The sequence below is a fragment of the Marmota marmota genome, unplaced genomic scaffold (assembly GCF_001458135.2).
Source record: "Marmota marmota marmota unplaced genomic scaffold, marMar, whole genome shotgun sequence".
NCBI lineage: Eukaryota > Metazoa > Chordata > Mammalia > Rodentia > Sciuridae > Marmota > Marmota marmota.
This window is the reverse complement of record NW_026000005.1, coordinates 20,729,997-20,790,944: the sequence shown is the minus strand read 5'-3', so window position 1 is coordinate 20,790,944 and position 60,948 is coordinate 20,729,997. Positions and strand designations below refer to the sequence as shown.

General features: G+C 39.3%; 2 protein-coding genes and 1 non-coding gene across 17 annotated transcripts in view; 1 reads left to right on the top strand and 2 right to left on the bottom strand.

Annotated features, from left to right (window-relative positions):
- Nucleotides 1-4,423: 4,423 nt before the first annotated feature.
- On the bottom strand, nt 4,424-38,974 carry Casp10 (caspase 10). 3 transcript variants are annotated; one of them, XM_015481253.2, is made up of 10 exons: nt 35,178-38,974; nt 33,195-33,545; nt 31,870-31,963; nt 24,445-24,580; nt 21,944-22,053; nt 15,998-16,034; nt 13,752-13,843; nt 12,271-12,379; nt 11,170-11,656; nt 4,424-8,504 (listed from the first exon to the last, which is right to left on the bottom strand). In XM_015481253.2, coding segments are annotated over exons 1-10 (1,575 nt in total). In that variant the 5' UTR covers nt 35,180-38,974; the 3' UTR covers nt 4,424-8,347. The 3 variants fall into 3 exon arrangements, with proteins under 3 accessions (XP_015336739.2, XP_048664237.1, XP_048664239.1); XM_048808280.1 differs by having other exon boundaries at nt 13,797-13,843; nt 35,178-38,968; XM_048808282.1 differs by lacking the exons at nt 13,752-13,843; nt 15,998-16,034 and having other exon boundaries at nt 35,178-38,960.
- Nucleotides 18,114-18,186, top strand: Trnaa-agc. Its single transcript has one exon. It is a non-coding gene; the product is annotated as a tRNA-Ala (tRNA).
- Nucleotides 38,975-56,231: 17,257 nt separating the features above from the next.
- Nucleotides 56,232-60,948, bottom strand: part of Cflar (CASP8 and FADD like apoptosis regulator) — a 55,801-nt gene continuing 51,084 nt past the window's right edge. For all 13 annotated transcript variants that reach the window (XM_048808288.1, XM_048808291.1, XM_048808285.1 and 10 more), the window contains one exon: nt 56,232-58,537. The gene's annotated coding sequence lies outside the window, so the exon portion shown is untranslated. The remainder of the gene's footprint in view (nt 58,538-60,948) is intronic.

Genomic DNA, 60,948 nt, shown 5'->3' with positions numbered 1-60,948 from the left:
CAGCTCCCTCAGGCCTGGCAAGCTGAGGGGCGACGAAGGTCCCCGGGGATGGCGGGACATTGCAGAGGGCCCGGTAGTGTACCAGAGGCCCGACCGCTCATGACATCCTGGGCCTGGCACAAAGAGGCACCGAACTCCCTGAGCGATCTTGTGGCCTCTCTGCCGCAGCTGGAGGTAGGATAGTTCCTGGACTGGGGCTCAGGTGTGACTCATCTCTCTTCTTTAAACTGTTAGCTGCAAAATGGGAACAGTGGCTTCCACTTCAGAAGGAGATCTGAGAAGGAATGAACTGGGAGGAGTCGGGAAGGGATCCCCGGGGGGCGTCCAGTCCCGACCTCAGATACAACCTGCAGGGACGCTGACCTCACATAGTCAGAGCCACCAGGACAACTTTGCTGGACTCCCCTATGACCCTTCTGCAGCCTAAGAAGCAATTCTCTTGGTCGTCTCCCACCCACAGAATTTTTTGCGGATGACACCGAGGGTAAAGGACCACCTTAGGGAGCCTTTTGTTGTTGTTACCGGGGATTGATCTCAAGCTCACGACCACTGAGTCACACCCCCAGCACTATTTTGTATTTTATTTAGAGAGAGGGTCTCACTGAATTGCTTAGTGCCTTGCTGTTGCTGAGGCTGGCTTTGAACTCGTGATCCTCCTGTCTCAGCCTCCCAAGCCGCTGGGATTACAGGTGTGTGCCACTGCGCTGGGCTTGGGGAGCCTTTTAAGAACAGCCCTGAGTCTTGGTCCCGCCCTGGCCCCAGCGCTTAACACAGGATGGGGCACGTAGTGAGTGAGTGCCCAGTAAATTTCGACTGAATGAATGAGTGCAAGGTAGTAAATGACCTTTCACATCCATCATCTCATGGCAGCTTTCTGTGACCTCACCCTGAGGTGGTGACAGTGGCTGCCTAACTATGTTTCTGAAACTCACTATATATGCATGGGAATGTAACCCAGTGGTAGAGTACTATCTTACTAAGCGCAAAGTCCTGATTTTGACACTACCACCACAGGAAAGAAAGGAGGAGGGAAGCCTGGTGCAGTATTGCACTCCTATAATCCCAGTGACTCAGGAGGCTGAGACAGGAGGATCGCCAAGTTTGAAACCAGTCTAAGCACCTTAGTGAGACCTTGTCTCAAAATTAAAAAAAAAAATAGAGCACTTGCTTAGCATGTATGAGCTTTAATCCCCAGCATCCCCTCAAAAAAAAAAAAATCAATTTAAAGCACACTATTTGATAGGTAACCTAATGGGTGTTATAAACCTATGACACATTTTGGGGAAAGGTGAATGTGAATGCCTGAAATTTGAGAAACACAGTGCTCACGAAAGATCCAAAATGGGGGAAATATTTTCTACAGCTGTTGACTATAGCAACTTCTATAAAAGGATTCTTCTTTCACCTTTAAAAAAAATGAGATCAAATGAGAGATATGAATTTCACAGTATATGTTTTCTCTCTCAATAATACCTATTTTAAACAAATATATTTTTGTATTTGTTGAATTTGCACAACAAATACATACATACTTGTCTGGAGTGATCTATGGGTTGAGGACATGGAAAGGACTGGGCACATGGTAGACAGAAAAATTCAAGACTTTTTTGAACACCTATTCTCATTTTCTTATCATGATACAACGTAAAGATATTATCTACCCAAAATTAAATGTAAGAAGTAAAAATCAATATACTTTAAATTTTTTAATAGAAAACCTTTTAAAACTAATCTGCAAAAGTTATGGTAGGAAATGATTGTTTGCATTGCCAAATGAGTCATTGTTTAAACAAAGATTTCTTCTAGCATTTTTTAAATGAGTACAAATTTTTTTTTGTTTATTTTTTAGTTATAGGTAGGCACAATATCTTTATTTGTATGTGGTGCTGAGGATCGAACCCAGTGCCTCACACATGGAAGGCGAGCACTCTACCTCTGAGCCACAGCCCAAACCCTAACTTGGGATGCATGGATAAATTATATATATATGAATATATAATAATATATATGAATATACCATTAATAATTGAATATATGTCAAAATATATTACATATGCTTTTACATAAAGTTAGGTTTAGGTATAAGGGTGTTTTAGTCATCGTTTTTGCTGCTGTCACTAAAGGACCTGACCAAAACATGTGTCAGGAGGAAAAGCGTATTTGAGGGTTCACAGTTTCAGAGGTCATAGTCTATGGAAGGCTTGCTCCATTCCTCATGGCTCAAGGTGAGGCAGAACATCATGGAGGAATGATGTGGCAGAGAGAAGCAACTCACATGATAATCAGGAATCAGAGATCTCCACTTGAGAGATATAAATATATATCCCAAAGCCACGCCCTCAATACTCCACCTGCCTCAGTTACCACTGGATTAACCCCATCAGGTGATTAATTCACTGACTGGGTTAAGGCTCTCACAACCCAATCATTTCCATTCTGAACCCTCTTGCATTGTCTCACATGTGAGCTATTGGGAGACACTTCACATCCAAACCATGATATTCTGTCTGGCCCCCAAAAGTTCACACTCATCTGACAATGCAAAATACATTTAGTCCATTCCCAAGAGTCCCCATATTCTCGATAGTTCTGAGACTTCTCAAAGCTCAAGTCCAAAGTTTTCTCTAAGGCTCAAAACAATCTTGCATTGTGAGATCATGTAAAATTAAAAGCAATTTACAAGTATCCAAAGCAATTTACAAGTATACACTATATACAGGTACAGAGCAAACATTTCCACTCACAAAAATAGGGGCTTAGAAAGAAGGGATGGGACCAAAGCAAGACCAAAATCCAGGTGCACAAACAAGTCCTGTAGTTCTTTGTCCAACATCTGGATCATATGGTATAATGTCTTCTCCAAAGGGCTTATGTAGCTCCGTCCCTGTGGCCTTGTTGGATGCAGACCAAGTGGCCTTTCTGTTGGCTTGTCTCTGCTTAATTCCTGCAGCTTTCCTAGGACAATGTCCCACATTACTGTCATTTCTTCATCTTGGGGGTCTTCATTGCAGCTTCAGCTTCCTCCACACATCTCCCCTCTTTGTCCTTTCAGGTGCAGCCCACAGGGACTCCAACCCTGCAGCACCTTGCCTGGCCTCCCAGAACTTCCTTTGAAATCTTGGTTGAAGCCTCCATACCCCCTCACTCCAGCCTCCTGCATTCCTGCAGAACCAGCACTATGTGATTAACACCAAGGTCTACTGCCATCTCAAGCAGTAGCTTAGTCTCTGGGGACACTTGCTGCAGCAGCCTCTGAGTGTCTGAGTGGTTGAGCATGTTGAAAAAACTTTCTAGGCCCCTTTGTACAAGAAGGATTCCCCACTGATTTCATCTCAAGAGAATTTTTACTTTTCTTTCCTTGAGTCTGAGGAGGGTCTGGTCTTGCAAATTCCTGAGATGTCCTCAAGCCATCTTTCTCATTGTCTCTGGGCAAAGTCTTTGGCATTTCTTTAGTGGAAGTAATATCTTTAATAACTGCAACTTCCTTAGCCCTAGTTTACTTCCACCTTTAAGTCTGCATTTTCTAAATCTTTCTGCTCTGCTTTCTGCTCCTGGCTATAACAATAAGTTTGGCTAAAGGCTGCCAGCATATCCATGCTACCTTCTGAATGCTATGCTGTCTAGAAATTTCTTCTACCAGATTAAGAAGTCCATCACTTTTAAAATCAGCCTAACAGAAAGTCTCAGGGTATGGGCAAAATGCAGATAACTTCTCAGTCAGAATATAATAGGAATGGCCTCTAGTCCAATTACCATAGTGTCCTCTTTTTCCTCTAAACAATCTTAAGCTCTGTCTTAACTGTCCACAGTCCTATTAGCATTCTGCTCTTCTGAGCTCCCACCAAAATCAGCCATTAAGCTCCACTTACAACAACCTAAAGCATTTCCAGCTTGCATTGCTAAACATCTCAAAATCCTCCCACCAATTCCAAAAAGCTCAGAAAGATTCTGAACCACATGGTCAGGTTCGTCACAACAATGATCCCACTTCTCAGCAACAATTTCTGTTTTAGTCAGCTTTTTCACTGCTGTGACTAAAGGATCCAACCAGAACATGTGTAGAGGGGGAAAAATTTATTTGAGGGCTCACAGTTTCAGAGGTTTTAGTCCATAGAAGGCCAGTTTCATTCCTTGGGATCAAGATGAGGCAGAACATCATGGCAGAAGAGTGTGGCAGAGGGAAGCAGTTCACATGATTATCAGGAAGCAGAGACCTCTTCTAGCGTTTTTTAAAAATATTTATTTTTTAGTTGTAGTTGGACACAATATCTTTATTTTATTTTTATATGGTGCTGAGAATTGAACCCAGGGTCTTACACCTGATAGGCGAGCACTCTACCGCTGAGCCAGAATCCCAGCCTTCCTCTAGCATTTTTAAGAGGGTTCCATTTTTAAATTTTTTTGTAGAGTTCCATTTTTTTAAAAAAAAAACCTAAATTTAAAATTTTAGTTCCTATTCAAAGCTATTACTGTATAGTATATTCGTACCACATCCTTAAGGGCAATCTCTAGACTTTCTATAAGACACACACCCTAACAGAAAAAGATTAATGATTTTTCACATACATATACTTCACCAGAGGACAGTTACACTTATTTTGTACAGTTCGAGTTTAGAATGAGAACAAGTGTTTTTTAAATTGGTTCCTGTTCAACAGAAGAAAGGGAACAATTAAAGCTACCAAAAGTGAAACCAATAAGGCATAAGGTTGCAAATCCAGAGATATACAACAGAGCAAATCCTCCACTAATGGTTATGATACTTTGGCAAACTGTTTAACACTCTGAGACCTGAATCATGAGGTCACTGGGGTCCTTCCAAACTCCCAGCTCCATGACCCCACTTGTGGTATGAGTTCCCTTGCTGGAAGACTTAAGCAGAGATGAAGAACTATAAAGTAGAAGTTGATCATGGAAAGAGAGGATGGATTGGAGCAGGTGCCAAATGGATTAACCACTGGCTTCTGACAATAATTTGATGCCCATCTATCTACATTAACAGTTCAAGGTAAATTTTATTATTTTCTGTGGATACCAGAATGTCCACACAAAAATTATATGTCAGTACTCAAATCTGAAACAGTCAGAAAAGCCAAGATACCTATCTATTAATTTTTAAAGATTATTGGAAAAATAATTAAAGCATCTGAAAGAGAAAAAGGAGAAGCATCTGAAAGAGAAAAAGGAGAGCTCAGAGACCCTAAGAATAAATTTACAAACATTCCAAGGGCCTAAGAATTCTAGGTTAAGAACAATTTGCCTAGATGGCTTAGAACGTTAACTGAGTGAATGTATGGCACAAAAATTGCCCATGAAATGAGGTAAACTTTGAAGATGGTTTACCTCCATTGAGACTTAATCATGAAAAAAGGGCTGCAAATCAGCAACATGAACCATTGTGTTACACCTGTTATTGCCTGTATTAATTGGTCAGTACTCATAATGCACCATTTGTTCAATTGTGTAACATTGCCTAAGCACTAGTGAAATACAGTGTTTGTTAAGTGTAATCTGCAGGATATCAAACCCACCCACCCCCGTTGGCCCCCTGAAGTGAGGCCAGTAGGATGTGCTACCAGTAACTCTAATAATAATAATAATAATAATCAGTTATTAGTAGAATTAGTATTAAATAGTATAATTTAATTAGAATTAAATTAGAATTTAATTAGTATTAAATCAGTAGAATTAGTATTAAATAACTATAACATTGCATAATATCTTGTTGACAGTTTTCATGTCTTTTCATTTTGTGTGACAGTACCCAAACTTTTGTGAAAGAATGAGAGAGAGAACAGAAAGGGAAAAAATAATAATAATAATAATAATTAAAACTCTTGTAGGTTGAGCACAACTGTACAAAATATGTAAGACCTTCACTCAGTTTTCCCATTTCTTTCATAAATATCTGAGGCAACACTGACTGTAGCCACTCTCAAATAGCTGTCACTAAAAAAACCTGTTATTCCTGGACTTTAAATTCACACAGATGTGTACACACTCTTAAACACAGACAAATATGTTTTGCACCATCTTTGAGGTTGCTCTCTAACATGTGTGCACAGGCCCTGATCAGGAGAAATGAGTCAAGGATGATTGCATCCCTGTGGTCTGTATATATTCATGACTCAATCCAGGAACTCCTAAAGTGCTTGGTGGAAGCCTCTACAAAATTCATGGAAACTTTGCTGATTAGAATTTAAACATGTATATGCACTAGGTTCCAACATATCAAAATGTGAAATAAACCTCAGGCCCTAGACTTAAACATCAGCCCTCAATTGCTGCTGAAGATTTTATTAACATTAAAAAAACTGGACTCCACCAAGTTGGCCTTCTGCTGCTGGGGACATCATGATCCAATGCAGGGAGACCTGGCTCCTCAGAGGATGTCAGGGCCTATTGCTAGTGTTACTGCTAATGAAGTCAACTGGAATAAGGATCAAAAGAACTCAAGTCCTATATCTCCACTTAGAACACTACCAGAGGACTCCACCACCTAAAGGTCTTGCATGTACATGTCACAATTAGATTTAAGTGTGTATATAGATATACATTCTCCTTTATCTTCCCAATAGCTAGTATTTTTCTACTCCAGAGAAGGTTCAAAAAAAAAAAAGCTTGAATCAGTGACTATTTCAGAGCATGGGAGTTTTGCAGGGTGAAATGGAAATCTGAGGCCTCAATCTACAGATCCTCTGGTCTTTTCTTTCTACTACACCAACCTTCATTGCAGAAAACTGTTAAATAGCCAAAGGCTATGCGTATCCAACTGGATAAATACTATGATGACCAGCTTTTAGCTTTGCTCTGTTTGAATGAAGGTTTTGAAAGAACATTCTGACATATATTGGACTTATTTCCTTAATCAAGCCACATTCAAGTCCCTGCAATGGTCAGTTACATTAAAACAGGGTGTGTGGGAATACTTCTTACAGCAAATTCACTATGAATCTGATTTTCATATAAATTCTAAAGTCAAGCACCTATGAGAGTGATTTTTCTTCATTCCTTGGTATCTTTTATGAGCATCTACATATTCAAAGAAACCTAATGCCTTGTCATGCCCCATGATATTCCAGTCCACTAGAATGGGAAATGGAATCCTGTAAGCAATAACCTGCTGAAGGACAGTGAGCTAGTTGCCTCAGCATCTTCATCTATAAATGAGGCTTTGATCACAAGATTTTCCATCTTCTTCTTAGGTCAAAACTTCAAGGATTCAAAATATGTTTCTAGACATTAAAAAGAAAAAAAAAATCCTCTTGGAATTGAGAAAAAATGTTCAAGGACATGTTCAAAACCTTCATGTAAAAATTATCATGGCTTCTATACAAACACTGCCAGACATCTCTCTGGTCAGGGAAAGTCCAACGATCCCTATGAACAGCACCCATCTTTGAGGTGGCCTCTTTCCTCCACATTTGGACCAGAGGCGTCACTGTGTACTAGTGACAAGGTAGGGCTGTTGACTGCAGTCCACACAGTGCAGTTGGCAACCTGAGAAGATCCAGTGAAGAGACAGGTGCTGCCTTGTAGTTTGAGTCCTGATTCAAGTGTTGCCTAAAGTAAGTGCTACTGACTCATCAATTTCCAAGGAAAAAAGGGTGGCAATAAATTCCCTGCTTTGTTTTAGTCAGTTTGAGCTGGGTGTTCTGCCACCAGCACCTGAAAAGTTTTGAACAAGAGAGAGTGTGACATCAGGCTATGAAGTTTCTGTTTCTGGAGCAGCTGAATATGTCTGTCTTCTCAGTGAGCTGTCTTCTTCCTAGAACCACACCTCTGCCCAGCCCAAGAAAAACATGAGTACCTTCCCTATCCTAAAGCAGAAGATTGGCTGTGGCACAGACCAGATTCCCCTCACTACATGTGCAGGAAGAGAAGTTTAGGAAGGGGGACAGCAGATGGAGTGTGCATCATGATGCCATCATCCCATGTCCAGGGCCATGCAGAGGGGACACAGAATTATAACCAAGGGGTATACATCTAGAGAGGAAAGCCAAGCTCAGTCTAAGCCAGTGGTTCTTAGAACTGAAGAAACCTGAAAAATACATCTGTTCCCACCTTGCATTTCACAGACGCACAAACCAAGGTCAGTTGTTTGTTCTTCAGGGTACCTACCCAAAACCAAGGCTATAACCCAAGTCTTTAATCAATGAAGTTTTCTAATATGTAGACTTGTCAAAAGAAAAAAAAGTAGAATTGACTATCATAAAACAAGGTATTTCCATTGCTAGAATGACAGGTGGAGACCAACTCACCACCTATCACCAATTCCCATGCTGGGAGGGAGGCCGGAGGACATAATCAAAGTTTCCTTTCAAATCTAGGAGCCAGTGAAAACTCTCTACAATAATAAAAGTGCATTCTGTGGCACAGGGAACACGAGTTTTCTCCTTAGTGTGAAAGCAGGCTGGGGCATCTGTCTCAGTGTTCCGTCGCTGTTCACCTGTTGACTCACATCATTGTTGACTGCAGTGAGAATGGATAAGATGTCTTCCTGTCTGCAAGAAGAAACCACACACCAGGTCTTAGAAAGATGCCTCTTAGGTCAAGTAGGTGACTGTGTCACGGATACATATTATATTAATAATGCCCTCTCTAGTCTATCTTTAGAGAGGGTTAAAAGGATAAACATGGCACAGCTCCTGAACTTCAACAGGATTCAGACATGAAAATTTTTTGAAGGACAATTTATATATGTGGTAAGCCATTCTTATAGACCGTGGCCGCCATTAGAAGATGGCGCCGGCTTCCACTGTGGCCTGTGATAAACAACTCCTTTTATGGAGAGTTGGCGCGCAATCCCTTACCACCCTATGAGAGAGATCCACGTGGCGGCTTAGGATTGGGATGCGGGGGGCTTTATTAAGCTGTGCTTGGGCGTGTCGAGCAGCGGGCGCTAGAAGATGATACATGACTCAAGGCCTGAATAAACTGCTGAAAGAAGAATCCTGTGTCGTGTTTTCCCTTGCCGGCAAGGGGTCGCGACATATATATGCTATTCAAAATACAAGACAGAATGTGATCAACACCATATGACAAGGAGGTCAAAGTTCCACTGCATGTTGAGAGGAGAAAATACTTCTGGCTAAGAGGAAGAGCAAAGGCTCCATGGAGGAGGCAGCAGTTGAGCCTGGGTTTGCAGGACCTATAGTATTTACCAGAATCTTCTGGTGGTGGGCATCTACATATCACTGGAAGCAAATATAGGAGACAGCACTCAATTTTGAATTGTGGATTCATCACTCACTCACTGTATGGTCTTAGGCAGGTTATTTACTTCTCTGTACTTCAGTTCTCCCAGCCCTAAAATGGGAGACATGATAGTCCCCATCTTAGAGATTGCCATGAGAATGAAATGATGTAATTCAAACTAAGCACTAAGAAAGCCAATTACACTATTCTACTATCATCTTTAGTGTCATCATACTACTATCCTCTTCCTATCTTCATACTACTATCCCCTTCCTCCTCTTACTCATCTTCATCACTATTTTTCAGGTGGAGGATGTGGGCCCCGATTGGTTTTCAGTCCCTATATCCTTCTTGGTACCAACTATTCTCTGTCCTCAAATCTTTTTCTGAGTTAATCTTTCTCATCATTAGCTCACCTGAACTATTACCTTCAGCCAAGAAGCCTTTCAAGTAGCTCCGGCCCCATTCTCAATGTTTTTTTTTTTTTTTTTAGGGATCATGCATGCCAGACAAGTCCCCTGCCACTAAGCCACATTCCCCCAACCTACCATTCTTCATTTCATTATCCTGTTTTCCTTAGTTCATAGAAGTTATCCCTTCCTGAAATTTAAATTATTAATTTAAATATTCACTTGCTTATATTTTTATTTCCTGTCTTTCCCTCACCAGACTGTATGTTCCATGGAGCAGAGATTTTTGTCTCTTTTGTTCACAGCTGCACCCTCACCCCCTAACTCAGTATGCAGTACAGGAGGCACATAGTAGGCCATCAATAAATATTGTTTTGTTCCTAAAGCTATAGCCATTGGCATTTGATGACTATGGTAGGGATGGAAGAGTTGGTTTAAAAAAAAAAAAAAAAAGAAGAGCAGAGTTGACTCAAGGCACCAATTTGGAATTCCCAGTAGAGTATGGGCCATTCCTAGAAATGGGGATTCAAGAGCAGGAGCTCCTGGAGAAGGGCTAGGAAGATGAATTCAGAAAGATGCAAGCTGAATGTGAGATCCAAGGGCAATACAGGGGTGGGATGTGTGGCAGGTTGTGAATGAAGGTGACTCAAGCAATAAGTCATTCATCAGCCCAGCAAATACTTATCAACCTCATCAATATGATACTATATCAAGTTCTGAAGATACAAAATTGAATTAAACAGGGTCTCTGCACTGCAAGAATTCAGAAATGAGTGGGCCGCAGATACAGTTTGGGAGACATTTTCAGGAGGCACCAGTGGTCTCTGGGTACTGCTAAAGCTGCCAGTGGAGAAGAGAGAAGAAGAAGAAGAAGGGAGGGAGGGAAGGGGAGAGAGAGAGAAAAGAGGTCCATAAAAGAACCTGGTGAAGGCCCATTTCCAGGGTGCAGATAAGAAGCATTATGGCAGAGACAGAAGGGAAGTTGTCAGAGCAGTGGCAAATAGAAGGCCAAAGACAGCACAAAGGCACTCAGTAAATATGAGCGACTAGTAAACTAATAAATGAAGGGACAAATAAAAAGTCCCCATATCTTTGTTGGTGCTGTTGCCTTTGTCCAGCACATCCTTCACCCAGATTCTTTGCATAGCATCTATTTGTCATCTCCAGAAGCCTCCTCTAATCCTCCAAATCTGAGTGAAGTACTTGTCTTACATGATTTTATAACACCTATGCTTCACAAAGTGTACTGATCACTGGGATGCTCTTCCCTACCTGTTTGTCTATCCCATTAGCTTGGAAGCAAATTGAGTATAGGGATTATGTCTTTTTTTTTTTTTTAATTCTGTATCTTCCTCTCCTTTCCAGGTCTGTGCTGATGCTCAATACAAGTTTGTTAGATGGGTGGATGGATGCATGGATACATGGATGGATGCATGAATAGACGGGTGAGTAGATGGTGGTCGGATAGGTACATAAACAGGTAGAAAGATGAATGATGAGTGAGTGAATGGGTGGGTAAATGGATAATAGATAAACAGGGAGGTAGATACAGAACACTCACCTTGGTACCAACTTCTTCAGATGATTACACAGAGACTGAATATACCAGCTGCCATCTCTTATATGCCGAAAGGACATATAGCCTGGGACAGTGGCCAGACCAAGCAAGAAGTCAGCCTCAGTGGGAACACTATCCATAAGGGAAAGATGCTTAGAATTCTGAGCATCTGCTTCAGTTAACACAGAAGTTTGTACCTCTGGCCCTTGACAGGCCTGAATGAAAAAGAGTTTTGGTTTGTGAGCCAGCCCAGGGCACTGCTGGGCTGTGAAGTGACGCATGATACTCCGAATAGGAATTAGGACTCCATCTGAAGAGTAGACTGCTCCAAATTCCCCATGGGTCAGAATGCAGAACACAAAGCAGTCCCCATCAGCATGGCCTGGATGACTCTTATACTCCTGCAGAATCTTGTCCATGACTCCTTTAGTCACATCATCATATTTGTGTGCTGTGAACCCAAGCCACTCAAACACAAGCTTTAGACACTCTGGGACCAAAAAGAAAAAGAAAAAAAAAAGGAGAGAAAGAGGAAATACTGAAATGAAGTAAAGCAAAATGAAATAGAGTGAAACAATAATAATAGTTTTTAAAAATCACATAGCTCTGCCTAGCATACACAAGGCCCTGAGTTGAAACCCCAGCCTTGAAAATTAAAAAATAAAATAAAATAAAAGCACATACATCAAAAAGTCTAAAGCCCTGATTGTTTTTTTAACTTCTGTAACAATAACATCTTAAAATTACCTTGCCTTCTCAAAGGACCCACAGTGTCACAATAGTCCTGAGGGTCAGCAGTGACCAGTGTTTTATTCAATTTCACAGTCTAGAAGCTGAGGCTAAGGCCCTATGACTCTTCCAGGGTCACAAACCTAATGAGAGGTGAGCCAGAGCTCAAACCCCAGATTTTTGGGTGCACCTGGCCCTCCCCCAAACTACAAATAGTCAGGTACTCCTGCTACTTGGGATGCACAAGAGCTTCAGAAACATTTAGATATCATCTTTAAATTTCTGTGGAAGACAAAGTTTAATGAAAGAAAATATGAAAATGAAAAAGAATTTTAAGATTCCCAACTAGCATTTGATACACTATTCCATGCTTACCAGCATCTCTATGGGTTCCTGGTCTATCTTTCAGGGAGGTAAAGCTGTGATTGTTGATAATGATACAGTGGCCTCTGTGTTTCCGATCCATCCTGTACATAATTGTCTCCTTAAGGAAGAAGAGATAGAACCCCTTAGTTGGGACCATCATGTTAGGAGGCTTAATATTTCTAATGAGCTACTTCAGCAGATCCATATGAGGAAAAGCAGGATGTATCTCTTAATGCCAGTTTTTTTAAAACCATTTTTTTACACTTTAGTCTAAACTCCTTAGGCTGGTGGTGTATCTCAGTGGTAAAGGACTTGTTTAGCATACACAAGGCCCTAGGTTCAGTCCCCAGCACACACAAAAAAAAAATTTCAAAAAAAAAAAAGTATGTAAAATGGGGCTGGGGATGTAGCTCAGTCAAGTCAGCACTAATCCCCAACACTGCAAAAAACAAACAAACAACAACAGCAGCAACAACAACAAAAAACTTGTAGTATGGAATATGCCAGATAATTACTAAAGTTACACACAGAAAGACCAGAGATTCTGACCACTCTGCACTTAATTTTGCTGCTGAGTTATGATTTGAATACAATTTCAAATGTTCTTTTAAAGTCCCAGAGCCCAGGATAAAGGATACTGTCATTTGCATTAAAGATCAGCCACCTCCTTTCTTTCAGGATCCCACTTCTAGTACCAGAAGCTGAGCTTTCTCAAGGTCCTGACCCTAGTTTGAAATTAACCAATTAATTCTACAGTTAAATGCCAGGTCTTAACTAAAACTCAAGATTCCCACTAGAATCTCAATTTCCAGGGTTAAAAAACAAAACATGTATTTTAACACTGGCAAACCCAGGAGATGGATATATATATATATATATATATATATATATAATAAAAAATCTTCCTTTTCAGATTAGAAATGTGAAGAAGGAATAAGCAAGGATTTAACAAGGCAACAAAAATATCAAGTGATGTATATATATTTTTTGAAAGGTCAGTTTCTGGAGTGATTGATACCTCTGAAAGCTGAGGAATCTCTTTTTTAACTTTGTTTCTCAATATAAGTCACAGTAGGAATTTTAAAATTCGTGCAATTATTTTTGAAGGCTAATGTAAACATTTTGCAATTACAGATTAAACTTTGGCTTTGGCTGGGTCTCTGTGGAACTAAAATGATTTGAAAACCTGGTATATTTTTGATCCAACCAGAAAAAAAAGTGGCTTCACTTGATTTCAAAAAAAAAAAAAAGAAAGAAAGAAAGAAAAAGAAAAGAAAAAAAAAGAAAGAAAAGAAAAGAAAAAAGAAATGTCCTCCCTCTGGAAATAACCCAAAGAGTATACATTCCTCAAAGTGCAAAGCAATGTCAAGGCCTTCACAGGCAAAGGTCACAGGAATAGATGGGAAGATCAAAGAGGAAGGAAGAACCAAGGCAAAAACTCCTCTGAGCCCTCTCAGCTCAGGTGAGAGCCCTGAATAAACTCTCCAGACCTTTGTCCAGATTTCAGAACCCAGGGTGTTAGCAGATGCTCCTACCGTCTCCATGGACACAGGAATTAGTGCACCATTTGTGGCTTCATTGCCTAGAAAGAAAAGTACCCAGACTCCTCAAATATCTTTCTCTAAGCATTTAGATTTCCTTGCTAATAAATTTCTGACATAGCATTCAATTCTGGAGAATTGTTTTAGTTTCAAGAAACTCCCAAGATATAAATTTGGCCTGCATGCCCTTGCTGATAGGAAAGACAAATGTCCTCATATTGCTATTTGCTCTGTTTGGGTTGAAAACTGCGCTGCTGGCAGAGGATGAATTGGGGAATTAAGAACATGTGGATCGGCTCAAGGGTTCCTGGTAGAAAGCACAGCTGGGTTGTCAGCATATCTCTGTCTCTGGGTATAGAGAAGCCTGGTGGACATCAAAAAGAAAAAAGGGAACGAGGGGAAGGTCCACAGCAATGGAATCAACTGGTGCCTTTGTCACTGGCTGAAGCTCACAATGCCTTGAAGTGTTTCTGCAAGCTCCAGTTCCTCTGGGTAATAATCTATCATGGGGTGGAAGTTCATGATAGGTAATTCATAGGAAAATGTAACATGCACCTGTTTTCTTCTCCCTCTCTCAGCAAGTTTGTGGTAGAACCACCAAGCTCTATCCTCATCTCTGGGGAACAGCTGGTAAATCAGCTAAAGGTCAGTCTTTGGAGCTCAGCTCAAGCTGTATGAGTCCAGTATTCCACAGACCAGAGAACACACCAAAAGGACCCAAGGTGCAGTGCCCCTGTACACCTGTACATCTTCCTCACTCTGGGAGAAGATAACACTCCAGGAGAAGGCACATCTAAACCTTGGAACTGCAGAGTTATAGAACTAAAAAAAATCTGCCTTGTTCTTCAGAAAAATGACTTGGCTGTCTAAGCTCATACAGTGTCCGGATGCAGAGCCAGCTCTTGGAGGGAGAACTCTGCTCTCACACTGCTGGGGTCGAATCCCCGAGTCACTCCTTTTTAGCAGTGGGACAGTTAGCAAAGGGATAGGCTTCATGGGTCTCAGTTTTAAATGGGTATTAAGTGGGAAAACATTAGTATCTATCTCCAAGCTATGGAAAGATTAAATGAGATGCTCCCTGGAAAGACTCTTAGGACAATGCTTGGCCTATGCCAAGTGCAAGAGTAACTCCCACCAGCAATGTCAACATCATATCAGGTTAGCCAAAAGGTGGCATGTCATGAATTCTAAAGGCTAAATTTCCTGGGGAAAAAAATGAGGAATAGACTCTGATAAACTTTACATATCATAGATGCTATGTTTGAATATAGTTCAAGTCCCCCAAGGCTCCACTATGAGTGAAGGCTTCCCATTCCAACTAAAGAGTTGGAATGGGAAGCACTCTCTAGTTGGAATGGGAAGCACTCTCTAGTTGGAATGGGAAGCGCTGTGGAACTTTCAGAAGGTGGGGCCTGATGGGAGGTCCTTGGGTCCTAATGGGAGCATGGCCCTTAGAAGGCAGTTCAATTGTTATGAAAACCCAAGTTTAGTCCTACCCTGTCCTCCCTCTGTTCCTGGCTCAAGATGTAATCACTTGCTGTCTGCCATAATGTGACTTAGGCAAGAACTGAGTCAGTGCCATGCCCTGGAACATCCAAAACTAAGAAATAAATAAATATCTTCATTTTTATAGATAGCATGTGTCAGATATTTCATTATAGTAAGAAAAAACAACTAATACAACAGATTTCAGGCCACTTGCAGATTCTGGAATATTTTCCTAAGGTCATGGTTTCTGGGCAGGAATTCAGGGCACTCAAACACACCATTACTATTGTCCTTCCCTCTTGTTCCTGTGCCTCTGAAAAATAGAAGAAGCATCTAGAGCCTCTCTGTAAACCACATTTCCTCAGACTGCATATGCTCTGTTGCTGCTGGGCTGCAGGCCTCAGCCCCACCAGGGGTTCCTTCCCTCCCTACAGAAAGTGACCTAATTCTGAAGGCTGGGAGGAAAGGACAGTAGCTGCCAGAATTCTGTAGCATCTGCTATGCTAGGCTTTCAGCAGGAACCACCCTGTCATCTCCATCCCCCACAGAAAAACTTGGTACAAACCATACACTGTGGCATGCCTCAAATTGCAATAGGAAATGAATTCACCACTAAGTTATCTTCAACTACTTGGTATACATCAAATATATCTACTCCTGCCATACTGATCCAAGTTGTAGAAAATACATAAGTACATTACATCTACCATGATTCATGGAGTGCTCATTTTGCCACAATCCCTCCTATTGAGGAAACAAGAGATGTATGAAATGTAGGAAGTTCACACAGGATGATGCTGAAGACATCGTCACATGAAGGAAGTGAAGAATCATATTTTAGTATACTATCTCTTCTTTAATTTAGAGAAGACACAGGGTATTTCCCCCAAAAAGTAATAATAGGATGAATAAACAAATAAATATTAATAAAAATGGTAATTGAATGGAAAGGGAAGAGAGGCAGGGAAGCAGTGTAGACTTCTGAGTGTGCTCTACAGGTTTTACTTTGGATCTACATTGATACTGTTTTGTTTTGTTCGGGCCAGCACTAGGCATTGAACCCAGAGTGCTCTGCCACTGAGCTACATCCACAGTCCTTTTACAATTTTTTAAAATTTTGAAACAGGGTCTCACTAAATTGCCTAGGCTGGCCTAGAACTCGCAATCCTCCAGCCTCAACCTCTCGAGTAGCTGGGATTACAGGTAAGTGTCACCATGCCTGGCTTAATGTTTCATATGTAAAATACAAACTTAAAACAAACTGGAGGGCCCATCTTTTCTGCATCCTCCTCCTCACCCACTACCTCCCCCAATCCTCAGTCTCCAGGAGAAAGCTCCAAAGAGGACTTCACCAAGGTGTTGGGAAAGGAGTGACCCTGTAATGGGCAGCAACAGGACTTACTGGTGCTGCCCATCACAGGGGTGACAACCAGCAAGTCACCCTAGGTCAAAGATATGCATCCCTGCTGAAAGCCACAGGGAAGTGACTTTTGTTTAAGCCAGACCCATGCTGCTGGACCTCAGTCCCAGGGCTGCACAATACTGGAATTTCCCGTCTTTGGGGGATCAAATACAAAGGAGTTCCAGTTTCACTTTTCAAAAGACTTCCTGCCTTTCTCTTCACACCCCACATTTTCCTGCCTGAAGTATCCTGGATTTCTTCTTGGTGGCATCCAAAGCCAGGCCAGGCTGCTTTCTGGTTTTGTCCAGAATCTGAGCAAATCTTCTGGGATTAAGGGAATGGCAGAAGCAGTGGCTGGCTCTGTCCAGCAGCTCCAGACTGGGCTTTCCTTGATTTGTCTCTTCAGGCAGAAGAGGGACTAGGTCAAATCTTTATGTCTATCTACTTCTTTGCCTGAGAATATCACATCCTCTGTTAACACCACCCACATCTTTGTGTCAAAGAGTGAGTCAATGACCAACATCTGGCCACATTCAGCCTTCTTTCGACTGTTTTCAAGAGGAGTCTAGTAACCTCTCAGAAAGAAGCAGTTGTCACATCTCAATAGAAAGGCATGCCTCTCTTTCAGAAAATCTCACAATCAAAAAGACTTAGGTTTTTTTTTAATTGTTGATGGGCCTTTACTTTATTTATTAATTTATTTTTATGTGGTGCTGAGGATCAAACCCAGTGCCTCACACATACTAGGCAAGTGCTTTGACACTGAGCCGCAGCCCCAGCCCGAAGACTTAGTTTTAAAACAAATTAGGGGACGTAGCTTGAAATGCAAAGGCCTTTTTCCTCTTAAATTTAATTTTTAGCAGTGTTCTTTTAACAAGATAACCTTCAGGTGCATATGAAACATGAAATGATTTTTCCATGGAAAAAGGCAGGATTTCCTACATAACTTTTAAGACACCTTCCTGCTCTGAGAGTCTGACAATATATGTAATGTGAGGTGCTGCCCCACCCACTCAGCCTATGCACTCCCAATACCACCACAACGACCCCACCCTCATGTGGCCATGACCAGAATCATCCCACATCTGCTTCAGAGACCAATGCCAAGCCATACCCCTTTAGAGAACAATGAATTCTAAAAGGTAAAGAGTAAAATCCTGTGTGTGTGCACATCTGTGTATCACCTACATGCATGTGAAGCCTTCGTGTACAACACTGGTTGAAAAAGTAGGTGAGGGGAATTAAGTTTAGCAGGCAATTTATCTTAGAATTAGGGAATCCTAAAATGTCAGTGCTGGGAAATTACATTTTAAAAAAACTTCTATATATATGTAGGGTGGTGAGGGTGATCTGCAATTCCCTGCTCAAAGCTATGGTAGGCACTTGATAAGTGTTGGTCTAATTTGATTAGAGGTGGGTGCTGTGGTTGTGGCTCAGTGGTAGAGCACTTGCCTAGCATGCATGAGGCACTGGGTTCAATTCCCGGAACCACATAAAAATAGAAACAAACAAAATAAAGGTATAAAAAAAAATAAAAGGGAGCCACTCTTCCTCAATTCCTCTTCCAATTAGATGTCTAACTGCTTTTCTAGGATAAGAATTCACTGAATCAAGGGTTGTTTTCCTAGAAAAAAGAAGTCAGTTTAGGGTTTTAGAATAATTGCAATTTTGTCCCATTTGGGAGAGGAGAGAGGGAACCTAGATTAACAAATAAAAAATGAATCACTTTCAAAGTGCCCTCCCAACACAGAAGATTCCTTCAAATGCTTAACTACCCCCACCTGCAACGTGGTGGTTCAGAGCAGGACCTCAGACCTCCAGCCAGGCTCTGGGTCAAGCTCTGTCTGCCTGTGAAGATTATAGGTTGTCTTTGCCCAGCCTTTGCAGCCATAGGCCACTGAATGTTTGAGACCCTCAGTAGTAGAGTGCCCCTGGCTTCAATCCCCAGTGTTGGCAAAAACAAAAACCTATTTATACAGCATTTATATTATATAAGTTATTGCAAGTAATCTAGATGATATAAAGTACAGGGGAGGATATGCATAGGTTATATGCAAATACTAAGCCATTTTATATAAGGGAATTGAGCATCCACAGATTTGGGTATCTTTGGGGAGTTTGGGAACAAATTCCCCATGGATAATGAGGGACAACTATACAAAAAGTAAACTACATACTATGGAAATCAGACATCTTGACCAAGTAATCAAAATCAGCATCACCGATGGAGGGCAGGATGAATATCATGTACCTCTAGATAGGATGCCCTGAGAAAGACACCATATCACTTATATGATGTTGTGACCAGAATATATAACTTGAATCTAATCAAGAGGAAAAACCACATGCACCAAAAATAGAAAAACTCCATTAATTTTTATAAAAGGTGGGAGGGATGACTACATAGTTCAAAAGTCTCCATGTCATAAAAGAGAAAGGAAAGTTGTGGAGATGTTCAAGATTAAAGGAAAGTACAGGGACATGACAACTAAATACAATACTGTATTATATTTATATGATCTTAGATTGAAATTTTTATATCATGCATATATATATTGATACTAGAAACAATTCAATAACAAGTCACATTTAAATTTTATAAGAAACACACAAACATTAAAACACTGGTTACAGAAAACAGAATAGGATGAAAAACTATAAGGTATGATTCTTTTTTAAAGAGAGAGAGAATTTTATATTTATTTTTTAGTTTTCGGCAGACACAACATCTTTTTTTTGTATGTGGTGCTAAGGATCAAACCCAGCGCCGCACGCATGCCAGGCGAGCGCGCTACCGCTTGAGCCACATCCCCAGCCCAACGCTATGATTTTCCTTTTCATTAAAGACCAGCACCCTGTGAGAATAATCAAGTCAATCAGCAATACTCATCTGTACTGCAACATAATATATCCAAAGGAAAGGTAGTGATTGTACTGATTTTATTATTTTTTTCTAAGCCATTTTTGTCTTTCTCCCACTCAATGCAAAGAAACAAAACATTATTTAAAAAAAAAAGTCACTATTATGTACCCAAAACATCTTTTGATACTGGGCAAGTTCCTCTACATGAATCACTTTAGGTCATCCACCATGATGAACCCCTTTCTCTCACAGGATCAGTGTTCATGCCTAGATTTCTGGGCTGCCCAATTTCCTTCACTGCACTCCAGTGACAGTTTCAAAAAACAGGTTCCTCTGCAAGTCCCCTAGATTTAATTTTGCACTGGCAGAGTAAAAAACTATCAAGGACACTATTGGGTCAACAGCCAAAATTGAAATATGAACCATCAATGTGACAACAATATTGTATTAATTTAACATTTTGGCACTGATAACTGTACTATAGTTCTACAAAAGAATATTCTTATTCTTAGGCAATACATACTGAAGCAATTAGGGATCAAGGGTCTTGATATATACAGCTTGCTTTCAAAAAGCTCAGAAAAAATTATGTAAGCATGGAGAGAGAACACAAAAATGATAAAGCAAGCAGCATACAAGTATTCTCTGGGTTATTTACATTCTTGCTACATTTCTGTAAGATTGAATATATTTCTAAATTTTAATGTTGTACCTATCAAAATACAAGATCATGAAAGTAGTAAAGAAGCCATAAAATTTTTTTTTTCAGGACTAGGGATTGAACCCAGGGCAAGCACTCTACCACTGAGCTATACATACAGCCCCCCATGAAAGGAAATTTTAAGAATAAAAAATAAAACTCCCACAAATGACCCAATTAGGAAATGGGCAGAAAATCCAAATAGACAAAAAAGGTATACATATGGCCAATAAGCATATGCAAATTAGCTCAACATCATTACTTGTTAAGGAAATACAAATCAAAGCCACATTGAGACTCACATTTATGAGGAGGACTATTGTGAAAGAAAGAAAGAGAAAATAACAAGTGTTGATGAAGATGTGGAGAAATTAGAACACTTATGCATGGCTGGTGGAAATATAAAATGGTACTTCCACTGTGGAAAACTGTATGGCAGGTCCTTAAAAAGTGGATGATAGAATTACTATATGATCCAGCATTTTCACCTATGTGAATTACCAAAATAATTAAAAGAGATATTTTTATACCAATGATCATAGCAGCATTATTCATAGTTGCCAAAAGGTAGAAGTTATCCAAGATCCCACTGGTGGATGAACAAAGCATAACACATTCATTAATTCCTAGATATACTACAATGTGGATGAAACTTGAAGCCAATCAAAAAAGAGTATATGTTGGGGCTGGGGTATAGCTCAGTGATAGACAACATGCTTACCATGCATAAGGCCTCTGGACTTAATCCCCAGTATGCAAAGGGGAAAAAATCTTTTTATATGAGGTATCTAGAATAATCAAATTCATAGACACAAAGTAGAACAGTGGTTTCATGGGACAGGAGAAGAATGAAATGTGAAATTACTATTTAATGGATCCAAAGTTTCAGTTAGGATTGAAAAAGTTCTGGAAATGAATGGTAGTGACACAAAGCACTTAACACAGCTGTATATTTAAAAGCAGTTAAGGTGGTAAGTTTTATGTAATGTGTATCTTATGATAATTAATGTTTAATGGTAAAATTTATGGTTATATTTTACCACAATTGAAAAAAATGAAAAAAAAATTTACAAGGCCAAGATCATTTCACTAATTTTGACAGATATTGATAAAGTAGAACTACTGGAGCATGTTGGAAAGAAAGGAACTTAGGAAAGACTCAGCATTCCCAAGGTTCACTGTCACATTGTGAGCAACATTGAAGATTCTCCCAAGGTTGCTCTACACAGTCTTCGACTGTTGAGTACTACAGAAACCAGGAACCCAGTTCTTAACCTTCTGGGGTGGACAGCTTCATAATTTGTAGAGTCCTTTGTTCATACATTATTAATAATGTCACAACAGTGACAGAAGACTATTTAAACCAAGGAAGAGGGTCCTGTGAAACCCTATGGCTTGTATACCCATGAAGCCAGACTGATCTTATCCTACAGATAAGAACAGAGGCACCATTTTAAAGCAACCCAAGGGAGTGCTGTGGTAGCTCAGGCCAACTACTGAGAGCTAATTGTCAAATTTTCAGGAAATCTGCAACCTGGTCGATGTCATGTTGATCATTTGAAATCAGCCATGGTGGGAATATTTACAAATGCTACCTATCAGGATCCATCCCTCCCTTCTCTCTCTCCCTGGAGACTGGAGGTGGAAGTAGACAGCTGGTAAACAGGCCTGAACAGCACTCAACTTACTGTTAAGGCTCCACGGAACCGCTTAATGTCTGATGGAGTAAATATTTCTTCCTGTCCTTGAGGCAATGATTCAGTTTCTTTGTCCACAGGAGGTGTCACTTCCTGGGCAGCTGTAAATAAAACCACAGGCAGAAAACAAAAAACAAAAAACAATTCACCGTCTAACTAATACCAATCCAAGACAATCAATCATCAAAAGTTACTATTTTAAAGAAATTTTTAAATTTGCAATGGCATTTCTTATGGAAGTCTACATAAATACTCAGGAAAAAAATGTGAATTTATAATTATTTTTATTGTTGTTATATTTTTATTCTTTGTATTTCATATATTCTTTCTTATTGTTTCTATTAACTCCTTAAAACTACCATATATTTTACCAAATAACATTTCATAATTTATGGTACTTAATGTTTCAGATAGTTGAAAAGATTTCAAAAGGATTTCCTCAAAAAATAGTACCAGAAGTCAGGCTACAAGAATAAAAAGAAAGAAAGAAAGAAGACAAAAGAAAAAACATTCAGAAGTGGTAGTTAAATGTATCATATTCATAAAAAGGATTTATTTGAAATTATTAATAAGAATAAGCTAACTATATCTGTATTGTATTCATGGAAAATGTCAGGCATATTGGGTGGGGAAAAAGCAAGTTACAAAATATAATTAGCATGGTCCTGTTTACACATACATCACACACACACTCACAGTTGTTTCTATACAGAAGAAAATCTACAAGAATATATTCTTTTTTTTAAGTTATTTTTTTAGTTGTAGTTGAACACAACACCTTTATTTCACTTGTTTATTTTTGTATGTGGTTCTGAGGATCGAACCCAGAGTCTTGCACGTGCGAGGCGAGCGCTCTACTGCTGAGTCACAACCCCAGCCCACAAGAATATATTCTAAACAGTGGTTATCTCTGCAGAATGGGTTGGCAATGAAAGGAAGAAGAGAAAGATTTTTATCTTCCACACTCTGTATTATTTTCATTATTTGAATTTTTATTTAATTTCATTATAATTACATATATTATTTTTAATAATACATTTAAAATATTAAAGCAAACAACAAAGTTCAAGTAAACTCAGAAAGTGAGCCAGATGACCTTAAATAAAGTCAGGTCTTAATCAAACAAAAGGGACTTGGACTTTAGATCACATAGAAGAGTCTGAGCTCTTCACACCCTTTCTGTTCAGTCTTTAACAGTTTTTCATCCTAAAAGCAGAATTAGGCCCAAACTCAGGATTGTAGAAAGCCAACATTAAAAGAGTAATAATACTTGCCATCCGAGCAGACCACACAGATAGGTTTAAAAAAGAAACAGGAGGGCTGGAGTTGTGGCTCAGTGGTAGAGCGCTTGCCTCAAATGTGTGAGGCACTGGGTTCGATTCTCAGCAACACATATAAATAAAAAATAAAGGTCCATCAACAACTAAAATGAATAAAATAAATATATTTTAAAAAAAAAGAAAGAGGAAAATCAGAACTCTTCTGATATACTCAAGACTCTGTGAGGCAGATGTAAATGCTGACCACACAGAAACCAGTGAGTCTCCTCCAGAGTTCAAATATCTACAATAACCTGCTCCCCTATATCTACAATAACCTGCTCCCCTGCCCTGTGTTTCTTTGTGTGGGAAAAAATGGGTGAGTAGAAAAAAGACACATATCATTTGGAGTTCACATGAGGATTCCAAATACTCTTTCAGTATCAACTTCCTGCTTTTCATTTCCTATTTGATAATGTGACTGAAAGAACTGTTTTTATTTGTCATAATAATTTTTAATTAAATTTACATTTATTTATTGTTTTAGTTATTGTTTGAGATTTTATCAATTTCACAAGAATATATTTTGTTTCTCAACTTATTTTGTCTTCACTGAATTCTTAGAAGGAAGCTTCCTCTTGGCTAATTTCATTTTTAAAGAAAAAATTTTGCATGCTAGATTAACTCACTGAACAAAATATGGGTGTAGCAGAGAAACTTCCCAAACATAGTCATGAATTATTATATATTGTTCTTAACAGTGGAAATAGACCCAGAGAAATTTATGTTTATGATAAATATTTACTATTTAGCATATTGACATTTGTCAGGTATGATTCCTGCCCTGTGTTTCCACCTTTACATAATATCAAAGAAAAACTATCTTTGTAAGACATACCAAAGCTCTTGTCTAGTGTGTACAATGCCCTGAGTTCAAGCCTAAGCACAGTCAAAGGAAAAAAAAAAAAAAAGAATGAGCTAGCTATCTCTGCATTATATTCATTTGCCTAAAACTACTTTCCCCCAATAGAACATAAGCTCCAAAAGGGCAGGAGCTTTGCAATATACCTCCAATTTATAAAATAATGCCTGGGCTAAAGTCTGCATTCAATAAATATGTACTGAATGAACAAATGAGGAGATTTCTGGCTTTCCCAAGAAAATATTACCAAAATGATAAGAAAACCTCCTACATATAAACATGGGGCAAGTAAGCAAAAATAAGCTGCTTACCTTTCTCTCTTTTATAGTTCTCTATCTTCCTTAGAAGGAAAGGTGCAACCTTTTTAAAAACCTTCTCCAGTAATATCACATTATCTTCATCTATTTCAGTGTTTTTTTCTAGGTAGGCCAATAAACTTAGAGGACTCTGCAAGAGAATCAGTAGAGTCACATTTACTTACCTTCTGATTATCATTCACTTAAACACTACCTGCATGGACACTAAGCACCAGGTTTTGCAGTGATGAATATGGTATAGCATCTGCCTCCAAGGGGCTCAATTTACCAAGCAAATCTCTACACAAGCCATGTTAATAACAGACACCAAAGACACATAACTCACTGTACGATAGGAATAGTGCTTGGTGCTTGTTATAGATTAGCCTAAAAACAGCCCAATGAAGTAGATACTGTTATAATCTCTATTTTAAAGATGAAATAACTGAAGTACAGAGAGGTTTAGTAATTGGCTCAAGGTCACAAAGCCAACAAGTGGCAGATCTGGTGCAATCTGATATCAAAGTCTGTTTTATTGGCCAATGAGCTATACTGCCTCTAACTCACAGCCATAAATGATATCATTGATTGGGGAACCAGAAAAACAAGGACACCAAAGAAATGAGGGGGGAAATGGGAAGAACATCATATTTGGTATTTTAGAAGAAAATATCTATGATGTTATCCTGTGTGTGTGTGGGGGGGTGTGGAATCTCAAATTGGCTAATATGATTTTAATATATATTTACATATGTGGTAGAAGGTACCATAGACCTTTCAGAGATTAGAACTTAATGTATTGATTGGGTTATTACAAATATGAACAAAATTATATCAGAGCCCACAGAAAAGAGCAATCAGAAAGAGAACATCTGAACACCATCTAAGTGCACACATATCCATTGGCCAGGTGGGAACAGGTAAGGGAGAGTCCAGTCTCTGTTAAACAGTTTAAAGTTTGAAAAATGGCTATGTCCTCGGGAACCTTGGAAAGAGGCTAAAGTACAAACCCCAATGAGCCTTAGGCCATGGCTGACACCGCAAGCTGGGTCAGGCCATGAGGAACACACACACCACAGGAGGAACTGGGGCAGGAGTCCCTTGGGTCAAGGGCTGCCAACAGTGATCATTAAAGAGAACAGGGACATGATCAGATTTGTCTTCAAATGGAAATCTTGGAAGTAGATTGAAGACAGAAATGGATTGAGAAAATATTGGCTGGAAGATTAAATAACCTGGTGAAGATGATCAAGACCTGGTCTAGGACTAGTGATGGAAAAGCAGAGGAGACACTGGACATCTCTGAAGCATAATTTGGTGAGTTTTAGGGATCACTTGGAACTGGGTGAAGAAATGAGGAAAGAGTCCAAGATGTCTTCCAGTGGTGACAATATTAATTTATTCCTCATTCATCCATCCCGCATACCAGCCTCCATATAAGTTGCACATGGGCATCGAGGCTTGAACTGCATGAAGGATGACAAGGCCCTACTGACAAGATGGAAAAGGATATGCCATGCAAATACAACCAAGTGGGGACGTGAGGAGAAACTGGAAATTGGTTATTAGGAGGTACTTGGTGGTTTCAGCAAGAAAAGTTTCATACATACACGATACAGGTGGAAGCCATTCTGGAATACATTGGAAAGTGCCTAAGAGTTGAGTTAGTGGAGAGAAGAGTATGTGTAGACTACTTTTTCAAGAAGGTTAGCAGTAAAGGTAAAGAGGAAGCTATAGCAGCAACATGTAAAGAGACAGGGTTAATAAGTCATGTGTGTGTGTGTGTGTGTGTGTGTGTGTGTTTTCCAACATGGCACTCAAATCACAAACAATCCAGGCAAAAGGCCAGAGTTTCAAAGTCTTAACTGGTTTCTGTCTGCATCTGGTTAAAAAAAAAAATGAATTTTCGAGAAATTCCAGAAGCAGGATGACCTGTTGTGGAAAGGCAAAGATGTGTCACTCCACAGCAGCCCCAACATACCAGCTGGTCAAGGGGCAAAGTAGAAGAGAGGTGTGGAGGAAGAATCTTCCTGAGTTAATCAGCCGGGCACAAAGGTCAGAAGGAACTCCCCCACCACCCTTGCACCATGTCCCGCAGCAAATAATACACAGGTGAGCTTTCTGGGAACCTTGAAACCAAACTCCATGTCTTGACAACAGCCTACCAGGAGGAAAAAAAAAGGAATTAAGACATGATCCCCCAAAATAACGATGGAAATCTTATATTGTATAAGAAGACACACACAAAAACACACAATTGAAATGGAGCCCATACATGGGTTTAAAAACACCACCCTGGCAAATACTAGCAGGACATTCCAAAAGTTCTTTATTTTGTTTCTTCACTAAAGAGCCAGTAGGTTTGGGTATAGTTTCCTCTGCATCAGCCATCTATGCTGAGAGCTGTGCTGAGGTTGGAGTTCTAGACAGTTGTTCAGGTCTCACAGGAAGTGTGCAGGCAACTATACTGCCTAATTGTGTAAGAGAGCTATCAAAGAGGAATCCCAGAATACCCTATAGAGGTCATATACTTTTTTTTTTGAGAGAGAGAGAGAGAGAAATTTTTAATATTTATTTTTTAGTTTTCTGCGGACACAACATCTTTGTTTGTACCTGGGCCGCACGCATGCCAGGTGAGCGCGCTACCACTTGAGCCACATCCCCAGCCCAAGGTCATTTACCCTTTTGACTGAGCCCAGTGGTACTCATCTGTAATCCCAGCTCCTTGAGAGGCTGAGGCAGGAAGACTGAGTTTGAACCCAACCTGGGCAACAGAAAGACATTGTCTCAAAGAAACAACAATAATAAAAAGTCACTTTTGTCCCCATGGAAAGGCCATAAGAATTTAGAACCTTTTCCTTTTGGTTGAGGGGTATCTAGGTCCTCCTCCAATGGCTATAAGTAAGTTATTTCTTCTGTGATAATTCTTTTGCAGTTGCAATAGTAGATAATGCAGCCTCTTTAATCCCTGGTAAGAAACTCCTCTGAGATACTTAGAAATTGTCCTCCACATACTTCAGAGCCTGGCCTGATTGCAAAGTCCAAGAGAGACAAACCCAATTATCGAATCATGACTCAGCCATGATTATATCATGAAGAATTTGACTTCCTTTTACTGTTGGACTGAGAAAAACATATCAAAAGCAAAAACAAATCATCTGGCTGCTTGAGCATGGGCTTTTGTTGATTGACAAGCTAATTTAGCAGGAGGAGGAATGTTTGGAAGGCTTGCTCACAAAAATGATCCTGTGTACACTCAAAACACAAACAGAGATCTAGGACCTGTGCAACCAAAAGAGAAAGAAACTCTCCCCAGTTCTGGGTGGAAAAGCTCTGCAGTATGGAGCATTGCAGAGACTCCTTCAACAAGTGCTTTTCCCCCCACCTCTCACTCCCCACCTCAGGTTGCAAGGACTTCCGTCCAGGATGGAGGGAGGGCTGGAACAATGAAAAGAGGTCTCATTTTATTTATAAATCCAGACACTGGAAAAATTGTAGGAAGATGCCCCAGGTTGGGAGAGAATGTTATTAGAAGCACAGCGAGAGCTTTTTAAACTGCAGGTATCTCTCCAATGTTGAGAATTTCAGCATTTAAAGAAAAATGCTATCAGTTCAGCAGGCAGTCAGGTTGCATCACTGCAAACATGAGCACTGAAACACTAGGCAGAAGCAGAGAACACCTTGGTGCTTTATAAAAATTATCTGAAATTAAATGCTTGATTTTTTTTATTTGTCTAAGAGCTCACCCCCCCTTCTCTATGTGCACACACACACACACACACACACAATGTTTATAGAACAAAGTCTAAATTAGGACTAAAGGGGGAAGGGGAGTATAGCATAGAATGGCTGTATGCTCTGACATAGGGAGAGGATGGATATAACATGAGCAAATAATTTTCCAACTATGTGAACAATCATATTGGTAAAAGAGGTAGGAATATATATTCTGAGATTGTGGTATGTGTCATTTGAAATAAAACAAAAACAAAGATTATCTAACATTCTAATTCTATCATCCCCTTGAAATAAGAACCAGGATTCTCAGTGTGAAGAACAGGAGAGGCAGGTATAATATAGAAATGATTAAATAAAAATCTAGTGGATATTAGTTTGAACTGAAAATATAAGTGGAAGTTATGAGATATTTTGTATTAAAAAAATTTCTCTCTCTCTCTCTCTCTCTCTCTCTCACACACACACACACACACACACACACAATTTCCTAGCTCTATCCTTTGGGAAAAACAATTAGGAATAATTATCATCCCAGAATCAATGAACATCCCCAATACCTAATTTGTAGTCTTGAAATAACACTTCTCATTATAAGAAAACACTGCTTTATAATATAAAGAAGGGATGGATTCTAGGACTGAGCAGAATGTTTACAAAGTGAACCTGGGACATCTTTGCCAGGTAACAAAGAAGTCTTTAAATACTATGACAGAAGAACCAATTCGAAGAGTCTCCCAGTGATCAAAAGAGAAACAATTTGAACCTCAATAAGGATAATTATCGCAATGGATTGAAATACCTCAAATATACATAAATCTACGAGTTCACCTTTATATATATTTTTATAATGGGCTATCTTCAAAAACTTCAGGAAACCTATTAATTATCTAGAAAACTACAGAAGTAAAAAAATAATCAAAGATTTATATGTAAACTGTGTCACTGGGTAACCAAGTAATAAATGAGGAGAAAACAAAATAATAGAATTTTAATGTTTCTATTTTGCAGCCTCCAAAGAATCAATCTATAAAACTGTTGAAACCCAACAGTTGCTATATATTTAAAAGAGAAAAAAAAAAACAGAAATGGTTTTCTATGAAAGATCATAAAACCACCTACAGTCTTTCCAAAAGTCTGATGGAGCCTCAGAATGCAGCTGCCAGGTTGTGAGAAATGCAGAGGACAGAGGAACAAGCTGACCTACACCAGGTTGAGCAGCATCAGAAAAGCTCAGATACTGCCCTATGGCTCTTCAACAGGAAAGGGCTGAGAAAAATAAAGAGAGGAGGGGAGGGCCATACAGCTCCGTGGCGGGGCACTTGTCTGGCATGGGCAAGGTCCTGGGTTCAATCCCAGGTACTGGAAAGAAAAGAAAGCAACTGGGGGAATGGAACTTAACCTACAGATTCAAAAACTCTTGAAAGAAGAAAAACCGAACAAGACTAAACAAGAGATCTAGGGACTCCCAGTTAAGTGAAAAAGTCATCAAAAAACATAACGATGCAGTTCTAAAAAGTCAGGACAATGGTTACCTCTAAGGGCCAAGAAGGAACCTGACTGGGACAGGGCAAATGGAGCAATTTTCAGAGTAGATGGGAATTTTTAATATTTTTTCCCTGCATTTCTTTTTTTAAATTCTTGTCTATTCATTTATTTTGAAAGCACTCAGATCAGGAGCACATACAGCAAGTTCAGATGACACATTGTACAATATGATTTTGCTAAAATGCAAAATGCGGTTTCTTGACCTAGGTGGTGGTTTCAAGGGTATTAGCCTTATAATAGTGCATTACTCCGCATGTTTTGTGTCATTTTCTATACCTGTGTTCTGTTGGTTGTTTGGTTATTTTTTTTTACAATAAAATGGCAAAAGAAAAAAAAAGTGTAAAAAACAAAACCAGAAATGTATAAGATGAAAAACACAGAACTTCCAAGGACCATCTAAGGGAGAAAACTAGTAGATTCTGACAAGGAGCAACAACTATGAAAATGTTACATCTTTGCACATCACCCTCCCAGTTCTTTAGTTTCTCCTGTTACCTCTCCTAGTTATTACTGCAAAAATCACATAAAAGGAAAAGGTTCAAGGATTGGGCATGTAGCTCAGTAGGACAGCACTTGCCTAGCACATGCAAGGTCCTGGGTTTGATCCCCAGCACTACAAAAATTTTAAAAAAGGGTTCAGGCAGCTTTCTCAAACAGAAAGAGAAGATAGAGGATGGCCTCATTATTACTCCATTTTGTAACAGATTCCACAAGTCAGAGCTAAAATATGAATTAGACTCAGTCCCCACCCTTAAGGAACGCACAGCCAATCCTTGGAAGCAAGAAACACAAAAGGGAGAGTAGAGAATGACCAACAGAAGAACTCAAGAGGCTGAAATCCCTGAGGACTCTAGAAAGGGAATAAAATGACTCAAAGGTTATGGTCAGAAGAGACTGAACCCGTTCAGTCTCAGACCCGATTCCAGGAAATTTGTCTAATGAATTACAAACATAGTGCTCATTTGACCCATCAGATAAAACTACTTCCCACTCCCCAGTGACTTTCTCATGTTATTTGTCAATAACATCAGTTGACCCAGGTTGAGGCTTCCATTTAGAATCTGGATGGTGGGTCCATGACTGTTCACTTCATGACTACGTTTCAACACTTCTACCCATGTTACATATATTCTTTTGTCCTACTGAATACTGTTGTATTCTTATGTACTTACATAACTTAAAGTCTAATAAAAACAACAGCAAATAACACAATGTTATAGGGTAAAATTTGAAAATCTCCCCTTCTCAAACTAGCTAACTTGTTTGTCATGTTATTCAAGTCAAAAAAATTTTTAATATTTACTTTTTTAGTTGTAGCTGGACACAATACCTTTATTTTATTTATTTTTATGTGGTGCTGAGGATGGAACCCAGGGCCTTGCATGTGCTAGGCGAGTGCTCTACCACTGAGCCACAATCCCAGCCCTCAAGTCAAAATTTTAAAATTTAATTTGAGGCTTGGGAGATACACATGCAACAATTGTGCTGCCTTTAAATATGATCAATACAGAGAAAACAATTCTGTTAATCTTAAAACCATTCCTAGTAATTCAACACACCTGTGCAGCCCTTTACAAAACATCATCAAACATTTGTTTCACTTGATTTTCACAAAAACCGTACCTAGGCTCCCTCAAAACCCTCACCTGAAGTAGGTGATGAACACAGAGCTCCCACTCTGCTATTGCTTACCACCTCTTCATTCCCTTCTTGTGCTCCAAATGACTTTTATACCATAAAACACATGACTTTTACACCATAAAACACATGACTGTCAAAAATAGTCAGTATTTATTGCACAGTTAAAATGCCAAACACTCCTGCTAGTGCTTTTTGCACATTATTTCATCTAATTCCTCAGTACTAGAAGGAAGTGGTAAGATTAGATACAATTTGACACATAAGGAAATACAAAGTCAGAAATGTTCAATCACTTGGCTACAACACAGGGTTAGTAGCAAAATCAGGACTAGAATCCAGGCCCATCCAATGCCAAAGACAGTGTTCCTAACAATGATCCAGGTCCAAACATGGACCAAAGTCAATGTTCCTAACCACATATGGTACTGCCTCCCTTTTTCAAAAGAAAAATCTTCCTGTGTCAATCACGGGTGAAAGCAGTGCTTGCCTAAATCCCCAGCTGTAGGATTCACTCACCATCGAGACTTTGGGAATCTTATCTGCCAGCAGAAAGATGATGTCTTTCAAATTCTCTTCATCAATGCCTTCTGACAGTTCATAGAGCAGTTTTCTACGAAACACATCCAAAAGGACAAATGAAGCCTTACACTTGCAGAGGATACCATGGTAAATCCAGGGCTTTCACAAATGTTACCTGTCATTTGAATGATCAACACTGGGAGTGGACAATTATGACTCTCCTTTGATACATTCAAAAACAAAAACTCTGAGCCTCTAAGTGACCTATTTAAATTAAGATAACACACTGAGAAGTAGAGGCAGGCTGGCTGATTCCTGGTGCAGTGCTGTTTCTGTACTAGGAAAGTATAAACCCAGATTCAGTATGCTTTCCCATCTGACTCCATTCTAGAAATTCAGGCTTCATTTACAGGCCCTTGTTAGAGAGGACCTGATGTTGGCCAATATACAGCCCACTACATATTTAAAAAGGAAAGAAGTGACTTTTAAGTTCTGGATAGTCCTATCATCCACAAACAGAAAAACACATTCACACACTAACAGATGCCAGGAGCATCCCTCAGATGTTTAGCTGGCAGAGGGGCAGCATGGAGTTCTGGAATTCATCATCCTTCCACTGACCCTAGGGTAGGTCACGTTCTGGGATCAGCTTCAAGGCCAAGGCCTAAAGGGCTGTAATCTCCACAAAACATCCTTTGAAGGTGGCTTCTCGTCAGGTTCTCCTAAGTGGATGCTACAATATCTATAGATAGTTTAAAACACTGTTGTCAAAGGTGTGGCCATGGTGGGCCCAATGCTGGTATTTTACCTTCTTGGCAAAATGTCTGTATGATATTTTATCTTTCCGGGTTTCTGCCAAAAACGTATAAAAATCTATAACCAGACATGACGTATGTGATGTCCCCCAGAGACATATTTCCTTTTTCATTTTGCTTATTTGACTCCAAGCATTCATTATTTCTTTGCTTAAGATTCTGGGATATAAGCAGACACACCAGAGCATCCCAGGAGGAAGAGCTGCCTGCCGGCACAGAGTCTGGGAACCCAGAAAAGCTCAGGACTCGCCACCTGGTGTGGCTTCATGATAGTGAGCAGCTCAACAAAGGAAAGCCATGTTCAAGCCCAGGGCTGGGATCTGGAAACTTCATAAATCTCCCAACCATCTGAAACTGAGAAGTCTCCCCAAATAGAATCTCCTGGTTTATCCTTTTAGGGGGTAGATAAGAGAAAGATCTTAATTCCAGCTTTCTTTCAAAGCGCAAGGGCCAGAATGCACCCTCCACAGAAAAACCCTCCAGTCTTTCTCCCAGACACCTCCTCACCTGAATGGAGACAGCTTCCCTCTGATGGGAAGTAAACATTCCACCTGCTTTTTGGTGTAGCCGAGGTGCCGCAGCAGATAATTCTGCTTGATGGTATAGAGGAGTTCTGCCAGGAAGAAGGGGTCTTTTACACTTATTATCTCCCCTGTCATGAGATAATCAAAAAGATGCAAGGCAGACCTGCACTTTTCCATCTTATTCTGGGGGATGAAACCTATGCAGAGAAACTTTAGGCTTTCTACATCTTGAAACTTCAGTTCCAAATCGATAGCTAGAAGCTTCTCTCGAAATCTCAATTGACAGTTTTCATCTGAACTGGAACCCAGACTTTGATCTTGAGATGTGGCCATCCTGAAAAAGAAAATGGGGAAGGAGGCCTCAGAACTGAGTGAGACACGGGCACGTTGGGTTCTGGATCCGCCCTCAATTCTGGCCTGCTTTGTTCTGGGCATTTGCCAGGCTCTCTATGATTCCCAGCCTCTTCTGTTTGGGGCATTAGAATTCTTGGAAGTGCCAAAAATTAAAATTACGCGGGGCTACTTCAAAACCCCACAGCCCAGCCTGCCGTATGAATGCACACCTGTAATCCCAGTGACGCGGGAGGCTAATCGTGTAGGATCACAAGTTAGATCCTTGGCACAAAATAAAAATAAAAAAGTACTGGGATGTAGTCAGGGGTAGACCATTTGTGTAACATGTGTGAGCATCTGGGTTCAATCCCCAACACCACAGGAAAAAAAAAAAAACCTAACCCATAAAACTCTACCCCAACATTACAAGTTACCTTCTAGGAGATTTGGAGGGAGTTTTATTGGAACTCCATTTACTCTGTTTTCTCCCAAATAAAAAATGTCTCCAGCGGGAGAGAGTTAAGAGTGGGGAAGATACAGCACATTTTCTCTCAGGCCTGGTAACCTGGTTGGAACTTGTAAGCTTCCCAATTGGCAGAAACAGCACTTAGGTCTATCTTTTAAGTTGTAGAAACAAAGCAATCTTGGCTTGGTGAATATTTCAGAAAGAACAACCTAAGACGATCAGGTACCCTGAGGGACGAGGGTTCATCCTTAACTGCAGGTTGCTAACGCTAACCAGCCTTTATCTCACAACAAGGAAGCCATCACCCTTTTCTTCCCATCTACCAGGAAGAAAAGGGTGGGGTTGTTTTTTGTTTTAAATAAGAAATGCTCAAATTAGTGTTGGACGTTACAAAAAAGTACTTATCTACCTGATCTATTTATAAACTCTAGGATTCTCTACACTGAATTTCATTCTACTCAAAGGAGAAACGCATTGATAAAGATCTTCACTAGAATCTTATTCATTCTATAAAGACTGAGGTATGAATTCATTTTGCAGGATTTCAGCTATTTTAGAAACAGGAAAATACTTTCTAAAGGTAGGAACAAAGTTTCAATAACAAAGAGTGTTTATATCACTTAGATATTATAAAGTTTCTTCTGGGCTTCCATCTGAGTTTCTTTAATTTGAATAGATATTACTTTTGTTGTCAGGAAAAAAAGAAAATAGATGGCATTGTGGTGTGTGCCTGCTGTCCCAACTACTTGTCTTGGCAACATGGCACAGCCCCACCTCAAAAGAAAGAGGAGAAGAAGAAGGAGAAGAAAAAAGGAAAAGAAAAGCTTCTATTTTAATGTAACATGAGTTGGGGTCTTCACCAACTGGTTGCTTAGAGAACCTTTTGGGGTCTCCCACATCATCTGCCTTGTGTTTTCCTAAGATTCTGACCCTTCGCCTCAGTGAGTCTGACAAACCTGTCTGGACTAGGGTACATCTGCCGGTAAAAGGCTATGTTGAAGACTTCCTGGTTTTCAACTAACTTTCATTTTCCCTGGTACAGCAAAGACATCGAGGCAGAAATAATGTCGTTGCTGGCAATAAGGATTTTTGCAAATTTCTATGGCCTGAACAAAGGAGAAGGTCGAGCATGAATCTGGAAGCGGGGTGGTGCGGGGGGTTACTCACATGTCTTCCGCTCTAAGTTCCACCAAGCCTCTGGAAGGAAAAGTTTCTCTGAAGAATTCCCTTAAAATGAAGTTTCAAGAAACTAGAATCGTTTATGTGCTCTGAGGTCCATTTGTGTAACAAGAGAGAACCCAAAACGTGCTGTCCCAATTGGTCTGGAGAACGGTGACTCTTAACTTCCTGCTTTTGTCATTGCTCCTAGGTTTTTTTCCCTCCCTGTCCCTGACTAAAATAATCTTGACTAACAGCACCTCCTAAAGGCCAACGTACATTGGTTACTCATCATAGAGCTCGGGAATTCCCCAAGTGGGAAAAGGCAAATGGCTCTGGGATCCAGGAGGTATTCCAGCCATTCCTTTAGATCACAATTCCCCCAAAAGGAAACAAGTCCATTTCCCTACCCATCTCCTTCCCAAACTCACTTCTCCTTTAAAATAAAACCAGAAAGCTCATGAAACAGTAGTTATCTTAATCTTTCCTTGAGTATGTCCATGTGCAAATAAATAAAAATTTTAAGTAAGCCCATGTGCACATAAATAAAATATTTTAAAAGACCAAAAAATAAGTGAAAACGGGAGACTATAAACCTATTTGGAGTTTCTTGCAAGTGAATTAATTAATAGTAGACGACACTGATAGTATCTGCATTCTCAACGTTTTCGATCCAGCAGGAAAAAGAGATTTTGAAGAAGTATTTCTCATAATAAAATAATAGGAAATATTTGCATTGTACCTACCATGTGCCACTCATAGAGTATTGACAAATATTTACTTAATTAATCATCCCAACAACACTCTAAAATTAAAACTATTACTATGGCCCCTGCTTTTAAAATGTGAAGATTAAGGCACAGAAAGGTAAAAAGTAATTTGCCCAAGGTCACGCAGTGAGCCAGAAAGCAATATTTAAATGGGCAAGTTTGACTCCAAGTCCCTACACTGAAATTAACTCAAATGTGCAGAACTATTGAAAGAGGTACAGAAGCTTAGGAAGATGTTTATCTCTGGAAAAAAGCAAATGTAGGATGCTTTTTCCAGCAAATGTGCTAAAGTGCCGTTCCATACTCTAGACCTCACCCAGAGAGCTTCAGTATTTGACAAAGACAAGTACTGTAGTGAGACTTGTATGACAACATCAATCTACATAATGCCACTGAATTGTACATTTAAAATTATTTAAATGAGAAATTTTATGTTATGCGTATTTTACCACTTGGTGGGGGGTACTGAGGAGTGAACTCAGGGGTATATCCCCAGCCCTTTTTATTATTTTTAAATTTTGAGACAGTGTCTCCCTATGTTGCTGAGGCTGACCTCATACTTGAGATTCTCCTGCCTTAGCCTCCTGAGTTTCTGGGATTAGAGGCATTTTCCACCACACCTGGCTTACCCTAATCTTTTTTTAAAAAGATAAAGACAGATAAACCCTAAATCTTAGTCCTCTGATTTGATTAGAAATATTTTGTTCCTTAGGCCATTTGGGGAGGCAATTTTATAAAACTATCATTTCTTTCTCACATTAACTCTTTCAGCTTTTATTCAATAATGTTAACTATTTAGCAAGCATTTCCTAAATCTAAAGCATGGAATTCCATTGGAAAGCAAAAGGGAATAAGACACAGTGCTGGCCTTCCTTAATAACTATGACACTACCACTTTTTTATCCCATCTCTAATAAACTTTTATTAGCTACTTTCTGCTTTTGTTAGCTTATTATCTACATTCAATAGATGAGGAGACAGAGGTTCAGAAAGGCAGACTCTCTTGTCACCATCCCCAAACTGGGAAGAGCTGGTAATTCAGGCCCAAACCCAGGTCTCTCTGATTCCAAATCCTGAGTTCTTGATCTTCAGGCTACTGCTGGCTGTCACTCCCTATGTCACCATACAGGATCTGTAAGAAGTGGGCAGGGTGGGGTGGTGCTAAAAATGGGGCTTCTCCTCAGTGTCACACAGACTCAAAGAAGTCAGGGACAAGTCTAGACAAGGATGCCCAGGAGAGAGAGGTATTTGATTTAGGCCTGGAAGGAAGGTAAAACTTAAGCTTTTCTCTTAGTAATCCTGGTAGTCAAGGGAAAGACTTAAGCCGAGTTACCAAGGGGAGATAGCAGGCCCCGTGGGTATTTGTACTCAGTATTTCAAACTTCTCCCCTTTAGAACAAAACCCCCTAGGGCACACTGATGCTGAGCTGACAGTAACATGAACAATTCTCAGCCTCTGCCTGAAGGACAGTCAAAACCTTTATATCCTTTAATGGTGATGGGTGTCAGCTACTGCTCTGGTGACTAAGGGGAAATGCCTGTTTCTCTTTAGTTCCGCTTTGGGAAGCAGGAATAGTAGACCTGATTGGTTTTCCTTTACCTCCAAGCTCTGGTCCAAGTTCCCCAACCTCAGAGAGACTTTATATATGAATGAAGGATTGACACCCAGGATAGAGGGGGTGGGTGCTCCAGCTAGAGAATAGCTCAGTGTGCTGAAAGGTCCATCCCAGTTCTTGAGAGTCCTCAAAAGGGCCTGGGGTAGCAGGAGCTTTTGATTTGACATCTTCCAACTTCCAAGACTCCCTCCTCCTCCATATCATGCCATACCTTTACGCACTGACTCAAAGACCTTCCCAGAACCAGCCTTAGATGGCATATGGGAGTTAAGTGAAACTAAGTTCCGGAGGAAGAGACTTTTTCTGTTAAGTTACCTTTTTCTGTTAAGTTACCTTCCTTCCAGGCCTAAATCAAATACATTTCTCTCCTAGGCATCAGGAGCAAGAGATGAGGCTGGGTAACTTCTTGGACAGCACAGCACAAACAGCAGCTGCAGATTTTTGCTGAGAAACTTACATAAAGACTGTTTTTAAAATCAGGACTTATGCAATAGAAATTCAGGACATAGGTGACCTGAAGTCCACGGCCTCTCCATAGAAGGAAAAATGTCTGATCAATATTTTGATTGGACTAAAGCCTGCATGAATACCTCATAGACACTGAGTGCCTTAACTAGGTTTGGGCAGGGGACAGACTTCCTTAAACCCATCCATCCTTGTGAAGCCAGAATTAACAGGCAGTCAGTATAGATAGGTAAATCACATCAGGTCAGATTGAGTCAGGCCAATTTTAAGTAACTCCAGAGAAGTCTGGGATTGACATGTTAATTATTTTGTGGTACTGGGGATTAAACAAAGGGCTTTGTGCATGTGAGACAAGCACTCTCCCAACTGAGCTATATCCCCAACCCTGAAACCTTACTTCTTTCAGAGCCCTTCCTTCACCCTTAACAAGAACCTGCCCCTGCCCCTACAGGGAGCTATAAAGTTGTTAATTACTGTGTCTTGGGCTGCACCATCCTGCCCTTCCCCCTTCAGCCCACCTGTTTCCCACCTTTTGGTCATCCTGGGCCTAATCACTTATGCAAGAAGGAGAAAGATAAGGGGAAGAGGGCAGAAGAGCAAAGAAAGCCTAAGACATATAAAAAGGCAGAACACCTCACTTCTGGGGATACCAGGATACCAGCTATGCCCCCTTCTCCCTCCCAGGAGAAGTCTATATTACCCCTTTTTAAATAAACCCTGCTTTATATGCTTGCCTCGGCGTGCTTCTCTAATGTTATACTTCAACATGTGAGGGAGCAGAACTCGTCCCTGATAACCGGTGCTACCACTTACCAGGCGCAGTGTTGTACAACTGTAATCCCAGCAATTTGGGAGCCTGAGCCAGGAGGAATTCAAGTTCAAGGCTAGTGTCGGCAATTTATCAAGGCCCTGAGCAACATGGTGAGGCCCTGAGCAACTTAGCAAGGCTATAAGCAACTTAGCGAAACTCTGCCTCAAAAATTAAAAAAAAAAAAATTAAAATAAAGAGGGCTAGGAATGTAGCTCAGTGGTTAAGTTCTTCTGAATTAAATCCACAGTATCCAAAAACAACAACAACAACAAAAACCACCTGTCTATCCATATAAACCTCTAAACAATATCCATTCGTGCGCATCCCTCAACTCCCAGGGATTCCTCCCCTCTTTGGGAGCTCTGTTTTCTTTCTATTAGTCTAATAAATCCTGTTACTCTATTCTGACCTTCTGTCCATGGATTTCATTCTTCAAATTCACAAGACAAAGAACCCAACACCATATTCTGTGTTACACCTGCAGAAATTTCCAAATGAACTGAGAGGAGGCTGTAGCTTGACAGGTTAAATATGATCCATCTTGTGTCCACTATAGGACTAAAGGACACTAGAAGCTAGGTGATTCAAAAGTGACAAAACCTTGAAGTTTCACAAGAGACAATATTTCCTGGAAGAGTTATACTGGCAGTGGATTGGCTAAGCAACTAGGAGGAAGTGGTTACATTTGAGTACAATATTTTTCATGCTGCTTAAAAGAAAAAAAAAGATAAAGCAGAAAAGTCTTCCAGATTAGTTTGTTGTTTCTAGAACAAAACACAAGGACAAACCAGCTTTAATATTTGATTTAATATTTTTTTTCAAAAGGGCAGCATATAACTTAGCCATATCTGTTAAAAGCTACAATAAGACAATAAGAAATGTCACTAATAGCAATGTATGCAAAAGAGGAGTTCCATTAAGGTGGCCATACACCTCAAATTGATTACCTTCAAAATCTCAGGAGCCCTTTCTGTGTAAATTGGCAAACTGAACCTAAATATTATATGGAAATATAAGAACATGTAAACCAGTATGGCCAAAATCATTTTTATGGGCTGGGGATATAGCTGAGTTGGTAGAGTACTTGCTTCACATGCACAAGACCCTGGGTTCAATCCCCAGCACCACACAGACACACACACACACACACACACACACACACACAATTTATAAAAAAAGAGCACGGATGACTCACACTTCTCAATTTCAACTCCTACAACAAAACTGCAAGAATCCCACAGTGTCAGGAGCTGAGGCCACAGACATCACAGCTTGTCCCTGTTTCCCCTCCCCCTTCCCTTCTCAGGTTGACTTCCTGTGCCCCCTGAACTCAAGATCCAGGCCTTGCCATGTCCCAGATACAAGAAAAGAACCCTGCGGAGGAGACTAGTGAGGAGAAGCAATGAGGATTAAGTAAGACTGGAGATGACTAGAGTTACTAACATGCTGTCACAATGGGCAAAAGGTGCAACTTATGCAGTCGAAGGGGAGAAATAAAGAATGTCCACGAGCTTCTGCCCCTTTCAATGCTTTGTTCACTCAAATAATTTCACTCTATAGGATTCCTTATCAAAGGAATGACAATCCTTAATTTGAGGCACTGCAATAGACATAATCAATTCACAGCAAACAATTCTAGATACATTATTTCTAAGCACTGCAAACATATTTAATCATGATAGGCTCATGACAGACATTCCCTCTGCGTGCTAAGTTCAAGTGTCAGATCAAAAGTCTCAAGCCTTAGGCTCTAATCCGGCAGATAGATGCACACTCAGACCACAGTGATCAGATCAGGAACCAAGACAGGCTTCTCCTGGGGTGAACCTGACGGGCCAGTTGAGGAGGTAGACCTAAGGAGAAGTTGTGGCTCTCACCAGGGTCAAGATGTGGCTGTAGAGTTTGAGAGTGTTGAGGAAGATACAGAGGGTCAGGCAGATGAGAAGAGTTGGGATGTCAATCCAGGTCCTCATCAGGCTCTCCAGCTTGTGTGTATCAGTATCGGCTGGCTGAATGTCTATTCGTTTGCTCTATTATTTATACTAAATTTGGGGGCTTTTGACCTCCCTTTCAATCCTTATCAGCTGCTACTGGATTTCTCAGGGACATCATTTACCCTGATCTGTGAAGACAGCCTACCAGCGGCTTCACTGTGAGTTTACCAGGGTCAGAGTAAGTGACTTGTTTGTGTCTGAGGGCCATATGGGAGAGGAGGGCTCCTCCGTTAGGCATGCCTGGTGAGACTGCAGGTTTCAAACTGGAGTTTTAAAAACGAAGTTGCTTAGGCTCAAGCCTAAGGCCATCCTCACACATAATAATGAAGGCAAACCTGGAAAAGACACCAACAGAGCCGAGATGAGAAATCTGTATACCCCTAGGCAATGGGGCTTTGTCCACCTGTGATTCTGTGATGAAGACACAGTTCTGGGGACACAAAAGAAAGATGAGGAGAAAAAGCTAAAGGCCAAATATCCAGGACAAAAGCCCAAGGCTCCAACTTCCTCATAGAGATACCTAAAAGGGCCAAAGTGCCTTGACTCAGGAGATTAAACATGACCAAAGCCAAGAAGAAGAAGCAGGTACCAAGTGCAGACCAGATAAGAATCTGGTGATGGGTGACCACATCCTCACCTCACAGGATTCACCCCAAAGTCCTTGCTGGTCACCAGCAATCTTCCTGGGTAACTTGGGCCCCTCCCCCACCCTCACCCACTGGGCACCTCCTCAGATCTCAGCTTCCAGCCAGGAAAGACTGAGATTCTGCTAGGGGCTGCTGAGAAGGCAAGGGGAGTGGAAGAGGGGCGCTGAGATCATTTCTTTGGTTGGGACTTCCACACCTTCACTGTAGCCCAGGTAGGGACCCAGAAAGAGGAAAAGACGGGATTGGATCACGCTGAAAACTTTTTATTGTGAGAAACTAGGAAGATCTGATTTCTCCTTTTTGAAAGAGAATGTCCCCAAATTGGTTAAGCTGAATTAACATGGCAGGTTTAACATCCCAAGACTAACCTGACATAGTTGAGAAAGGTAGATTGAATGAGATGTGTTTTCTGTGCTTCTAAGTGTTTTATCACTTAAGCTGCTACTGCTTCATGTTTCCGTCATGAGAGGTGTTTTAGTCAGTTTTTTTGCCACCATAATCAAAAGACCTAACAAGAACAATTTTAGAAGAAGACAAGTTTATTTTGGCTCACAGTTTTAGAGGCCTTAGTCCACAGATGGCCAACTGCATTCCTTTATCTCTTCCTGAGATGAGGCAGAACATCATGGCAGAAGGGTGTGGAGGAGGAAAGTAACTCAGGACATGGCAATCAGCAAGCAGAGAGAGGAGCTCCTCTCACCAGGAACAAAATATATACCCCAAAGACACATCTTCAGTGACCTACCCCCACCAGCCATACCCTACCTGCCTACAGTTACCTCCCAGTTAATCTATCAAGTGAATCAATGCACTGGTTAACTCAAGCTCTCTTAACCCAATCATTTCACTCTAAACTTTCTTGCATTGTCTCACACATGAGATTTTGGGAGATAAATCATGTTAACTATTAAAGGAAGTTTAGAGAACCCTCAAAAAGGAAAACCAATTTGCTCACTTAAAACTACGGTGTCCATTTACCCTCCTTTATTTAGTATCTCTTATAGTTTGCCCTGGTTTGCAAATAATGTAAAAATTGATGAACATTATTCATGGAAAATGGGCACCTCCTTTCTGTCTTTCAGCACACCATTTCTGAAAGGTTTGTGGGATATGGATCTAAGAGCAGTGGTTTAGGAGTCAAAGATATTTGGGTTATAGTTCCACTCAGTCTTGGCCGTGCCATTGGATAACTTGTCCAAGTCATTTAACCTCTCTGCTTCTCTGTTTCCTCATCTGTAAAATAGAGTTAAATATGTGTAAAATTAATTCTGATTCTAAATTTCAATATCTTCCAGCAGAAAAACTAAAAGTGAGAAAAGCCCATGGATGAGTCTTTGCATTGTACACTGAAAATATACTACAGAGGGGAACTATTGCAGACTACATAAAGAGAAAGGAAATTTGAGAATGGAGGGCTTTAAATTCAGGCAACAGAACTTCGTAGATATCATGGTCTTGAGGTCCAGGAAAATAAAAAACTTCTAAGAAGTTAACCATGGAAATTCCGCCTACTTTCTCTGCCTACATCTGGGCCTTAGCTGCTGAAATGCTGCCCTGGCAGCAGAGCCAATGGATCTGAGGGAACATTCTCAGTCCTGCCTATGTGGAAACCCATGTTTTAGACATAATTAGATGCCAGGTGCATTATTAGGGAGAGTGAAAGAGATAAACTGAGCTAGCCCCCAGGGCTTAAAGTTGGGAAGCACTGAAGCAGCAGCTACTTAGGAGATGATTCACCTTTGGAGAAATCAGGGAAAGTGGTGGAGTCAGGAAAACTGAAATTTGCCCTGTTACAGCATGGTATCTCACCTCTTATGCCATAAGGAGAGGTCACAATCCTGATTCGCCAACAGGCTGAAACATAGTGTTGACCAGTAATATTCAATCTGGTTATTACCATCTTGGCCTGAATCTTATAAAATGTAACCTACTAGCTGAGACAAAGAGGGCCACGCTGAGAATGACTGTTCAAGAGAGCAAGATTCTGTCATCCTCTCGTGCCCTTTCACTTTCAACATTCTCATGTGTCAAACATTTAGCCCATTGAGAATAACTGGTGAATTTGCTAATGTGGTGGCAGGGCAGGGGTGGAGGGATGGTGGGGGGAATGGGTGTGTCTATACTTCTCTACTGACTGACTGTTCAGTTTTCTGGCTGTAATTCAGATTGGATAGGAAAAGGTTGGTGAGGAAGGAATGGAGAGAGCAGGATCCCTGGATTTCTTGGCCCCCAAAAGCCTTGAATGTCACTTGTAATTATATATATAATTTTTCTGTTTCTTTACTCCATTTCCACAAGCTGTCATCCTTAATCTAAAGTCCATATGGGAAAGGGAAAATTCTAAACATCATAGATATGTTATTAAATATAAATATATATGTACATAATTTTGTACATTTGAAAGAATTAGAATCATCAAGACAGTGTGGTCCTAGCAAAGGATGGCAGGTAGAGCAATGGAATAGAATTGAGAAATAAACTCAAAAATAAACTTTTACATTTATAGTCAGGCAATTTTTGATGAAGATGACAAGATAATACAATGATATTCTTTTCAATAAGTGGAGTTGAGGGATCCAAGATGGCAGGCTAAAGGGAGGCTGCATCCTGTGTCTCCAGGACCTGGAATTCAAGCAGTGGGAATACTGTTTCTCTATAAGTGATTAGAGGACCCCTGGCAGCTGCTCCTGTGCAGGAATCACAGCCTCTGCACTGCACAGGACTCCTGTGCAGGATCTCCTTCTTGCTGGTCCTCCAGTACCCGAGTAGGACCACGGGCATTAGCACCGGAGCAGGACTCTTGGCTGGCTACCTGTGCAGGAATCCCAGCCACTGCTCCCACGCAGGACACTCAGACACTGCCCACATGCAGGAACTCTGGCAGCCTTTCCTGTGTGGACCCTCATCTACCAACATGGGGCTCCTCAGGTCGCCTCCATCTTGGAGCACTGCAACCACTGCCACAGTCCCCTACATGTGGTGGCCTGCATCTGGGGATGCTGCACTGAGTCTGGAGAGAGCCACCAGCCACAAACTGCATACCTCAGAGCCACATCTCAGAACATGCCACTCAACGCCGCCACCCGCCTCCACTCAACCCAGAACCCCATCGCTGAAAGCAGCCACCTTCATCTTGGGACACCTTCATCACCATCTTTAGTTGAGGCAACTCCCAGCTTGGAACACCAGTTGGGGCTTAGGAGCAATATCAAGGTACCAAAAGTCCCCAACTGTCCCCGTTCCCAGGCAGCCACGAACCTGACAGGCACAGTGCCTGCAGCTAAGTGAGGTCTGTAGCTCACAAAACTGGGTCCTGAACTGCCTAGTGTAAAACAGGTCTCCATGACAGGTGCATAGCTCCTAGGGTGCAGCCCACAAGACCTCCAGAGAGAAAGGTTCTTGATTGGGAAGTAGAAAGGGAGGGGATGAGTAAGATACAGTTTAGAGACTAAATTAGAGACCAGGAATTGTGAGGTCTATAGGTGATATAAGGAGATAAGACCAAGTGCCCACATCACACAAGCAGGCCCCAAAGTAGATCCTTGGACCAACCCTTCCACCCTAATAAACTTCACCATCCTGAGGGTGGGGATACCAGTGAACAACAGACAACCTGACCTATTGGATGAGAAGGGAAGCTTGGAAAGATACTGATCTCCAACAAAAATTATCCTTGTATCTTCCTTCAAGATTTCTCTCTCTCTCTCTCTCTCTCTCGTTTGCTCTCCTTCATTTGTGAAACCAAGTACTTTTAATGAATTAGGCTGTTGAGGACTGGGATGTTTGAATAGTATATTATAGTGGTGTTGTATATTCTTTTATCTCCCGTTTTTACATTTTTACTTTCCTTAATATTTATGTTTGGTTTTTTTTTTTTTTTGTACTCTACTGTCTTTCCACTTACTATCTCCCCCAAATTACTTTCTCTCTCTTCTCTTGCTACTAAGCAACTTTAGTTTCCTCTTTCACACTTTCTAAGTTCTGATAACTCTATATCCTTACCTCCTACTCCCTTCAATATCTCATCCTACACCTCACCCCCAGTTCTTTGTCCATCATCAGAAACTGTACACTCTTTTGCAAACCTACTGTTTATATTGTAGATAATAATTGAGCAAATATTGTAGATAATAATTTCTGAATATTCTGACAAAACCATAAATGTCTTAATAGCAGATATTTGGTTTAAGATTGTATATTGTTTGTACTGGAATCTGTTCACATTGATCTCCTCCTTAAAGGAGAGGTATTGGAAACCTGCAGAGACACTATAAGCCTATAGGGTAAAAACCTTAAAGCACAGATCTGCAGTTCTAGAAGGGAAGACACATGAACAACATGAAAAAACAAGGGAAGAAAGTTCCCCCAAACAAACCAAGATATTACATTATTAGAATCCATGGCCAGCACAACAGAAGTTTAATGACAAAGAAGGAGTTCAGGATGTACATAATTAAAATGTTCTGTGAATTAAAGGATGATATAAGAGAGAAAATACAGGCAGCAAACATAATTTTGATAAAGAGCTACATAAGCAAATACAGGAAACAAAAGGTTACTTCAATAAGGAGATAGAGGTTCTGAAAAAAAAAAAGAAATCCTTGAAATGAAAAAATAAACCAAATTAAAAGTATCAACAACAGATTAGATCACTTGGAAGACAGGACCTCAGACAATGAAGAAAAAATATAATCTTGAAAAGAATGTTCACCACACAGTGAAGATGGTGAGAAAACATGAGCAGAACATTCAAGTATTATGGGATAACATAAAAAGACCAAATATAAGAATTACTGGAATAGAAGAAGGCATAGAATTCCAAACCAAAGTAATGAATAATCTATTCAATAAAATAATATCAGAAATTTTTCCAAACATGAAGAATGAATTGGAAAATCAAATATAAGAGTCTTACAGGACACCAAATTTACAAAATCACAACAGAGCCACACCAACACACATTATAATGAAAATGCCTAGCATACAGAATAAGGAGAGAATTTAAAAGCCACAAGAGAAAGGAATCGGATTACATATAGGAGGAAACCAATTAGGATCTCTACAGATTTTTCAACCCAGACCCTAAAAGCTAGAAGATCCTGGAACAACATATACCAAGCTCTGAAAGAAAATGGATGCCAACCAAGAATCTTATATCCAGCAAAACTAAGCTTTAGTTTGATGATGAAATAAAAACCTTCCATGATAAACAAAAGTTAAAAAGAATTTACAACTAGAAAGCCTACACTACAAAACATCCTCAGCAAAATATTCCATGAGGAGGAAATGAAAAACAACAATGAAAGTCAGCAAAGGGAGATATTACACTAAAGGAAATACTAATCAAAGGAGAAAACAAGTCAAGTTAAATACCAAAAATAAACAAATATGATAAATCATATCTCAATAATAACCCTGAATGTTAATGGCCTAAACTCACCAATCAAAAGACATAGACTGGCAGATTGGATTGAAAAAAAAAAGAGCCAAAAATATGTTGCCTTCAAAAGACTCATCTCATAGGAAAAGACATCCACAGACTGAAGGTGAAAGGTTGGGAAAAAATATACCACTCACATGTACTGCAGAAACAAGCAGGGATTTCAACCTCTTATCAAATAAAGTAGACTTTAAGCCAAAGTTAATCAAAAGGGATAAAGAAGGACATTTCATACTGCTTAAGAGAACCATACATCAACAAGATATAACAATTATAAATATATATCCCCAAACAATGGAGCATTACATTCATCAAACAAACTCTTCTCAAGTTCAAGAGTCAAATAGCACAACACAATAATTCTGGGTGACTTTAACACACCTCTTTCACCACTGGATAGATTTTCCAAACAAAGCTAAAGAAAGAAATGATAGAACTCAATACTACAATTAATAACTTAGACTTAACAGACATATATAGAATATTTCATCTCTCAATGAGTGAATAAACTTTCTTCTCAGCAGCACATGGATTCTTTTCCAAAACAGACCATATATTATGCCACAAAGCAACTCTTAGCAAATATAAACAGTAGAGATACTACCCTGCATTCTATCAGATCATAATGGAATGAAATTAGAAATCAATGATAAAATAAAAAATAGAAGCTACTCCAACACCTGGAGACTAAATAATATGCTACTGAATGAACATTGGGTTGCAAAAGACAGCAAAGAGGAGATTTAAAAATTCTTAGAGGTTTGTGCTTTGTGTGTGTAATATGAAATGAATTGCATTTTGCCATCATGTAAAACAAATTAGAATAAATAGATAATTTCATTTAAAAAATTCTTAGAGGTAAATGAGAATATTGATACAATATATTGAAATCTCTAGGACACTATGAAAGCAGTACCAAGAGGAAAGTTCATTGCATGAAGTTCATCCCTTAAAAGGAGAAAAAGTCAACAAATAAATGACCTAACATTATATCTCAAAGCCCTAGAAAAAGAACAAATCAACACCAAAAGCAGTAGAAGACAGGGAATAATTAAAATCAGAGCTGAAATCACTGAAATTGAAACAAAAGAAACAATTGAAAAAATTGACAAAACAAAAAGTTGGTCTTTGAAAAAAATAAATAAAATTGATAAACCCTTAGCCATGCTAATGAAGAGTAGGTGAGAGAAAATTCAAATTACTAACACCCATGGTGAAAAAAAGAAATATCATGATGGACACTACAGAAATACAGAAGATAATTAGAAATTATTTTGAAAATTTGTACTCCAATAAAATAGAAAATATCAAAGGCATTGACAAATTTTAGAGTCATATGATTTGCCCAAACTGAATCAGGATGATATACACAAGTTAAACAGATCAATTTCAAGCAATGAAATAGAAGATGCAATCCAAGAATTTAGAAGACTACAAACCAAGAAAAGCACAGGACTGGATGGAAATACAGGTGAGTTCTACAAGACCTTCAAAGAAGAACTAATACCAATACTCCTCAAATTATTTCATGAAATAGAAAAAGAGGGAACACTTCCAAATTCATTCTATGAGGCAAATATCACTCTGATTCCAAAACCAGGAAAAGACACATCAAAGAAAGAAAACTTCAGACCAATATCTGTAATGAACATAGATGCAAAAATTCTCAATAAAAATTCTGGCAAATTGAATACAAAAACATATCAAAAAGATAGTACACCATAATCAAGTGGGGTTCATCCCAGGGATGCAAGGTTGGTTCAAAATACAAAAATCAATAAATGTAATTTATTACATCAATAGACTTAAAGATAAGAATCATATGATCATCTCAATAGATGCAGAAAAAGCATTCAACAAAATATAGCAACCCTTCATGTTCAAAACACTAGAAAAACTAGGGATAATAGGAACATATCTCAACATTATAAAAGCTATCTATGCTAAGTCCCAGGCCAACATCATTCTAATTGGAGAAAAATTGAAAGCATTCCCTCTAAAATCTGGAACAAGACAGGGATACCCTCTTTCACCAATTCTATTTAGCATAGTTCTTGAAATTCTAGCAAGAGCAATAAGACCGACAAAAGAAATTAAAGGGATACACATAGGAAAAGAAAAACTCAAATTATCACTATTTGCTGATGATATGATTCTACACTTAGAAGATTCAAAAACTTCCATGAAAACTTCTAGAACTAATACATGAATTCAGCAAAGTAGCAGGATATAAAATCAACACCCATAAATCAAAGGCATTTCTGTACATCAGTGAGAAATCCTCTGAAAGAGAAACCAGGAAAACTACCCCATTTACAATAGCCTCAAAAAAAATTACTTAGGAATCAACAAAAGAGGCGAAGACCACTACAATGAAAATTACAGAATGCTAAAGAAAGAAATTGAAGAAGACCTTAGAAGATGGAGATAGCTCTCTTGTTCTTGGATAGGCAGAATTAATGCTGTCAAAATGACCATACTACCAAAAACACTATACATTATTTAATGCAATTCCAATCAAAATACCAATGACATTCCTTATAGAAATAGCAAAAGCAGTCATTAAATTAATCTGGAAAAACAAGAGACCCAGAATAGCCAAAGCAATCCTTAGCAAGAACAGCAAAGCAGGTGGCATCACTATACCAGACCTTAAGCTATACTGCAAAGCAATAGTAACAAAACAGCATAATATTGGCACCAAAATAGACATGTAGATCAATGGTACAGAATAGAGGACACAGAGACGACCCACATAAATACAGTTATCTCATATTAAACAAAGGCGCCAAAAACATATATTAGAGAAAGGATAGACTCTTCAACAAATGGTGCTAGGAAAACTGGAAATCCATATGCATCAAAATGAAATTAAGCCCTTATATCTCACCATGCACAAAACTTAACTCAAAGTGGATCAAGGACCTAGGAATTAAACCAGAGACCCTGCACCTAATAGAAGAAAAAATAGGCCCAAATCTTCATCATATCAGATTAGGCCCCGAATTTCGTAATAAGACTCCTATAGCACAAGAAATAAAATTGAGAATCAATAAATGGGAAAGATTCAAACTAAAAAGCTCCTTCTCAGCAAAAGAAACAATCACTGATGTGCATAGATAGCCTACAGAATGGGAGCAAATTTTTACCACATGCACATCAGATAGAGCACTAATCTCTAGGATATATAAAGAACTCAAAATACTTAACACCAAAAAACCAAATAACCCAATCAATAAATGAGCCAAGGAAATGAACAGACACTTCTCAGAAGATGATATACAATCACTTAACAAATATATGAAATAATGTTCAATATCTCTAGCAATTAGAGAAATGCAAATCAAGAATAAGATTTCATCTCACTCCAGTCAGAATGGCAGCTATTAAGAATACAAACAACAATAAGTGTTGGTGAAGATGTGGGGAGAAAGGCACACTCATACATTACTGGTGAGACTGCAAATTGGTGCAACCAATCTGGAAAGTATTATGCAGATTCCTTGGAAAACTTGGAATGGAACCACCATTTGACCCAGCTATCCCACTTCTTGATTTATACCCAAAGAACTAAAAAACAGCAGACTACAGGGACACAGGCACATCAGTGTTTATAGCAGCACAATATACAATATACAATAGCTAAATTGTGGAACCAACCTAGATGTCCTTTCAGTAGATGAATAGGTAAAGAAATTGTGGTATATATACACAATGGAATATTGCAGGCAAATGGATGGAGTTGGAAAATATTATGCTAATTAAAGTAAGCCAATCACAAAAAAACAAATGCCAAATGTTTTCTCTGATATGCTGATTCATAACATGGATGGAGAGTGGGGGGAGCATAGGAGGAATGGAGGAACTTTAGATAGGGCAACAGTGAGGTAGAGGAAGGGAGGGGGCTGGGGGAATAGAAAAGATGGTGAAATGAGATGGACATCATTACCTTAAGTACATGTATGAAGACATGAATGGTGTGACTGTACTTTGTGTACAACCAGAGACATGAAAAATTGTGCTTTATACTTGTACTATGAATTGAAATGCATTCTGCTGTCATATATAAAAAATTAGAACAAATAAATTAATAAAATAAGTGGAGTTGAGACAAATGAGTATTTATATGCAAAAGAATGAGGTTGAACCCTTACCTCACACCACATATTTTTAAGTCACAATGTATCAAAGAACTGAAATCATAAAACTCACAGAAGAAAACACTGTTGTTAATACCTCATTACCTTGCATAGGGTAATGGCTTCTTAGATATGACACCAAGAACATAAGCGTAAGCAGTTGAACTTGACCACAATTTTAAACTTCTGTAAAGGACATCACTAAGAAAGTGAGAAGATAATCCAAAGAATGGGAGAAAATATTTGCAAACCTTTATTCTGATAAGAGACTAATATCCAGAATTAAAAGAAAAGAATACTTAACAACTCAACAATCACCACAACAAAATCTACACCCAAACCCACAAAAAAACAAACCCAATCTTAAAAATGAGAAAGAATTTGAACAGCTATTTTTCCAAAAAAGATAAGCAAATGGCCAATATGCACCTGAAAAGATGCCTGTTTGACATGAATAGTTATCAAGGAAATGCAAACCAGAACCAGTGAGACACCACATCATGTCCAATAGGGTAAGCTTATAATTTAAGGAGGAGGGGGACAATAGCAAGTGTTGGCAAGGGTATGAGAAATTTGAACCCTAGTACTTTGCTTGTGGGACTGTAAAATGGTACCCCGACTTGGGAAAACAGTTTGGCAGATTCTCAAAAAACTGAACATAAAGTTTCTGTAATTCTTAGCAATTCTACTTCTAAGTAGATGCCCAAGAGAAATGAAAATATATGTCCACACAAACCTTGTACATGAACATGCATAGCAGCAATATTTACAACAGCCAACCAGTGAAGCAATGCAAACTTTCATTGATTGATGAATAAATAAGTGTGGCATATCCATGCAACAGAATATTTCAGCCTTCATTGGAATGAAGTGCTAACACTCCACAGCATAGCAGAACACTATGAAAGAAGTTAAAGAAGTCAGGCACAAAGGACTATGATTTGTATGATCTGTTTACGTAAAATACCCAGAACAGGCAATCCAAAGAGACAGAAAATGAATTACTTGTTATCAGAGGGTGGGGAAAGAAGAGAAATAGAGTGATGGATAATTGGTAGAGGGTTTTCTCTTTAGGTGGAAGGAAATTCTCTGAAATTAATGATTACTTAATTCTCTGACTATAATAAAAACCACTGAACTGTGTACTTGAAAAAGGCGAATGTTTTGGAATGTAAACTATATCTCAATAAAAAGACGAAAGGGAGACATAGGGTATGTAACAATTCCATGTCACAAACTACTTATACTTTATAATATAAAACTACATGAATAATAATCTAACTTATGTCCAGTACATTACTTGCTAAAGCAAGATCATGAATGTATCATAATATTTTATGAAACTTAACATTCCAGAGTCAATCATTTCTTCTTTATCAATCATGAATTCATTGAATGTGCATTTATGGAGGGCTTACTGTATGCCAGGCTCTGCATCAGCTTAAGTGCTTGAAAAAGCTATAAAGATAAAACTGAATTCAACTATATCATGCTCATCAGTAAATCATGCAGAAGGGGCTGTGAGTAGCTCAGCAGTAAGTGCTAGTCTAGCATGTCCAAGACTCTGGGTTCAATCCCCATATCACAAAATATAAATAAATTACAGCCTGAGATACAAAATAGAAAGAAGACATGGAAGAGATTCATATGAAATTTTATTCTATTCAGGGGAGGAAGCAAAAATTCCAAATGAAGAGATATTGGACCGTGGACAATGGAAGAAGGCAGTATTAGAAACAGACCTTGCACTACATTTATGTTTTGGAGATGTGGGGTAAGGTGGCAGGTTAGAGTCCAGAAAGATGCAATGACCAGAACTAAAGACCCAGACTCAGAAGCTGCCATAGCAGTGTTCCTTTGAATTAAAATTCCCCAACTTTTTTCCTTTAATTTCCTAATAACCTGCATTTTCCACCCCAGCTTCCTCATGATGAAAATGGACACTGAGAAGCTGCTCCCCCAGCACCCTCAGACAGGTACCAGGGAAAGCTGAATTGTAACATCTCTCTGGCTAGCAAAGCCTGAATAAATCTATTTATGTATATTTTCTGCCTTTTGTTCATTTACATTGTAATGTTTCTGAAGGATCAATGGAGGCAGATTTGGCTGCCTTCCCAGTTCGAGTCAGACAGTAATTAAATACATTTTTTCCTTTTTATATTATTTCTCTTATTTCTGATGTAGGCAGGTGACTGAATCCAGCCCTCTGAAACCCAACAGAGTGTCTGACCTGGAGTTCCAGTAGCCACCTGCCTCACCTTTACAGTTTCTCTGCCTTTATGACCTCTCCACTCAACTAGGACCATAGCCTTCACCTTGGGTTTGTACCTGCCACTCAACCACCATCTTTTTTGCAACCTGAAGGATCTCCTTAAACTCAGCTTGGTCAAGATTCAAGATTCTCCAGTGCAGAGATAATAGAATTACAGCTCAGTCAACTATCCAAAACCTTCATCTGTCGAAATTGTTTCTTCATTTTCAGCTTCTTCAAGATTTTCCTCCAAACACTGTTGTCTCAGACAAATTGGATGACCCACAGAGTTACCAGTGCCCCAAACCAGAGACCCTGCTGGGTTCAGGCAGACTGAATTCGATTGCCCACCAATGTCAGAAATAAGAGAAATGATAATAAACAGGAAAAAGGAATTTAATTGCAGTTTGACCCAAACTGGGAAAGCAGTTAATATGCCTGTGTGTCAAACACAAACATTACAATTTATAGGAACAAAAGCGAGAGATGTACATATGTAGACTTAGCCAGGCTGTGCTGCCCAGAGATGTTTCCATTTTGGTTTCACTGGCATCTGCTCGAGCCAAGGGTTGGAGCATCTCAGTTTCCATTCTTGGCTTGAGGAAATTGAGATGGAGAAATACAGGTTACCAGGAAATAAAATAGGGGAAAAATAGTTTGGTATATTTAATTTAAACAAGTCCTCATTACAAGGAGCAAAAACCATAGTAGATACAGAACTCACCCAATTAGAAACTAGTTGGCTATAGGAAGATAGAAGAAGGGGGACTAGGGTGAAAATGATGTTCTGGTAGTGCTGTTAGCCGAAATTGGAGACATGGACAGGAGAATTGGAATAAGGCTTTTTAAATGTTGGGTGTATATTAAGTTTGAGGTACCAGAGGGAAAAATCAAGTGGGAAAATCTTCCAGAAATTGAAAAGAGTTGAAAGGAATGTAGGGTATAAAAATCCATCTTAGAGTCACTTGTATTGAAATACTACTTGAAGCCACAAAGTTGTCAAAAGACAAAATATAAATAGAGGAAAAAAAGAGTGATCCTCAGGAATATCCGCATTTAAAGATCAGGAAGTGAAGGATAGCAAGAAGTCCTAGATAGAACTTCTTTAGTGGATCCTTGGAGAAACAGGGAGGAGGCAACCAAGATGAATGTCACCCTTGAACGCTGAAGACTTGTTAGAATGGTTAAGGTGAAATGCAGATGGCAGGGAAGTTGAAGTAAATGGGCAAAGAGGAAGGGAGATAGTATGAACTAGTCTTAATGTTTCCCTAGGACAGGGCCCAAAAGAGAGGGAATTTATTCAACGAGGGAGGCAGAGTTTGCTTTTAGATTAAAGGATTGAAGAGAGAGGAAGAGACTAAAGATATAAAATAGTTGAAATCATACCCTATCTTGGAAGAAGGACTAAAAAGGGGATTGGAACCCTAGATATGAGGCAGGAAGTCCTTACCAAATAAGAAAGAAAAGATGGTTTTTGTACCATTGTTTAAATATGGAAAAATTGTAAAAGACGTATCGACATGACCCCATGAATGAAAAGAAAGAGAAGAGGCTGAAGGTGTAGCTCAATGGTAGAGCACATGTTTAGCATGCCTGAGACTCTGGGTTTGGTCCCCCATATCACAAGAGGAAAAAAAGAGAGAAAGTATTAAATATAATATTATGCCACTTGTGTTTAAAATAAATACATTCATCATGTTTAATAAAACCACTAGACTTTTTTTAGTTTTTATTTTATTTTTTTAAGTATAATAACATATTGTTTAAAATGAAACAAACAATTCAGTCAAAATTCTCCACATTTCCCCAACATTGTATACTGTCAAGATGTAAGGTAAAGCTTCAGTGATCCAGAAGGTGGGGTAACTGACTGACAGAGAAACAGAAACAGACCCATACAAATACAACCAAATGACCTTCGAGAAAGAAACAAAGGTTATTCAGTAGAGAAGATGGTCTTTTCAACAAATGGTGCTAGGACAAGTGTAAAAAGTGAATCCAGACACGGGTCTTACATGTTTCACAAAAAAAATTGACTCAAAATTGATTGTAGACCTAAGTGTGAAATACAAGACTACAACTTCTAGGAGAAAACCTAGATGACCTTGCATTTGACAATGGTTTCTTAGATAAAATGCCAAAAGCACAATTCACAAAAGAAATAACTAATAAGTTGGACTTCACTAAAATTAAAATCTTCAGCTCCGTGAAAGGCATTATTAAGAGAAAGAAAAGATGAAAGAACTAACACGGCCTGGGAGAAAGTATTTGTAAGACACAAATCTGATAAAGGAGGAGGATTGCAAGTTCAAGGCCCACCTGGGCAACTTAGTGAGACCCTGTCTCAAAATAAAAATAAAAAATAAAAGAGCTGGGGAAGAAGTGGTAGAATCCCCTAAGTTCAATCCTCAGTGCAGAAAAAGAAAAAGAGAGAGAGAGAGAGACAGGGAAAGGGGGGGAAATGTTTTTAGAATAATGCATGTGTGAATCAATCAATCAATTCTAATCTCTCTTTTTCTTATTGAGGTGAAATTCACATGAGATAGAATTAACTGTTTTAAAGTACACAGATCTGTGACTTTAGTAAATTTGTAGTGTTGTGCAACCATCACTTCTATCTAGTTATAAGACGTTTTTATCACCCCAAAGGAAGCTGCATACCCAGTAAGCATTCTCTCCCCATTCCTTCTGGGAAAGTCCCTAGCAACATATGATATACCTTCTGGTAACACAGTTTTAGCTATTCTGAATATTTCCTATAAACAGCATCACAAAATATGTAATCTTTCATGTCTGACTTGTTTCGCTTAGCATGTTTTTGAGACTCATCCATGTACTTTCTTCCTTTTCACAGACGAATAATATTTTATTGTATGGATACATTTCATTTATATAAGTAAACATATAAAACGTGGGTATATTTTGTTTGTCCATCTGTTGGTGGACATTGGATTGTTTCTACCTTTTGGCTCTGGTACTGTGCTGCTTAAGACACGCGTGTTTGAATTTTTTTTTTTTTGAGAGAGAGAATTTTAATATTTATTTTTTAGTTTATCGGCGGACACAACTTCTTTGTTTTGTATGTGGTGCTCAGGATCGAACCCGGGCCGCAAGCATGCCAGGCGAGCACGGTACCGCTTGAGCCACATCCCCAGCCCCAAGACATGCGTGTTTGAATTCTTGATTCAAATCTGCCATTAAGGTGGTCCTCCTGGTTATCGCCTAGGGAGTTAAGTTTATTTGTGGTACTTAGTAGATATCAGCTGACATTGCACAGGGATTTGTTGAAGAGAACTGATTTTCTTGTGTTTGCTTATTAAATATGTAATGAAGCCAATGTAGAAAACCTTGGCTCTGGAGCCCTGCAGCTTTGGGGTAACACAAGAAAAGGAAGAAAAGAAGCTGGGCATAGTGGTGCACACCTGTAATTCCAGTGATTCAGGCAGTTAAGATAGGAGGATTGCAAGTCTGGGCATCTTACCAAAACTCTGACTCAAAATAAAAAGTAAAAAGAGCTTTGGATGTAGCTTGTGGTAGAGCACCCCTGAGTTCAATCCTCTGTTAATAAAAAAAGAGGTTGGGGGTAGAAAGTGATTCTCGGAATAGGGAGGTTCTTGTGGCTCCCTGGGAAGATCAGTCATTCCATTCAGTGGCCTTGATTAAAGTTCTACATTTCCACCTTTGGGGTTATTACATTGCAAGAGAGGACCCAGCAAGGAAAACAAGGAATTGTAGATTTTTAAGACGTGGCTCTTTTTGAGTCATGATCTTGATTATCTTTAACCTTTCAAAATGAATCTCTCTCCTTCACATTTGGCTTTATATATGTAGCTTTCAAACTCTTACTGTGAATTCTTATTCACCATGAACTCAATACAAAAGCTGTGTCTGTAATTTGAGTGACTCAGAATGACTTTTCCATGTGAGTCACACCTCTCAGGACGATTCTGTTCAAACTGTACCATCTTAATTAAGCATCTCCATCCTCCTCAAAAAAAGCACAAAAGATGAAACAAGAAAAACGAGATCATCCATATTAAACATTTAGGCCAGCTCAGATTTAAGTGTATACATTTTAAATAATAATTAGAAAATAAAAATAATCATCTATACAAATTTCTTTCAAGCTTATAATAGGAACAAACATTCCAGATATTTTAATCAAAGAACAAAACATCAGTTGGGCTAATCAGTTTGAGAGAAATATAAATTCTGATTTTTTTCATTCACATAAAAGTCCAGAGGTAGGTGGTTTAGGCTGGTATGGTGCATTTGCTCCTTAACATCCTCATTCAGTGTTCAGCTATTCTTCACCATGCAGCTATTCCTGTAATATGGCCCTCCATAGTTCAACACGGAAGTTAGAGATCCAGCCATCAAATCCACTATCTAATCAACAGGATGGAAGAAGAGACAAATAAGGGGCAAGGGCAAAACATAGATATCTTTCAAGGAAAGTTTTTTTTTTTTTTTTTTTTTTTTTGCAGCTGCCATAGTTACTTCTGCTTACCTCTCATTGGCCAGACTTAGTTGATGTTTGGACAACCATATTCTTTAAGGCTACTTTACCAATTATAAATCGCAGCCAATTTGACAAGATTGACCTCAAATTCTGACTTCCTGGTGGCATAAGAAACAAGCTTAATCCTGAAAATTTACTCCTAGAATATGGGTGAAGAGATTCCCAGATTCCTGCTGCAGACAGGAGAAGGTGTTCAATACCACTTACCACAATCTATTCATGGAAGAGAAGTGCAATAGTTTGGAACTTAAATGACCCTCAAAGGCCAGTGTGTTGAAGGCTTGGTCCCAGCAGGTGGCACTACTGGAGGTGGTGGAAACCTTTGGGAGGCGAGGCCTAGTGGAAGGAGTTAGTTCACTGGGGAGGGAGTGCCTTAGAAGAGGATATTGGAACCAGGTCCCTTCTCTCCTTTTCTCTGCTTCCAAACTGTCAGCTTGAACAGCTTCCTCTGCCTTGTGCTTCCTCTACCTTGTACCACTCACCACAGCCTTAAACAACAGGGCTAAGTGACTGTGGACTGAAATGTCTGAAACCATAAGCCAAAATAGACCTTTTGTGTTTTGAAGCTGATTATCTCGGCATTTGTACAGTAACAGAAAGATGACTTACCGGAGGAGGAAAGAGTGGGGAGCCGGAATGGAACCAGGGTTGGGGAATCAGTCCTCACAACCAGCTCCTGAGAGAAGAGTCTGTGGGTTGCAAGTTTCCCTGACACTGAAACAGGGGGTAGAAAGGAGACAGGTGTGAAGACCAAACTAAAAAGAAGAGGAAAATTTCATTAACAATGAAAAACAATGGGCTGCCAGGCCTAGTGATGCATGCCTATAATCCCAGCGGCTCCGGCGGCTGAGGCAGGAGGATCACAAGTTCAAAACCAGCCTCAGCAACAGCACAGTACTAAGCAACTTAGTGAGACCCTGTCTATAAATAAAATACAGAATAGGGTGGTAGATGTGGCTCAGTGGTCGAGTGCCCCTGAATTCAATCCCTGCCCCCCCCCAAAAAAAGAACCAATGAGAAAAAAGTTGGAAGAAACATCTTAGCTTTAATATATAAACCAATATTAGACGATAATTTGGAAAAGAGAAAAAATATATAATTATAATATATATAACAGTCATAATTCTGTCATCCCTACACTGTTACCACAAAATGACCCAGCCAGATATAAACTTCACAGATCATTTCAGCCTTTTATTCAGTGGGTCCATGGGAATGGACCCACTCTTCTGGTGGAAAATGAGCCTCTGAACAAAGGAGGACACTGGGCTTATATAGATTATACTGAGAGGTGCCTTAAATAATGAGCATGTCAGCTTGGGCACTCAGGAATTTTGGGTCTGTCTTACTGGGCAAAATGGGAGGGGTTCTGGGGTCAGCAGTCAGTCTCTGGGATTTATCTTACTGGGCCCAATGAAAGGTTTGGGGTCACTGTAGTATCTGGAAAGGATTCACTTAGGAAAGGATCAATGCTTTGGCCTCTTCCTGGAGACTGCCTTTCTAGGTTGATGGACACCTCCTCCCCAGGGTTTGTTTTATCACCAGCAAAGAATGTATTGGGAAAGATTCAATGCTCTCAATGTATGGCTTTCTCACTCCCCTTTTCCCAGTTCTCACTATTTTTGGAGTTTGTCATCTTCCATATCTAATAAATACCGCATTAGGAATATTTATGGCCTTTTGTTTTCCAATGAGAGGTATTTCTTCACTTTGCTTTTACTTTAAACATAGATACTATAAATATAATAAAACCATATTTTCTACCCTGTGTTTTTCAGGTAACATTAATATATGAACAATTTTAAATAAAAATTTTTCGTGTGATAACGTTCTTTGTAAAAACAAAGAACTGGTTAAGGATATGGGCCCTGAAGTGACTCTTCACAGCTTGAGTTCATATCCCAGCTTGGGGGGACCACAGGTAACTGACTTAACACAACTTTGCCTCATTTTCCTCATCTATGAGTAAGAAGAAATAATATGATAATAACACCTACCTCATAGAGCTGTTATGAGGATCAAATAAAATAATTTATTTCAAATGAGCTAATAACAACTCAATTAACGAAAGCTCTTCCTATTTTTACCTAATTTTACTACCTACATAAAATTCCATCCTATTACTGAACAGTTGGCTGATTATCAGTTTGGGGCTATCAAAAATTTGAAATATTTTAGTGCACTTTTCTCTTTTATACATATTTTTATTTAAATTAATTTTTAATTGGTGCAGCATAATTATACATAATAGTGACACATTCATACATGCACATAATTTGATCAATCTCATTCCCTTGTACCTTCACTTTTCCTTCCCTCCTCCATACCCTGGTCCCCTTCTTCTACTCTGCTGGTCTCACTTCTAATTTCATGAGATGCCCCACCCTCTCCTTTTAAATTTTTTGCCCTTTTTTCTCTGTCTTCCACATATGAGAGAAAACATATGACTGACTCTTGACAGTTTCTGAGTTTGGCTTATTTTGCTTAACATAATGTTCTCAAGTTCCATACATTTTCCTATAAATGACAATTTTGTTTTATGGCTGGATAAAACTTCATTATATATATATATATATATATATATAAACACACTACACTTTCTTTGTCTGTCCATCTGTGAACCAAAGCCTAGACTGATAGCTTGGCTATCATGAATTGTGCTGCTATATATATGGATATGCATATGTCATTTTAATATGACTTTAATTCTTTAGAATAAATACCAAAGAGTAGTATAGTTGGTCATGTAGGGGTTCTATTCCCACTCTGTTGAAGAACCTCCATACTGATTTTCATAGTGGTTGAGTACAATCCCACATCTTCTCCAACATTTATTAGTATTTGTATTCTTTTTAAAAATATTTATTCTTAAGCTTTAGGTGGATACAATATCTTTATTTTACATTTATGTGGTGCTGAGGATCGAACCGGTGCCTTGTGCACGCTAGATGAGCACTCTTACCACTGAGCCACAACCCCAGCCCTAATATTTGTATTCTTGATAATGACCATTCCAACTGAGATGAAATCTCAGTATAGTTTTGATTTGCATTTCCTTGATTACTAAAGCTCTTGAACATTTTTTCATTAATTTGTTGGCTATTTTTATTTCTTCTTTTGAGAAG

Excerpts from the sequence above, each read along its gene's own strand:
- Casp10 (XM_015481253.2), bottom strand. Across the intron at positions 12,380-13,751 it reads GTTCTGAAATCTGGACAAAG|GAGACAATTATGTACAGGAT; the intron begins GTCTGGAGAGTT and ends TTCTTCCTTAAG. Across the intron at positions 8,505-11,169 it reads CTGAAGAAGTTGGTACCAAG|ACAGGAAGACATCTTATCCA; the intron begins GTGAGTGTTCTG and ends TTCTTCTTGCAG.